Genomic DNA, 72,089 nt, shown 5'->3' with positions numbered 1-72,089 from the left:
CCAAGTGCCACATGCCCAGCACTAGGTTACACATGGACTAGTCCAAAAAGATGGGTCGTTGTCTTATCTTCGAAGGGCCCATAGTTCATAAGAGAGGCAAATGCCAATACGTGCAGCAGGTTCCTAGAACTTTCAGGCCCCTGGGACAATTTGCAGGTGCTCATCCCTCTCTTTCTCCTACCCTGAGTCCAACCGAAGCTACTCCCAGTGCAGGCAGCTTCTCAAGCTCACCCAGGGAGAAGGGCACTATTAACCCTTATGTTATCTCCGTGTAAACTAGCAAAAGGCACCCTTTCTTCTGGATAAACACAGTCCTGTGCTGGGACGCGTGCTTTGTAGAGTTAAGTGAAGGTTGGATCTCAGTTCCTGCTTGCCTTCTTGGCTGGGAGCTGTGCAGTGTACACCTCTCCCAGCAGCTCCCAGCAGCCCTGCCGGGGGTCCGCCCCGGAGCTAGTGAATGGCTCTGCTACTCTGCACTTTCCTGGTCCTTTGGGAAGAACCTGAAGTGTCTTTGCAAGCTGAGCAAGGCTCCTCTGGTCAGATGAAGGACGCTCACATCGTGCTCACCAGGAGCTGCTTGCCACCTTGTCATCCTGGCTGGTCGGGGCACCCTTCTCGCTTCCTTGACCGAACCGCCTCCTCTTCTTCTCCCTCATCCTCCGGGGCTGAGGAAGAGAGGTGCCTCTTCCGTCTTTCAGTTAAGTGGGAATCGGCAGGTCCTTGGGTGGAGAGACCGGCCCCTCCTCTGACAGCAAACTAGCTCTAGATAAATGAGTATTGGTTTTGCTCTGTTTGTTTTTCATTTGTAGCTATCCTTTGATTCTTTTTTCCCCTGTGAAATTGAGTAAGCAATGATAGTATCGGTCTGGTTCTGCAGTTGCATTGACCGAGCAGCTCCCGGAGTCTGGGTCTTTTGCTGTGCTTTCTGCTTTGTTAGGGGTTCCCACCCCACCTCCCACGCAACTGCCTCCTCTATTTTTGGGGGAAGGTAAGGAGGAAGGAAACTAACCCCCATGGAGCATCTATTGTGTCAGATAATTTATGCCAGTTTTCTTAGATTAACCTCAAAAAAAAAAAAGAATAATAAGCTAGTATGGTAGGTATTATCCTTCCTGTTTTGTGGATGAAGAAATTGAGGATCAGAGAGTTTCAGAAACCTGCACAAGGTTGTACAGCCAGATGTTGGCAGAGCTAGTAGAGAACCTGCTGCTTCCCATGACAAACATGGATTTCATTACTGGCCAGCCTCAGTGGTCCTGTCTAGCCCTCCGCCTGCCCTTGTGTGAAATAGACAGAAACCAAAGGGCAGTCAGATACCAGCAATATGGGGTAGGCTATTCCCCAGATGGGAAACTTTTGGATGATTAGAAGAAGGCTACAAGCACAAGAGCAGGGAGACAGGGAGGGAAATGGGGAAGGGGAAGAGGTGGGGGGGTGGAGAGAGACCTGCGGATGGACAGAGGAGGGTGCTCCATGCAGGTGCATTTTCTGGACAACACCAGGGTCCTCGAAGCAGCAAACACGTGGCCTCTCTTGTTCTCTCTCTCCCGTTTCCCGGTGGAGTCATCCAGTTGCTGTGCATTGCAGAAGCCCACCCTAAAGGTGGGCTCACAACTAGAGGGGACCCTGTGGACTGGAGAAGCCCTTTGAGGTTCACGGAGTTGGGACTGCGCTTGCCTGCAGCTCCTTGTGGGGGGCAGGGAGGAGTTCTCTGGGTTGTCATCAGGGCTTGAAACTGACTTAGCCACTCAACTGCTGGCGTGGGCTAAAGAGGGTGGGGAGGTTCTTCTATGGGAAGAAGCCACAAGGTGAAGTAAAGAGATCACTGATGAAGGTAATATTTGAGTGCTTTACCATTTCCCAGGCATTGATCTAAGCAGTTTACATATATTAACTCATTTAATATTCAAGACAGCCTTACGAAGAGTATTGTCCTCATTTTACATCTGTCAAATTTGAGAATACTTTTGATATTCAAATGAGATAAAGATGACAAAGCAATTTGTAAACTATAAATGTGTGCATACATGTATGTGTGCATTGGGGCACAAGTGCACACCTGTGACTGTGTTCATATGTGTATGCATTTGTGTTGCACATGTGTATGCATGTATGAGGTATGTTCAATGTGGTGTGTGTGTGTGTGGCATTGGTACTCTCATGTGTGTGTACACATGCATATATGTGCACATGTGTGTTGCATGCATGTGTAAGGTATATGCAAGTGTGGCCTGTGTGTATATGCATGTGTAAGGGGGAGTGTTATTGTCACAGCAGGGCACTGTCAGAGTCCATCAGGGAAGAACGGCTTCCTGAGCCCTGGCCACACTCAGGAACATTCTGACAACATCAGTGGTTCCCTGGGAGTCCTCCTGCCTGGCCTTGGCCAGACCACCCACCCATCCACCCACCCACCCACCCACCCATCCACCCACCCACCCAACCATCCACCCACCCACCCAACCACCCACCCACCCACCCATCCACCCACCCACCCAACCACCCACCCAACCACCCACCCACCCACCCACCCAACCACCCACCCACCCACCCAACCACCCACCCACCCAACCACCCACCCACCCACCCACCCACCCACCCAACCATCCACCCACCCACCCAACCATCCACCCACCCACCCATCCACCCACCCACCCACCCACCCACCCATCCACCCACCCACCCACCCACTCATCCACCCTACATTTTAGGTGGGAAAAACAGATCATGCTTAACAAAAACCTAATCTGTAATAACATTGCATGTGGAGACAAGTGCTTTGGAGAAGAATGAAGCAGAGTTAGGAGTTGGACATGTTCGGACGGGGTCCTCCCTGGAAAGGCGATACCTGAACGAAGGGAGGCGTGAAGTACAGAAGGTTCTAGAGGAAGCGCATCCGTTTGTCCGAGTCAATGGAGCAGCAAGGGTAAAGACTGTGAGGTGGGAACATGCCCTTCATTCAAGCAGCTGCAGGAAGGATAGCCAGACAGACAGGAGCAGAGAGAAGCGGGAGCCAGAGTCAGAGAGTCCACAGGGCCTATGAACCACGTGAGGATGCAGGGTTTGTTCTAAGCACTGTGGTTGCCTTGCAAGATTTTAATAAGAAGGTAATATGTCCCTGCCAAAGTGCCAGACACTTTGTGGACAGCCCCTGCCCTGCCCTTTTCTAAAGCTCTTCAGAGACCCTCACTGTCTGCAGGACAAAGGCCACCTTCCCTGGTGGGACCATGAGCCCCATGCCCTGCTCCAGCGGCTTCTCCAGCCACCCCTCCAGGCTCGCTGGTGCCCACACTGCTTCCCCACTGCCCCTCTGTCTTTATCCTCCCGGGCTGCTTGCTCTGCCTGGGCGAGCCCCCTCCACATATAAACTGGGCACTGCTGCTCACACCCTGGTCTCTGACTTCAGGACATCTTCCGCAGCCACCTGCCCCAGAGCAGGCGAGGGCCCATCACCCATGCCTACCACGAGGGCCCATCAACCGTGCCTACTGCGAGGACCCATCACCCATGCCTACCCCGAGGGCCCATCACCCATGCCTACCACGAGGGCCCATCACCCATGCCTACCATGAGGGCCCATCACCCATGCCTACCGCGAGGGCCCATCACCCATGCCTACCGCTATCAGGTCACTCAGCACGGAGCAGAGAGAGCATCTACTCTCTCGTGGATCCCTACGAGAGTCCGCAGGCTCCCTACAGGCCAGGCCTGGAAATTATCCATCGACATATCCCCAGTACCTAGCGCTGTGTCCGGCTTGGTGAACACTGGTTGAATGAATAAAAAGGATGCATCCAACCAAGACTGCCCCTTCTCTCACACCCCTTACTCCAAGAGGCTCCCTGGTCCAGAGCAGCCAGGAGGAGGTGGGGTCCTCGGGGGGCGGGGGAGAACCCCTTATTCCTCCTGAGAGAGGCAGAACAGGCAGGGCCAGGCAGGCTTTGGGAGGGCTAGGAGCTCACCACGGGGCTGACACCACGAGGCGGCCTGCCAGCAGAGCTCGTAAACGGCCCAGTTACATTTATAGCCATGTTCTTATTAAGTACCAGGGGAGGAGAGATGAATCATACCCCTCCTCTCGCCCACAGCCTAGGGAGGTGGAGGCCACCAGCAGGCCTGGCCTTAAATCTCAGGAAACTTAAAAGTCACAAGTGCTCAGGCCCAGCCCTGCATCAGCAGGGACTACGGAGAGGAGCGTGGGTTTCCAGGCAGAGCCGGCTTTACACCCTGTGGGAGTTCAAGCAAAGGGCAAGGGAGGCAGGGAGGGAAAGGCGATGGCAGGGAGGGTGGGGCTGAGGACTCCTGGAAACAGGGGTCCTCAATTCAAATTTGCACTGAACACTGTGCGGCCTTCAGAAGGTCAGATGACCTCTCTGGGTCCTTGGGCAGCACTTTCCCTTGGAGAACAGAATCTCAGTGTTTCTGGGAAAGCCCCCAAAAGACATGACTTTTCCCCTCCCCTCCAATCCTCCCACTTTGAAAAAAAGAAAGCAGAACTCCAAGGGGATGGAGTAAAAATTGACCTGAAAAAGCAAGATGCCATGGGTTCCTAGGTGGACTTGACCTTGATGGTGAGGTCAGGGGCTGCATTTGCAACCATGTTCTCATGCCATCCCCACCCCAACCCTAACGCAGGAGCCACGATGCCCGCCATCCTCGCCAGCCGAGCACAGAGCTTGTAGCAAATGTCCTGCCCCACCCTACGCTCAGTTCTGGGTGGAGGTGAAGACAGATGCGCCCCTTTACAGAGGGCATGACTGAGGCAGAGGCCCCCTGACAGGGATGGGGCGCTCTTCACAGCTGAGGCCTCTTTAGCTTTCTTTAAGTGTGTAATTGATTTCAATGAGATTTATTGGGTTTTTAAAACTTTTTTATTGTGAAATATAGTACAAATACCAAGCAGTGAATAACCTATATAAATATAGAGCTTAATGAGTTATGTATAAAAGGAATGCCCAGGAAATACCCCCCTGGTCCCAGGAAACAGGCCATCACCAGCATACCAAAAGCCACAAATATGCCCCTCCTCCCGCCTCGGGAAACCATGAAACCGTGTCTGACTTTTTCAGGAGGACTTTTTTTCTATCCTGTAACTGAGTCAAGACATCTGGGAATTCAAGTGAGTTAGAGAGCACTGCGCTGAAAAGTGAGAGACATGGCCTGGTTCCATCCCTCCTCAGGGACTCAGTTTCTTCCTCTGTAGAGTAGAGGAGTGCACTCATTCAGCTTCAAAATTCTGGAATCTTAAACCCCCAGGAAGAAAATTCTTCTGGCGAAGATGTGCATGCAGGAAGTGATGGGGGGACACAGGGTCCGTTTTCCAAACAAGGACACCGATTGCTCAGAATTTAAGCAACTTGCCCCAAAGTTACACCAGTAGGAAGCGGCAGAGCAGGCTTAGAAACCAGTCTGTCTGCATCCAGGCCTCTTTATTTCCGTCCTGGCATGGAATCAAGAAAGGAAGCCAACCTCTTCCCAGGGTCTCCCTCCCCTGCCTGGCTGGGAGGTAACATGGTGATGAATGAAGAAGGTGGTAAATTATCAAAAGAAGTGAGTGGCAATGAAAGATGAAATTAATTGAAAGGAAGAATGTGTGTTGGGGTAGATGCAAGGGAGTGAGAGGAATCAGAGAACAGGCTGAGTTTTCCAGCTGGGAGGACAAGGTAGATGGTGGAGCTGAACTTCTGATAGGAAGGGGCGGGTTTGATAGGGGAGGAGTTTGATTTTGAAGACTTTGAGCATCTTTATTGTTCACTTTGGAATCCCTTGCACAGAGCCTGCCGAGAATGCGAGCACTATAAAAGATGGATGAGTTGATGGATGGATGGTTGGCTGGAAGGAGGGAGGCAGGTGGTTAAACACTTTTATGGCCATGGTACTCTCTGGGTTCCCCATTGCATTCGGAGCCGAGGTAGGAGCAGGGAGAGAAACCACATTTGGAGAAAATACCCTACAATCAGGTCACATATCTCAGAGATGTTTATCCCAACTACCATGGACAATATTCTTAGATGTCCTCCCCTCCCGTTCCTCCTTCCCCCTTCCTTCTCTCCCACCTTCTAGCCTCATTTCCCTATCTCCCTTCCCCCACAGCCATCCAGACTGCAGGAGGGAATATGCTTCTCCAGCCCAGGATCCAGGATGGCTGCAAGCTCCAAACTACTTTGCTCACATCGGTGACGACAGCCTGGCGGAGCTGGTTCTCACAGAGTCCTGGGGCCCTGGCTGAGGACCCCCAAGCGAGGTGCGGTACTGAGGGGGGACCAGACCACCCGGCCACACAGCTCCTGGAGCTCACTCCTGAGCACCTGCTGGGAGAGAGGCACCCAGCAGGGCCTGTACTCTCTGCCCTGCATTCAGTCTTCGAGACTAAGCCCACCTCCCAGCCCTGCTGAGCATCCTGCTGTCCAACCTAAGTTAAGGCCACAGCGTCTCAGCAGCAAACTGATTTCTCATGTTGCCTTTCCTGTTGAATGATTTTAGTTGAATAATTTTGCATGATCTCAGCACAGCATGAAGAAGAGAGCGCGGAACGAGGATGAGGGGCTTTTACCAAGGTGGGGGTGGGGTGGGACTGGAATCTGAAGAGCTCCTTTCAAACAGTCTCCACCTAGAGCCTGGCATTGCCTACGTCAATAGTTTTTGGTCGCCACTAATTACAGCAGCCCCGCCCAAAGGGAAAGGGGCCCACGTGGTAGTTGCCGGGTTTGGGTGGTCATGGGTGGGTCCCGTGTTGATGGATGCACCAGCCATTGCACCGACATTATCTCATGAAATCTCTACCCCTCAATGTCCTCCCCCATCCCACCCTTACACACCCAAGAACCAGGCATCATGATCCCCAGCGTGCAATGAGGAAAGAGAGGGGCGTGCACCCTTGCTTGACCTCCTCCACCCAGCAAGGGCTGACGGAACCAAGGTCAGGCCCTGCACTAACAGACCTCAGAGAGGGAGTGCTCGTGATTCCAAGCAAAGGTGCTGGAACCGGGGTTGAGACTGAGGATTCCAAACTAGGAGAATGGCCTAGCAGCGAGCAGAGCCCAGTGAAGGAATCCAGGCAGGTTTCCCTGGGGGAAGAGGAGTTGGGAAGGCAAGGCAGTGAGAAGATCTGGAAGAAACTTAGACTTACAAATTAGAGCTGCCATGGCCCTTAGAGGGCTTCAAAACAACCTCTTCATTTTACATATGAATTTTACAATACTCCCAGAGAAATCAAGTGGCTGGCCAAGGTCACACAGCAGCAGAACTGAGATCAGAGCCAAGCGCTCCTGACTTCCATAACCCCCCACTGGGCTGGCTCTTCTTCCCCTAAGGCCAGAGTTGGGGCAAGAGATAGGGAGTAGGGGGAGGGTTTTTCTGGGGGGTGGGGGATCCCAGTCCAGACCCTGCAGCCAGGCAGTCAGGAAAGGAGGGTGGTCTCTCCTGCTGTCCCACCCCCGCTCTTACTATTCCTGGCACCATCCCCCTCACTCCCTGTGGAAACCCAGTGTTGCTGAGAGCTGGAATTTGGATGTTTTCCCAGCATTTGGACTGTTAATTAAAACTAATAAATCTGCCACTTGGAGTTGGGTTGGAGAGGAAGTGGGGAGGAGGAAGAGAGGGAGAGGGGGCCTCAGGCCTAGGACCCCAGCCCCCCTCCACCCTACAACGGTCTTTTCCTTTCAATCTGCCTCCTGAATTATTTTCTCTACTGGCCACTTATTCATTCCACGCTTGATTCTCCTGCCACCCTGCCCCAACCTCTGCCTAAGCAAGCTCTGGTTCATTCTAAAGAGGGATGAAAGACTTGTTTCTAAGGCAAAGATTGGCTGACCATCTCCTGCCACTCAATGGAATTCCACAAAAAGCATCGGATATAGCTGGGTCAGACCTGGATTCAAATCCTGACATCTCCATTTTCTAGCCCTATGACTTCAGGGGAGTCACTTTACCTTTCCAGGCCTCACCTTCCTCACTCTAAAATGTAATTTATAGGGCAGGCCACAGTGGCCCAGCAGGCAGAGTTCTTGCCTGCCATGCTGAAGACCCGGGTTCGATTCCTGATGCCTGCCCATGTTAAAAAAAAAAAAAAAGTAATTTCTAACTTCTACTTTGAAAGGGTATAGTGACAGGAGAAAGTATACGTCAAATAGCCTGTTACAAACTGTTGTGTCCACTCTCTTTACTGGCCTTCATGTCTTCTATTCCAAGCTCCACCTCCTCCTTTCTCATCTCCCTGATTCTGAGGTTCCCATAAGCACAGTGTGTTGTAGTATGACAGTAAGAATAGCAATATTGTGCCTGTATCTGTATAGTAGATTTCAATTTACTGAGCTCCCTTATTAGACCACGGGGTGCCTCTGGGCAACGATAGTACTCTATCTGCCTTTATTTCCTCAGTGGCCACCCTAATGCCTGACATGGTAAGTGCTGAGCTAATGTGTCTTGGATGAATGAATGAAGCGTTTTCATGTCTGGAGTGGACATCTGTTCCACTTGTCTGCCCAATACTCTGTCCTCATCATCTAGTAACAGCTCCCCTGGGTTTAGGAAACACTTCTGCCCACTCCCACCACATGGCTCTGAGGAACACGCTGATCCCAGCCCTTCACCCGCCTGCCTCCCAGGACACAGTCAGAGCCCTTCCTTGGGATTTTTCCCCCTGGGGCTGGAGGAGAGCCTCTTTCTTCCCCAGTCATGAGGCCAGAAGGGCGGAGCAAAGCTGTCTGCAGACACACCTCCAGCCTTGAATGAGATGGGCTTTTCCACTGGTTGAGATGACGTTACATACACAAAGAGACAGATGAGAGCTTAAACGAAGAGGTCTTCTCTATGATCGGATTCTGTGAGCCAATGAAAATCCCTCCTTCTTCATTAAGCCTGGTCAAAACGGGATTCTGATGCCTATAGCTATTGACCCATACATCTATTACTTCGTTTAATCTTCTCAATAACATGCTGAATTAGGCTAGAAGGGATTATAATTCCCATTTCACAAATGAAGAAAGTCAAGTCTTGAGAATGGGAATCTACTGGACAATGTCACCCAGTTGGTAGTAGGGGAAGCTGAACTAACAACAATGGCTAACATATATTGAAAGAACAGGTGCTTTCCTTAGTGGCCAATGGGCATTAACCACTCCATCCTCTCAGGAACCCATTGACGTCACTAGCATCAATATCCCCCACTATATGAATGGGGAAACTAGATTGGAGCAATTAAGTAAATTACCCAAGGTCACCCAGCTAGTTGGTGGAGTAGCCCTTGGGCTCTCTGCCCTGGGCCCATGCCAATAGCCACCCTACCCCACTGATTTTAAGGTCAGGGCCCCTTCCACTCGACCAGGCTGCCTTTCTGAGAGTGCTTCTCTGGGGAGTGGAAGCCTAAGAGCACTGGGAGATAATTATGTGCCTACTGTATGTATGGCTTTGTGAAAAGGTTATAGGGATGCAGAAATGGCCAAGCCATGCTGCATACCTTCAAGAATCTCCCAGTCTAGAAGGGGAAAGAAGACATACCCATAAATAACCATGCTACAAAGTATGAGGGTCCTACCAGAGGCTCGGGTAAAGTGCTTTGGGAGCCCAGATGAGAAAGGAATGACTGCAGCTGGGGGAGAAGTAGGATCCAAGAAAAAGTCATGACCAAGCAAAACTTAATTACAACTTTTACCACAAGTAAGACTTAGACCTGTGAACCTGGCATGGTGGACATTATATGCAGAGGGGAATGCATAAGCAGAGGCCACAAGGTAGGAAATCCAGTTGTATGGTTAAGTAGGAGGAAATGGACCTGTTTTTCTGGAGGGAAGTGTGCATGAATGGGAAAAGATGAAGATAAAACCAGAGAAGTAGGTTAGAGGTACCAACTCAAGGGCTTTGAGTGCCAAGACTGAAAGTTTGGGCTTTATTTGAAAAGCAAAAGAAATAGAAAGTTTTGAGCAAAGTAGCAAAACAGCTGGACTGGAACATTAATCTGATAGCCACCCTTAAGACAGATTAGAGAAGGGAGGAGTCAGTTGGCAGAGGGCTATCAGGAAAGCAGTGAGGCCTGAAGTAGGCCAGGGACAGGGAAAGGGAGATGGCAAAGTGAATCCAGTGACATTATGGAGGCAGAACTGTCAGGAAAAAGTGTACTGTGGTAGAAAGAGCTCAGACTTGGGAATCAGGCTGGCCTGGACTTGGACTGTGCCTCGAGGCGCTGATGTGCAGGTCCCTGGAGACCTGGAATGGGGCAGCACTCTGTGCCCTCCATGAGCACGTGTTGATCCATTGATGCAGTTCCGGGAGCTAGAACACATTCTGACGTCCAGCATGTCCTTGATCAATGTTCAGGGGATGGATGAAAGACAGGTGGACAAGTAAGTGAATGTGTGAATGAATCAGCTGGTGAGTGTCTCCATGAATGAATGAACCGATGAGTGAATGAGTGAAAGAAGCAGGGAGGGAGGCAAAGCACCTTTAGAGTGCTCCCAGAGGAGTACTTGTCTCCCTGAGCTTTTTCCTCACCTCCCCCATGCTCAGTTCTAACCTCAACACAGTCCTGGGTTGAGTCAAGTTCTTCATAGCTGCAGAGCCTTGGATGGAAGAAGAAAGAGGAAGGAAGGAGAAAGGATGGCAGAGAAAGTTTAAATATGATGAACTGTTTGCATTGTACCGGCATCCCTTTTCCTTCTGAGAAACAGAAGTACTTAGAAGCAAATGTTACTTAAAACCCAGCGGGCACTGCTGTGATTTAAGATTCTGCTGAATTTGGTTCCCCACCAGCCCTGCTGGTTTGGGGCAGGAATGGGAGCCACCCCTGGGCTGCAGCCACAGCCTGGCCAGGGACCACTGAGGGCCCAGTACTTTACCAGTGTGGGCACCATCTCGTGGGCCAATGGGGTGTGAGCCTGCATAAGGCCTGGCAGTTCAGGATCTGCTGCCTCCAGAAAGCCTTCCCCAAGGACCCCTCCTTTCCTTTCAGACAAATGGCTCATTTGCCAGACAATAATCATGCCATAAATTCTGCTATTATTGTTATATGACCTAGTATATGCATTCTTATTTGATCTCCACAACTGCACTGTGAGAGCGCTACCCATTTCACAGGTGAAGAAACTGAGATTCAGAGAGTTCTTGTTTAAATTTTTATTAATAAAAACAATCAACATACAATTGAACATTCTTTTTTTTCTTTTTTTCCATCACATGGTTGTAATATTCATCATCATGATAATTTCTTAGAGCATTTGCATCAATTCAGAAAAAGAAAGAAAACAGTAAAAAAAAATTCATGCATACCATACTCCTTACCCCTCCCTTTCATTGATCACTAGTATTTCAATCTACTAAATCTATTTTAGCATTTGTTCCCCCTATTATTTATTTATTTATAATCCATATGTTTTACTCATCTATCCATAAGGTAGAAAAAGAAGCATCAGACACAAGGTTTTCACAATCACATAGTCACATTGCGAAAGCTATATCATTATACAATCATCTTCAAGAAACATAGCTACTGGAACACAGCTGTACATTTCAGGCGCTTCCTTCCAGCATCTCTGTTACACCTTAACTAAAAAGGTGATATCTATGTAATGCATAAGAATAACCTCCAGGATAACCTCTTGACTCTGTTTGGAATCTCTCAGTCATTGACATTTTATTTTGTCTCATTTCTCTCTTCCCCATTTCAGTCGAGAAGGTTTTCTCAATCCCTTGGTGCTGAGTCCCAGTTCATTCTAGGATTTCTGTCCCCCATTGTCAGGAAGGTCCACACCCCTGAGAGTCATGTCCCACATAGAGACGGGGAGGGTAGTGAGTTTTACTTGTCGTGTTGGCTGAGAGAGAAAGGCCACATCTGAGCAACAAAAGAAGTTCTCTTGGGGTGACTCTTAGGCCTAATTTTAAGTAGGCTTAGCCTATCCTTTGCAGGGTTAAGTTTCATATGAACAAACCCTAAGATTGGGGGCTTAGCCTTTTGCTTTGGCTGCCCCCACTGCTTGTGAGAATATGAGGAATTCAGAGAATTATTTTTGCAAGGTTGCACAGATAATGGTAGAACTCGTCCAACCACAAGTATAAGGAGGCACCTGGCTATACGTCTGACATTTGTACAAAGTGGGACTGAGATGGGGAGGTAAGAAATAGAAGAATGATAGATGGCAATAGAAAGTGCCACCCTGGCAGTGGGGCAGGCTGCAGGGTCCTAAAACATACTGATGAGGGCTAATATTTTTGCAGGCTTTCTCTTTGCCAAACCCTCCTGTGCACCTGAAATGAATCATCTCATTTGACCCCAAGACACAATTATCATCTCTGCCGCCTGTAGATAAGGCCCCAGGAAAGTAAGTGACTAGCCCAGGATCACACAGCAGAACCTGGTTGTGCCTGGATGCAAACCAGGCAGCACAGCTCCAGAGCCAACACCCTAACCCTCCTCCAACTCCAAAACTGCTCAAGGGAAAGTCATAACTCTGCACTCTCCGTGCAGCCAAAACACGCAGCCCCTTCATTTTCTGGTTTGTTCGATGGGAACAATGACAGTGCCTGCCGCACAGCATTGTTAGGAGACACTAAGAATATGGCAGCAGGCCACCCCATAAACTGAAAAGTGCTTTGCAGAGTGGAGCTTTACATTGTCCCTAGGCAGCCACCCTGGGAAAGGAAGTTATTTTTTGTTGAAAGACAGGAGAAGAGTTGATGTGGGTGGAAGGCCAAGTCAGGTGGAAGGGACAAAGGAGGCAGAGGCTGGGGAGGCAGTTGGGCAGGGGTGCTGGCAGAACTCATTCCAGACTGCTGAACCCTCTGTAGGAGAAATGTTGGATGGGGACAGACAGAAATTGCACGAGTTCAGACTAGAACTCCATGGCCCTGGGTTCCTCGGCTGTGTGATCTGGTGCAAGTCACTGTCCCTCTCTGGTCCCAGTTTTCTTCTCTGAAATGAAGTGGGGAGCTTCATTTCCCCAGTGAATATGGGGGAGCAGTGTTCATTCTTCCCAGGGTAGCAGAGTGTGGTAGTTAGATTCAGTTGTCAACTTGACCAGGTGAAAGCACCTAGTTCTGTTGCTGTGGACATGAGCCAATGGTAGGTGAATCTCATCTGTTGCTAATTACATCCGCAGTCGGCTAGGAGGCGTGTCTGCTGCAATGAGTGACATTTAACTTAATTGGCTTGTGCTTAAATGAGAGAACGCAATGTAGCACAGGCTAGCAGCTTGGCATTCCTCATCTCAGCACTTGCAGCTCAGCCCAGGCCCTTGGAGATGGAGGAAGAAATCACCCCGGGGAAAGTTGTTGGAACCCAGGGGCCTGGAGAGAAGACCAGCAGAGACCATCCTGTGCCTTCCACGTAAGAAAGAACCTCAGTGGAAAGTTAGCTGCCTTTCCTCTGAAGAACCAACAAAATAAATCCCCTTTTATTAAAAGCCAATCCGTCTCTGGTGTGTTGCATTCTGGCAGCTAGCAAACTAGAACACAGAGCCTCCAGAGGGAGAGAAGGAGGGAGATGGGTGGGCGTGGCTGGAGAAGAGAACAAGGGAGGGGCTAAGGTATTCAGGCGGGATTCTGAATTGACTTTCTCCTAGAAGATCCCAGGGGTTGCTCTGGGTGCTGATGGAATGTCGCAGGCATTCCTCTTTCTCCCCATTTCTAGCTCATTTCTGTCTGGGTCTCACACACACTGGAGCCCCCACCCCCACCCTTGGGCGAGCCCTGTCTTCCACTGACAGACCACCCCACCAGGCTGACCTCTGACCTCTGACCTTGCTCTAGGCCCACAAGAGAAACGTCAGAGTCAGGCTAATGTCTACTTTTCCAATTTCCTTCCACTTTGATTTTACAAGCTCTTTGACAGACTGTGGACTTCCAGGCTCAGGTGAAGGGCAGCTCTTTGCAAGGAAAAGATAATTGAGGCGAACACTGGGAAATAAATACAGACTGCTTCTTTCTCCAGCCCTGCGGTCTGACAGAGCTCCAGGAAAGAATTTGTGATGGTCCCCAGAGGCCACATCCATCGTGGAAGGTTCCCAGTGTTTTAAAACAATGAAGACTTTGCCAAAATTGGTTCAAAAAAACTGTGGTATATATTAAATCTTAACATTTAACAATTTAATGTTTTAACACAAAAATTACAGTGTAATATAATTGCTCTATTAACAGGTTAATTACAGGCTCATTTTTAATTAATTCATATTAGGCTACAGATGGTATGGCCTGCTAATAGGAACAAGTTTAAAGTGAAAGGAAGATCCTATTTTCAAACACACCCCCCTTACTTACTATTCATGTAGCCTCCAAAAAGTCACTTCCCCATCCTGCATCTCAGTTTCCTCATCTGTGAGATGGGCATAGTAAAGGCTGGCTCCCAGAGATACAGACCCTGGGGGCATGATTCCTGCTCAGGCCACATGAGGGTGGCTTCAACAAGCTTGCAGCAGAACTGGTATTAAAACCCAGACCAGAAGTCTTCTAGATGCTTCTCCAGGTCCGACCTCTCCTTTGACCTGCAGTCTCATCCATCCAACATCTGAGGCATCTGAAACTTAACAAGTCCTAAAAGCATCTTTGGCTTCCCCTGCAAATCTACTTCTCCCTCTCCCTCACAAGCCTTCCTTATCTCAGGAAGTGGCACCACCTTCGAAACTTATCCCTAAACTGACCGTTTATCACCATTTCCATTGCTATGGCCCTGAACTAACTTCTCACCTGCTCTATCACAACTGCCTCCTGCTGGTCTTTCCTCTAGCACCACTCCTCGCTGCTCCACACAGCAGCCAATTTGCTGAGTCAGATTACACTGATTACACCGTGTCCCTGCTTATACTCTCCAGTGACTTCCCGCTGCAACCAGAAGAAAATCCAAATACCTTACCTTGGTGTCACAGATCAGGTTCCCCTGACAGAATACCTGACACGCAAGAAGTTTCCTGGGAAGTGTCCTCAGGATCACTGCCTCTGGAAAAAGGGAAGGAAGCAGGACTGGCGCAGTGAAAAGTTGAATCATGTTGGGGTTGCAGCAGAGGCCTCCACCGACCCCATGGGAGCTCTGGAGAGGGGATGGCCCTTCTGAGATGTTCCAGGCAAGGAGGTCAAGACTTTATGCCCCTTCAATGGCCAGGCAGGGTTGTGGACTGCTTTCCCCCAGGCACAGGGTGTGACCTAATTGGATCAGGCAGCTCCCTTCAGCTGATTGCAATTCCTAGAGAGAGACTCGGTGGAGATCTCTCAGCGGTCCACACTCCCAGCTGCTGGGGGGAAAGAGTGCCGTCCACCACACCATCTGCTCTACATAGCCTCAGGAATCTGCACGATCTGGTCCCCTAGTCTCCAACACATCTCCCACTACCCTCTAGCACGCTGAAGATGTCTTAGCCACACTGACCTTCATTTAGCCCCTCAAGCATGCCAAGCTCTGAAATTTTGCTCTTGCTACTCCTTTTGTGTCTATTTCTCCAAATGTATAATAAAGAAAATAGCCAAACCTACTGCATAGGTCTGTTGAGAGGATTAAATGAGTCCATATATGCGCAGAGCAGTGCCTGGCATGTGGACGTGTTATACAAAAAGAATCAAGGACAATGGTGATGGTGCTGGTGGTGGAGGGGGGAACTCTCTTCCCTTGGATCATTACATGCTGTCCCATCTCGGTATCATCTCAAGTGCCACCTCCTCAGAGAGGCCTTCCCAGACTACCCTGGCTGTGGCAGCACACACCCTTGTCACCACCAGCCACACTACACTATTCTATCTTCTTCATAGCACTTATAAGTACCTAATATCATCTTATTTATTTGCTTAAATATTTGTTGACAGGCAGTACCTATAATAAGCTCAGTACATGGTAGATGGTCTAAAAGTGTTTGCTGAGTGAATATATGATAAGCCCTGGGACATAACGCTGAGTATTTTCACGCACCTGAGCTTTAGTTTGCTCATTGGTGAAATAGCACAAATATTCATTCATGCAGCCAACATTTACTGAGAGCCCACTGAATTCCTATCCTATCCACTCTTCAGAACCATTTTGGGGATTACAGGAGCTCTGTGACTTCACCCTCAGACCCACTCATGTCACTTCCCACGAAGGCTTCCTTGATTTTTGTCCTCTACAGCCACCCTTCTACTCCACTAAGGAAGTAAGTAGCACCTCCTCTGGGTCCTAAAGCCCCTTGTTCACACCCAAATGAAGGTGCTTGAAATGCTGGTTCCGTGGTTCTCAGCCCTTTCAGATCCCCCCTTTTATAACAATAGTTTGTAATGGCTCCTTTACAATGTTGAAATGAAATTCATAGGTAGTATAACCTACATCATCTCAAAATAAATCAGCATAATGCCTTGACTGTAATATAAAAGTAAAATAAAAATAATTTATAATAAAAGACATATTCTAATATGTAAATGCTTAAGTTCAAGCACACTAGAAGACATAAGGAAGAAGTTAGAGGCTCATACCCGTCCGTTTTGCGCCCACGAGACCAGAGGGCTGCGGCCACAAATGCAGCCGGACGCTCAGGGGTTGTGCTCGAGACTCTAATACCACAAAGAAAGTTGTCACTGGAAATGTGATTTCCAAAAATAATGAATAACACTCAGTAACATTTCCCATAGAACAAAGTACAATCTTTGAATTTACATGGTTCTTGTATTCCTGGAAAGTTCCGTGTATATTAAATGTGATGCAAACATTTCATGTTTAAAACAGAATTGCGGGGTGGGTCACAGTGGCTCAGCAGGCAGAGTTCTCACCTGCCATGTTGGAGACCCAGGTTCGATTCCCGGTGCCTGTCCGTGCCAAAAAAAATAAGAGTTGGGTTCCAGGCTCACATAATTATAAACAGGTTTTCCACTTACTTAAATGTCAACCTGGATATTTGAAAGTCGTAAGGAACACAAGGTCATTCTTTGTAACCCAGTTCTGTCCATGTTCTTCATTGATGCAGGACTTCGAGCATCTCTGGCTCTTGCACACTGAATACTTTATAGTACTTGTGACCAGAAAAGCCCCCACTTGTTCTCCGAACTCCTCCCTAGGGAGAATTTCTGTTCTAGTTTCCCTCCCTTGGCTGGCGTTGCCACCGGAGGGCAGATGCACTGATTCTGCTCATCTCTGTGTTCCCAGAGGGACACACATCTCGGTGTCCCCACCCCTCCCCTCGGCCCACTCCGGAGGGCACCTGCGGACACTCCCACGGCTTCCTGTGCCTCTGCCTGTGGGTTCTCCGCCCCAGGAGTCTACCAGCCCATGTTCAGGGCAGCTCAGCTGCGCCAGGGAGGCAACCGACCAGAGCAAGCCTTCACTAACGACGGGCGGAGCTGCTGGGAAAACTCCCCAAGTCCTCGCCTTCCGTGAACCTTGGACACAGTCTCTCAGGACGTTCCCCAGGAGATGGATCCCCACCTCCCCCCAGAGATCTCACACTCCCTAACAGACCCTATCTGGCTTTTCCGCTTCCCTGACTCCTTGCCCCCACTCCCTCAGAGAACTTCCAGGGGTCACCTCCCAAATATACTACTTGCACTCTAATTCTCATCTCAGTGTGTTGCAGGGACTAGTGCCACACAGCAAACCACCCCCAAGTGGCTTAAAACAACCATGATTTCTTATTTCTCCCGAGTCTGTGCAAAAATTCCCTTTGTGGGTTCGCTCATGTGGCCACACACGCTGGAGGGTCAGTGAGCTGGAAGGGCTGCGCGGCCGCACCAACTCATCTGCTGGGGGTGCTGGCGGCTGGCTGGGACCACTCAGGTCTCCTCCTTGGGGCCTCTCATCCTGCAGGAGCCAGACTGGCATCCTCCCCTAGCAGCCTGAGGGCAGTGCTCTAAGATAGCAAAAGAGGAAGCTGCACGGGCTTTGAAGCCTTGCCCTCAGAACTCAAAGCGCATCACTTCTTCCACATTCTACAGGCCAAAGCAAGTCACAAGGCCAGCCCAGATTCAAGGGGGCAGAGAAAGAGTCCCCACCTCTGGAAGGAAGTTGCAGTAAGGGGGATTGCCTACGGGGAGGGGAGGAATCTGTGATCGTTAAGCAGTCTTGCACTGGGGGTCTGCTTTGCAGGGAAGAAGAGAGGTGGTAAACCCAAACTAAGACATGAGCCAAATCAAGCAATAAAATGAGCAGATGACTGTTTTACAGAATGGTGGAGTGGAAGGTGTCAGATGTGCCTCTGAAGGTGCCTTTGGAAGCACTGAGGCACTCCCCGAGTGCAGTGTGAGGAGCAGGGGCTCACCCTGCATGTATCAGGTGGAGGCACTAGCTGGGAGGTAGTCAAGACCTTCTTAGCATTTCAGTTCCACTCCCAGACTTGTATTTTTCCACAAGACAGCATAATTCACCAAAGATACAATTACTTAAGGCAGAACATAAACAGTGTGTGCCATAGCCCACGGGGCTCTATAATTCAGACAGGTCTCCAGGGATAATTAAAACCTCCTCCTCAAAACAGGAAGCCTTGAAACAGTGCCACAGCACGTGCTCTTTGCCGGACCAGCAGGGGAGGAGAGCTGGTGGTGGCCAGGGCCTCCCAGAGCAGGAGAAGGAGCCGAGGGTAGGGGGAGAGGAGGCCAACGACCCTCAGAGTACTCTCTCCAGGAGGCCTCTGCAAGAGAAAATTGACACCCTGCTGCAGCAGCTGGAGAGAGTCTGATGTCAGGGAGAACTTCTCCTAACCCAGGGACCATGGCACATGGTTATCTCCTTTGTCCATGGGTGGTGGAGAGATGAAGGGGGGAAGTCCAGTTGAGGCAAAGGAAGGCTATGGGTAAGATGGGCCCTCTGGTTGTGTTCTGTGTCTATGAGACGATGAAGGGTGGGGAGAGGGATACTTTTCGGATGAGGGGGAAGGGACCAATGTATCTTGACAACCTCTTTCTACATCAGGCACTGTCTGAGGTACTTTGTCCCCATCCTTATTCACTTTGGACCCATTTTACAGATCTGAAAGTTGAGCCTCAGAGAGGTGATAGGCTATACCTAAGAGCACAAAACTGCTAGGGACAGAGCAGGGACCTGGGTCTTTTAGCACCAAAGCCCATGGGAGTGTCTAGAGGAGGGCAGGCAGTGAGGTGAAGCATCTGAAAAGCAGAGAGGAGAGGATGGAGGGAGGAAACAGTTCTGCCTCAAAATATTTGAAAGGCAGTGACAGGGAGGAGAGTTTTGCCTTGTTCTGCATATTTCCAAAGGCCAGAACTAGGCCAGGATGTGGATGTTATCAGGAGACAGATTTCAGTTTATTTAAGAAGGAACTTCCTAGTTCACAGAACTGCCCTACTCTGGAATGAATGGACTGCATGGTAAGGAGATAAGCACACTTTCCGTGAGAAAGTTGAACCTGGTACCTGGCAGTCTCTTGGAGTTCTAGATGCCAGGGTTCTCTGGGAATGACTGGGGTGCCCTAGCTGGCATGCCCTTGGTGTGCAAGGGTGAGACTTGGCAGGGGAGACTTGGTGGCCGATGGTGCAGCTGGGGCCCTGCTTTCTCTTCTCCCTGGCCCTTCCAGAGCCTCCAGACAGCTCAACCTTGTTTTCGACTCTGCTATTCTGGAAGAGCCACTGACTGGGGAAGGGGAGAGATCCAGAGGTCCAGGACACTTGGGCTGCTCCTCCCCCATCCTCCACCCACCCCCACCCCCACCCTGCCCCTCCTGCATGCTGAATGGCAGCAAGTTAACCCCGCGGACCCCTCGTCGAAGGCTGTGAGCACAGCGGCTGGATGGGTACAGCCGTTCCTCCACTCCAATCACTCTGCTGGAAATTCATCTGGTGGCAAGAGGCAGAAGGCACAGAGACAAAGACAGTGAAGATGGAATGGTCCTGGGGGAGGGATCCCCCTTCTCCATCCTTGACGGCTGGCTCCTTTCATTCCGTTTGTGACTCACTGCCTGAGAGGAGCCCCAGTGTGGGGTGAGCGAGACCGGGAGGCTGAGGGCCTTGAGAGAACCCAGGCCCGGGTGGCATGGGGTGGCATGGGGAAGTGGGCCACCGAGGCCATAAAGCAAGCTGCCCACGCCGTCCCGCCCTGAGGGCTAGACTATGACTGTGGGGGAGGCTCCTGCGGGCCCCAAAGGTCCCTCCCACCCCCTACCCCCATTCTATCTAGCCCATCACTCTGCGTTCCCTCTGGTACCCGCCAGCAGCAAGGAGTCGGGGAGGGCTGCAGGGAGAGCATGTCCCCCAGCCCAACCCCAAATTCTCCCAGCCTTCAGAATGGAAGTGGGATTGCGCCAAGTGAAGGGACGTCTAGAACAGGGCGGTTTAGGGGAGGCCATGAGAGAGTCCCCGCCAGCCCTCTCTCCCCTGCCCCTGAGACTCCTCCCAGCTGAGAAGAGTGTAGCATCTGGGCTCTAAATACACTTGCTGTTCCCCTATGGAAGGAGCCATAGTCCCAGAGAAGGGCCCGGTGTGATGGGGGAGGCACAGCCCTACCTCAGGGGACCTCCCAGTCTACTGCGGAGACCGAAACCCAGTCTAAGGAAGAAAGACAGAACACACAGAGACACGGGTTGGCTTCCTCCCGACGCTGTCTCAGAAAGTATTTCCCAGAGTACAGGGCTTGGGTCTGTACAGCTGTGAGAGCCAAGGAAGAGCAGCTTATTCATTTAATCCTTAAGCAAATTTACAAAATCATCAGTGGATTTGCAGGGAGTTGATAGAAGTGGTTTCTGGTTGCCTCTCCCTGCTCCCCTCCAGTGGAGATTGGCATCGCTCTGGGGGCAGGGGGCAGGCAGAGAGAGGGCTTCATGGTCCCTCCCTGGTACCTCCCAGCAGGGACCCTACTTCTCACCACCCCTCCTCATTCAGTGTCTTCTCTAGAAGCCCAACCTGAAACTTGGTCAGGGAGGGCTTCATCTACCTCAGTCACTAACAGAAATAATTTAAAAATACTGAGCACTGACAGTGTGCCAGACACTGAACAGATATTAACTCATTTAATCTTCATAAATGAGGCAGGCCCGACAATTATCCCCATTTTACAGATGGGGAAAATGGAACACAGAGGCTAAGGAACTTACTTGCCCAAAGTCACACAGCTTATAATCTGTAGAGGCAGGAACTGAGCCCGAACTTTCTGGCACCCAATGTTGACATTCTTAACCTCTCTGCTATTGTATATTTTTAGTCAACTCCCTTCTTGCCTCTCTTTCTTTCCCTTTTGGCTTCTGCTAAAAGGGAGGGAGGCCAAGGGAACCTAAGTTTCATCATCCCATCCGCACTTGGATTCTGGGCTAACTGCCTCCCCTGCTGTATCCAAGGGCAGCCCCAAGCGTCACTTTGGCCGTTCCCCAGCCCCAAACCTCTGCCGCTCAGGGCCAGGGTAAACGCTGCCTAAGACCTGCACTCTTCCACCCCCCCCACCCTGCACCCCCAACCTTAACCCAAGTGATGGAACAAATGAACACTGGGGCTTCCCTCCAAGCCCGGAGCCCCACAAGGACATGGGCCTGTGGTTTGACCCTTTCCCACAGGCCATCTTGGTCCTGGGTGAGGCACAGCCCCTTGGACGGGGTCTCAGGCCTCGGAGCCTTACAGCCCCTGTTTGCTTAATAAGGCCAGTGCCCAGAAGCCTTCCGGTTTGAAGAGAAGGATGCCCTGAGCCAGAGAGCCCCAGCTCCGGTTGACCGACTCTGCGATCCCCACGGAGGCTGAGACCAGCGAACCTGTTTGGTGAGTTCATCGATCAAGCGCTGATAGAGAACAGAAAATCCCTGACCAGCCAGCAACCCATCCAAGCCAAAGTCCCTGGACTGGCTCCAGCGCCTCATCCAATAGACCCCTCATTAGCATCTTAATGTGAGGAGCATATGCAATGAGGCATCAGAGAAAATCCCCAGCATTTAAATTCATTAACAGTCTTCTTCGGAAGTATTCGGTGTGGAGGTGGAATTACCCCTAAACTGCTTTTAACGTAGCAGCAATGTACTAAATGGCAGAGGACCCTTACTTTAGGGCTTGTGGGGGGACGGAGGGGTACTGCTGTCTGGGGGCCCAAGCTCAGGCCTAGGATGCTGAGGCTCTGGGCTGGAAGGCTGTGTCTTCTAGGTTCTGTTCAACACCCTAATGATGAGTGAAAAATTCAATAACCAGCTGGCCTGTCCACTTAGGAATAAACAGCTGCCTCGACTGATATTGATGTGGCTGAGCATTTCAGGTTAAGTTTTGTGACCCTGCTTCTCTCTGCTCGGCTTCTGATGGATGATGGAGGAAATGTCTCTCTTCTCCCTGGCGCGGCCTCCCTCTGTCTGGTCAGGTCCTACTCATGCAATAGCCACCCCCTCTGGAAAGCATTTCCTGGCACCCTCCTCTGCTCCCGTGCTGAGCTGGGCCCCTCTTCGGTGCTCCCGTCACCTTGCATGTCGCTACCCCACCCCACACATGCAGCCCACAGCACGTGCCTTGCTACGGTCTGTCTCCTCCATGCTCCTGAGGTCCCCAGGCCTGACTGTCTCTCAGAGCCTAGCCAGGACCTGGCATGAAAGATACCTTCAGCAAAGATTCATTGAAGTAATTAATTGATTGATTAAATGTTCCTCGTTGCCTGCAGTGTCACTCACAGTGCTTGGCGCATTGTAGATTCTCAACAAATATTTGCAGACTAAATGCCAAAAGGCAGATAAGTCGTGGTTGCAGGGATAGGGTAGGGGTAAGGCGGTTAAAATTCAGGAGTTCAATGCTTTATTCAACAAATATTAATTGACTAATCAAAGTGAGGGTTCATATTTATATTTGGCTTACTGTCTGCAAAGCATATGTTAACTCATTTAATATTTATAACAACACATTTAATATTCATAACAACCCCGTAAGGAGGATTCTAATGCTTTCCTCATTTTACAGAAATGAAAACTGAGGCACAGGGCACCTAAGCAATTTGCCAGAGGCCAGAGAGCTAATGAGTCATGGCCACAGTGGCAAGTAGCTACCACTTTGGACAGCACTGGGTTAAAGCCCAGATTCTTAACCACTGTTCTCTGCGGTCTCCCAGAGACCTTGTGTCAGGTGCAGGGTTACACATGGAGGACACAAAAATGAAGGAAGCACAATCCTGCCAAGCACCTGCAGATTGTTAGCGGAGACACATGGATATGACAATATCTTGTGATAAGGGCTAAGGTCAAGATATGTCCGTGGTGGTGCTGAGGCACACAGAAAAGGCACCTGGTCAGGCTTCCAGGATGGGGGACTTCAGGCATCAAGGAAGACCTCCTGAAACCAGAGACCTGAAGTGTGCATAGCAGTCAGCCAGGTGATGAGGAGGGAACAGCATTTGCAAAGTGGACACTGCGGGGCAGTCCACCCATACCTGGGTAGGGTGCTGAAACCCAAGGAAGGAAGGAGGTCAGGGGCCAGAACACACCGGGTGACACATAAGACAGGCTGAAGGGAGCACAGGGAGACAGGGAAGGACTGTAAAATGAGGACGTGATAGATCAGATGTGCCCTTGGACGAGAGAATAAAGAGGTTAATGCTGGGGACGGGAGGCTGTTGCCAGGATTTGGGTGATGGATTGGCAGCCTGAACAGAGGCCAAGGCAGGGGGACAGAGAGAAACTAAGGGAGCAAAGCTGACAGGACTTAGTGGTGGAGAATGAGCAGAAGATTTGACCTCTGGGTTTCTGACCAGGCAATGGGACGGATGATGGAATCATTCCTTAAGGACAAGGAACACAGGGGGATGGAGATCAGGTTTAGGAAGAACACTCCAAGTTTAGATTCCAATGTGTTGAATTTGGGGTATGCAGGGAGATGAGCTGCATGGGTTGGAGGTACAGGTCAGGGACTTCAATAGACAAATGACCATTGTGGACGGGACCCCAATCTTTTTGGAAGACAAGGTATGCACAGGATGCAGCCACAACTTCTCCTACAGTTATATACATGCAATTAAGTGAAAGGAAGAAAATGTCCTGAGGACTTGGGGCTAAGGAAAACACATTATAAGGGAATAACAAGTCAGTCTGTGTTGTCTCATTTAATCTGTGTTAACAGCTTCAGGGAATAATAGACAGTTAAGGTCCAAAGAGGTTAGATGATTGTCCCAAAGCACACACAGCTAGGTCAACCAGAAGAAGAGACTAGTCTCCCAACTTTGCCTCCAGTGCCTTTTCATGCAGCCGTCCATCCATTCAGCACCTACTATGTGCAAGGGACTCATGGTCAAGTTCTCATACGCTCTATCACACTGCTACTTCCGGGATTTAAAGAAGAGGAATGGCCTGGCAGAATAGAGGATGGTAATGGTGCGAACAAGGTCCTGGAGGTGGGCACAAGGCATGCAAGGTAGAGAGGAGGGGGCGCACAGAAGCAGCAAATCCAGGCTAGGGAGAGGTGGGGCTGTGGCGAGGCGAAGGATTGGAACGTTTTGCACAGTTCTGGCCTCACAGCCCAGACACCTCAGCTCTCCATGCCATGTTGATGCCATCTGGCTGCAATACCCACAGAAGAGCCCAGAAGTCCTGAGGAAGAACGTGTCCTGGGGATTTGGGGCCAAGGAGACCATATTGATAAGAGCATAGCAAGTTACAAGCTCCTATAACTACAGCTTCGAAGTGAGAAAGCTGAGCATACAGCCAGCCCCGCTGTGGTTCGCAATGTGAACTTGCCTCCGTTCTTCCCCTGTGCAGTTGGAAGATCGAATGGGATCTGCCCTTCCCTTTCCCAGCTGAGCTAGGAGTCACCTCGTAGCATTTCAACCACACAGATGCCTGAGCCCTGGGCTTGGGGAGTCATTCCTTCCAGGAGTGACGACCAGTCAGGCTCAGGAACCAGAGGACTATGTGAGCTCTGAGGTCCCCTTCAGCTCTCACCTTCTCAGAGCTTATGAAATACAGCAGGAGGAGAAAAGGAGGAAAGAGGAGGGATGGGGGAGAGAGCAAGAAAAAGAAGGGTAGGAGGCTGTCCGTCCCAAGTCTTAGATCCGTGGTCTGCCCCACCCTCTCGCCTTGTTGGCATTGTGCCCATTTTACACGTGAGGAAGCTCAGGACAAAGCATGTCACTCTAGCAAGTCTGCTTTCAACGGACGAGTCTGCCTTCCATGTAGGTTTGCCAGATTAAGGAAATCAAAACCTAGAATGCCCTGCATGCCAGTGTTCATAACAGCATTATTCACAATAGCCAAAAGATGGAAACACCCCCAGTGTCCATCAACAGAGGAGTGGATAAGCAAAATGTGATCTGTACATAGCTGATGAACTGTGATTCATCTGTAAGCAGGAATGAAGTCCGGAAGCTTGCAACAACATGGATGAGCCTCGAGGACGTAATATCAAGCGAAATAAGCCAGACAAAAAGGACAAACGCTGTATGATCTCACTGATATGGACTAATTATAATATGTAAACTCATGAGCGTAAAATATAGAATATAGATTACCAGGATATAGTATGGGACTAAGAATGAGGAGCAGTTGCTTAATATATGTAGAACATTTAATGAGATTGAACTTAAAAGTTTGGAAATGGCAGCGGTGACAGTAGCACGTTACTGTGAGAATAATTATCAGTGCTGACTGTGTGAGAATGTGCTGGAGAGGGAGGCTTAGAGTCATGTGTGTCACCAGAAGGAAAGCTGGAGGTTAAGACATGGGCATGTAGAACACAGTGAGTCTCGTGGTGGACAATGCCCATGATAAACTGTACACATATTAAAAAGTTTTTTTGTGAACTAGAGCAAATGTACAGCACTATTACAAGAAATTAATAAGAGAGGAATTTATGGGGAAAAAATGCACCTATTGCAAACTATGGACTATAGTTAACAGTAATATTTTAATACTTTTTCATCAACAGTAACAAATGCACTATCCCAAAACTATGGGTCAATAATGGGGGTGGGGGTATAAAAGAAATGGGAGGATTTGAAGTTTCCTCTTTATTTTTCTTTCTTTTTTGGAGGAATGAAAATATTCTAAAATTAATCACGGGGCTGTATGCACAAATATGTCATAATATTATAAATCAGTGATAGCACACTTTTTTATTAATTAAAAAAAATTAACAAAACATTTAGAAATCATTCCATTCTATGTATATAATCAATAATTCTTAATATCATCACATAGTTGCATATTCATCATTTCTTAGAACATTTGCATCGATTTAGAAAAAGAAATAAAAAGACAACAGAAAAAGAAATAAAATGATAATAGAGAAAAATAAATTATACGTACCATACCCTTTACCCCTCGCTTTCATTTACCACTATTTCAAACTGAATTTATTTTAACATTTGTTCCCCCTATTATTTATTTTTATTCCATATGTTCTACTCTTCCGTTGATATAGTAGCTAAAAGGAGCATCAGACGTAAGGTTTTCACATTCACAGAGTCTCATTGTGAAAGCTATATCATTGTTCAATCATCATCAAGAAACATGGCTACTGGAACACAGCACTACATTTTCAGGCAATTCCCTCCAGCCTCTCCACTACATCTTGAACAACAAGGTGATATCTACTTAATGGGTAAGAATAACCTCCAGGATAACCTCTCGACTCTGTTTGGAATCTCTCAGCCATTGACACTTTGCCTCATTTTACTCTTCCCCCTTTTGGTCGAGAAGGTTCTCTCAGTCTCTTGATGTTAATTCTCAGCTCATTCTAGGGTTTTTCTCAGTCCTTTGATGCTGAGTCTCACCTCATTCCAGGATCTTTGTTCCACGTTGCTAGGAAGGTCCACACCCCAGGGAGTCATGTCTCACGCAGAGAGGGGGAGGGTGGTGAGACTGCTCGTCATGTTGGCTGGAGAGAGAGGCCACATCTGAGCAACAAAAGAGGTTCTCTTGGGGGTGACTCTTAGGCCTAAATTTTAAGTAGACTTGACCTATCTTGTGGGGTTAAGTTTCATGTGAACAAACCCCAAGACTGGGGGCTCAGCCTATAGCTTTGGTTGTCCACACTGCTTGTGAGAATATCAAGAATTCAACTTGGGGAAGTTGAATTTCTCCCCACTCTCACCATTCCCCGAAGCGGGCTTGCAAATACTTTTCCAGTCACTGATCAAATCACTCTGGGATTCATCGGGGCATCACTCTGGACAAACCAACAAATCTCATGTGCTACCTGAGATTCCAAATACTTATGACATTCAATCAAACTATCTACATGAGTTATATTAGGAAACGCTCTAGTCAAAATCTAAATTTTGTAACAAATAAATATTTTTTGCTTTAGTCTCACACACAATGTGACATTTTAAAGTATTAGTTATCATCTATTTTCAGCACCCTGCAATAATGACAACCCTTTGTTCTTCCCCATGCAAAAACATTTTTAAAATTTGTACATTGTACATTTCACTATTATCATACACTCTAGGCATTCCTAGATTATACCATCTCGATCTTTAACATCTATCTTTCTTTCTGATTTCATTTATGTCCCCAGTCCTCCTCCCTCTATCATTCTCACATGCAGCTTCATTCAGTATTTTAACATGATTACATTACAGTTAGGTAGTATTGTGCTGTCCATTTCTGAGTTTTTGTATCCAATCCTGTTGCACAGTCCATATCCCTTCAGCTCCAATTACCCACTATCTTACCCTATTTCTATCTCCTGATGGTCTCTGTTACCAATGACATATAGTGATAGCACACTTTGGATGGTTTCTATGGTGTGTGCATCTATCTCAATAAAACTGAATTTAAAAAAGAAAAAAACGAAGATTCCCAGTTAAATCTGAATGTCAGATAAATAATGAATAACTTTTTTTAAGTAGAATTATGTCTTGTTCAATACATTGGGCCCAAAAATTGGATAAAAAGCTCTCCCAACCTCTGGATTTCAGAAAGCAGAAGGGGCCTTAGCGCTGGAACTCCATTGTCTCCCAGAATTCAGCAGGGAGAGGCTGTTTCAGGTTGAAGACCATGGAGAGGTCTCCAAAGGAGGACGAGCTGAGCTCACCCAGCCTCTAGCCCCAGCTTCCAGTCACCAGTCTCTGACCCAACCATCACTCTGCTTCACCTCCAGGCCACTAGCCCCAGTCCCCACCGCCTGCAGGCAGCCAGGCAGCCCTCTCTGCCCTTCAGAGAGGAAGGGGAAGGTGGAAAGAGCAGGTGGCAGGACGTGGCTGCCCTGTCAGAGACTGAGAGAGCCTCCCCAGCTAGCAAACCCAGGCCTGAAGCCCTGCGCCCCGAAGGCAGAACCAAAGGGTCCCCACCCAGTTGATCAATGGACCAGAGGGCAGGACCCTGACCCAGCCCAAGCCCAAGAAGGGACCCAGAAGCCATATAAACCTCAGTGATTGGGTAAACCCCTCTCATCCTATCCCTAAATACACACACACACACACTAATAACCCCAGCACGGCCCCAGCTTCTGCTCTCCTTACGGACACCTCACTGAAGACTGATAATCAACGAGGCTGCCAGCCCCTCCCGTGTCCCCCAAAACCATCACCCCAGAGCCACGCTGCCGCTGCTATAGCCACCAGCTAATCAGCCATGGGGTAACGAGGACCCAGCACTCCCAAAGGCAGGCACTGCCGTGCTGGTGCATTAGCTTCCCATTAGGAGCTACTTTCCACTTTCCACCGCCACCACAAACACAGCCTGGGAGGACTGACGGGGCTGGCCTGGGGTGGGGGAAGAAACAATATGCTCTTTACTAACTCTCGAATTAATTCACTCCAGACACTGCAGGAGAGATTTGGCATTCAAAGAGAATATTATAGAACAGAGAAATGTAGGGGCAGAATATCTAAGTTTATCCAGATGGGGAAACTGAGGCCCATAGAGGAGAAAGGAGCTGCCAAAAGCAGAGATGTGGTGAAGGCAGGGGCAGCATCTCCTGACTTGAGTGGGGAGCACTCATGATCCAGCCTACGGCTAAAGGGCTTACCCAGGAGGAGGGTGGGGCATGGAGGGAGTGACCAGACCAGGGAGGGACCTGGGCCTGGTGGTTTAGGGAAGGGTGGGGCTGGGCAGAGCAGAAGCCTCCCCTTAGTTGGGTAGTATGTCACCTCTCAGGCCAAGGGACCAGGTAGGCTGGGAAGCAGGCTCTCCTTGAAGATGAACAAAAATATTAAGGCTACAGGCAGAGGCAGCTGACAGCTGCTGACAGCCCAGCTCCCACAGCATCTTCAGGCTGTGTGCTACGGGGACAGCGGGCAGGCATATGCCTTCCCAGGCACTCATGCCATGCAGAGACATGCTCCTACCACTAAGGAGCACAAGCAGCCTGGCTCCCCTCCAGGCACATACTCGGGAATATCCACACACAGACAAGCAGCAGTGCAGGCCCCGGGATGGGGTGGGGGGTCCCAGCAGTTCCAGAGCTGCCACCTGGTCCCTGACACCAACAAGCCTAATAGGGCCCAGCCAGGAGTTTTTCCAGGCTGGGTTAGTCTTGGGTTTAATACCTTCCCTCTTCATAACAATTATTTTCTACTACTCCTTGAAATGAAATCCATAGAGAATATAGCCTACTGCCATAGTAGTTTTTAAATGCCTTAATTTTAATATAAAGGACAAATAAAAGGGAGCAAAAGTTACTGGAAGTTCATATGCATTTCAATATGTGAAGATGCAAGAAGACACAAGGAGTCAGACGCTGGCACCTGGATGTCAACCACACTCCCTGCAAAGGAGCTCTTGGAGGCAGTTCTTTGAAGGCCTACAGCACCACCAGCTGTGTTGCCATCCACGATGTGGTTTTCCAGAATGGTAAATAATTCTTAGAAAAACGCTCCTTGAAAATAAGTCCAATCTCCCTTCAATTTTCTTGGTAGCTATATTCCTGGAAAATGTAGGTATATTAAATCAAGTCCAAAAATAACAGAAGCATAAGTAAGTTGGAGTTGGGTTCTAGCCTCAGATACTATGCACAAGTTTTCCAGCCATGTGAGGTTCTGACAGGACGGCCCTTGTTTACGGCTGTCTCAGGCAGGACATGTAGCGTCTTTGCTCCTGCACCCTAAATGCCCATAAATATGGTGATGGCCCAGAATGTCACCTAGGGGACGGTACTGCCTTCACTGAGAACTATTGCCTCTGTCTCTCTCAGGCTCAGGCTTCGGAGTTCTGAACGGCAGAGAAAGGACAGAAACAGCAGAGAAAGGACAGTTTGCAAACAGGAGAGTCCAGTACCCAAGTCAGATGCAGTAATCACCACTTGGACGAACACTGGTGTCAATGGCTTGAGCGTTGAGTTGGGTGCCCAGGAGACTCATCCAAGCTGAGCATTTGACAAACATCACCTGTGAGTCAGACACAGAGGAGGAAACTGAGGCTCTGAGAGGTTGAATAACTTGACTCCAAGTTTATCTGAGTCTAAAGCCCTTACTCTTTCTAAGACCATCATTTACAACGATGATTGTGATCAAGCTGAAAAACAGAAAGCTTTCCAGCAGGCAGAGAATGAACAGAGAATGCATTCCAGGTTTGGGAAACAGTGAGAAAAAAACATGGAAAGTGTCTTCAAATAGCATGAGTCCTGGGTTTCACAGGAACATGGATTATGCATGTATCTATGATGGGAGATCTTTGGAAAAATGGATTTATGCTAGATAATAGACGTACTTGAATGCTCAAGTAAGACTTGACTTGATAAGAACTAGGGAGCCAATGAATGTTCTTGAGTAGGGGAGTGAGGTGCCCACATCTGACTTTCTGCAGTCCCCTGAACTGGGCTCCACATCCTTTTCTCCAGTCCCCCGAACTACCCTCAACTCCACACCTACTTTGAAGCCAATTCTCTTCCTTGAGCTGGTGCTGTCGAGGAATCTTGGAGCTGTTTCAAGCCATAATTAATTGCACAGTAAAGAGGATCTAATTGCCTTCCCCCTGCCAGCACCCCAGAGATGACAGGCTGTACCTGAAAGAAGGTGTACTCAAGAAAAACAAGTTAATTAACACCCTGAACAAAGAGGCTGCTAATTGCATCGTTTCCACAACCCCTGAAGACACTTTGCAAGAATGGGAGTCTTCTGCCTCAGACTCATTGTAGAAAAGACCATGGGTCTAGAGGTGAAGAGACCCTGTTATCTCTCTCCCCTCAAAAAAGAATTACAATAACAGCCATTCTGACTGCAGAATGAAGGTCTTGACTTTTCTCTGGGAGAGCCAAAGACCCAGGAATCTTCCTGTTCCCATATTACAGTTGGACAAACTGGAACCTAAAAGGACACAATGATTTAGTGGCTTGGAAGCTTGGGCCCCCTTCCACAGTGTTCACATCTGCCACAAATTCTGCAAGGAAAGTAGAGAGGACAGATTCTCCTGCCAAAATTCAGACCACTTAGAAAGAAGGAAGTGTGAGAAGAGATGGAGGAGGCACTTGGGGACCAGGCTCCAATGGGGAACCAATGGAGAACTGCCCTTGCCTAGCTGGGCCTACCGCCAAATACCCTGGAGCTTGCCCATCTCACTAGAGAGACCTTGGAAAATGTGGGACTTGGGGGTCTTCATTGGGGAGCTAGTCCCAGTCCTGGTCCTCCTGGGACCATGGCCATCAAATAATGATGAGTGAAATGGAATCGCTAAGCAGCTGGACTGGGGAGAGCCTGGCTACAGACCCACGGCCAAGGTAGGAGGGAGGGCAAGTCATAAGTGGCAGGACCTTGGCTCTGAGGATGGTTCAGGGGTCTCCAGACAGGTTGGAGAAAGTTCCAAGGAATTCCAATTCTGAAATCCTTGGGGTTGTGAAGAAGGCTCCGGTCATGGTTAGGGACAGGTGTCAACTTGGCCAAGTTGTCGTACCTGTTTATCTGATTGGGCAAGCACTGGCCTATCTGTTGCAATGAGGACATTTCATAGGATTAGGTCATGATCACATCAGCTACATCCACAGCTGATTCCATTTGTAATCAGCCAAGGGGGAGTGTCTTCTGCAATTAGTGATGCTAAATGCAATCATGGGAAGCCTTTTAAGGAGGACTCAGAGGAGACAGGATTCATTCCTGCTTTGGCTGGTGAGCCTCTCCTGTGGAGTTCATCCAGGCCATCCATCGGAGTCATCGGCTTCGCAGCCTGCCCTGTGGATTTTGGACTCTGCGTTCCTACGGTCACATGAGACACTTTCATAAATTTTATATTTGCAAGTGTTCCCTGTTGATTCTGTTTCTCTAGAGAACCCTAACTAATACAGCTCCAGAAAAGGCAGAAGTATGGATGGAACACAGATCAAAGGCTGGAGCATGTACAGGGGTCCAGGTATCTGAGTTAGAGATAGGAGAAGATCCAGTAGAAGCTGCCTGCAAGCTTCAGAGGGGTTATTATTACTTCCCAAGAGTTTATTCCCAAAAGAAGACTGATGGGATCATAACGGGTTGGGGAGGTAGGGACAGGACTACCTGCTTCTTGGGATGAGGACCTGCCACCAATTTGTGGTGTGACCTTGGGCAAGTCAGTTTCCCTCTCTGGACCTCGGTTTTCTTGTCTTGGGTGAGATGACCTTTAACAACCTCTCCAGCCCTGCTCTGTGATGTGGACATATTGGCTTGTCCTTGGCCCCTTGACGGGGGCTAGTTTGATTGGTGGACTTGGGGTCTCAGACTCTTTGGAACTTGAGCTCCTTTCCTCATCAGCAAATGATGAGCCTCTGCTAGCCTCTGACCCTTCTGATTTCTCCCGTGCTAAGAGGTTCTGCCGAGGGGCTGGCAAGCACAGAAGGAAAGGAGATCAGCAGGAGGGTGAGCGGGGTCTGCACCCTGCTCAGGGACCCACAGCAGACAGAATTCAGGAAAGGCCAAGGTCGGGCTACCCCTGAAGAAGATGAAGCCCTTCCCAGGCACCTTGGAGGATCCTGCCCAATTATCCTCAGAGAATAAAAACAACAGAAACCCTAGTTCTGAACACTGCCCAAGAGAAAAGCATCACACCAGACCAGGGGGAGGCTACTGGATCCTTGGGAAATATCATGAACGTGGAGCGCTACACTGTACCATGCACTGTGATAAGTATTTTGCAAATATAATTTTTTTAAAATTTTTTTATTAAATAAAAAAAGAAAAGAAATTAACACAACATTTAGAAATCATTCCATTCTACATATGCACTCAGTAATTCTTAGTATCATCACATAGATGTATGATCATCATTTCTTAGTACATTTGCATCGATTTAGGAAAAGAACTAGCAAAACAGCAGAAAAAGATATAGAATGTTAATATAGAGAAGAAAATTAAAATAATAATAATAATAATAAATATATATATATAAAAGGAAAAAGAAAAAACAAAAACAAAAGATACAAACAAACAAACAAAAAAACTATAGTTCAGGTGCAGCATCATTCAGTGTTTTAACATAGTTACATTACAATTAGGTATTATTGTGCTGTCCATTTTTGAGTTTTTGTATCTAGTCCTGTTGCACAGTCTGTATCCCTTCAGTTCCAATTACCCATTATCTTACCCTGTTTCTAACTCCTGCTGGTCTCTGTTACCAATGATATATTCCAAGTTGATTCTCGAATGTTGGTTCACATCAGTGGGACCATACAGTATTTGTCCTTTAGTTTTTGGCTAGAATCTCTCAGCATAATGTTCTCTAGGTCCATCCATGTTATTACATGCTTCATAAGTTTAGTCTGTCTTAAAGCTGCATAATATTCCATTGTAGGTATACACCACAGTTTGTTTAGCCACTCGTCTGTTGATGGACATTTTGGCTGTTTCCATCTCTTTGCAATTGTAAATAACGCTGCTATAAACATTGGTGTGCAAATGTCCGTTTGTATCTTTGCCCTTAAGTCCTTTGAGTAGATACCTAGCAGTGGTATTGCTGGGTCGTAATCCATTCTGCCAGTCTATGTCTTTTGATTGGGGAATTCAGTCCATTAACTTTTAGTGTTATTACTGTTTGGATAATATTTTCCTCTACCATTTTGCCTTTTGTACTGTATATATCATATCTGGTTTTCCTTCTTTCTACACTTTACTCCATACCTCTCTCTTCTGTCTTTTCGTATCTGACTCTAGTGCTCTCTTTAGTATTTCTTGCAGAGCTGGTCTCTTGGTCACAAATTCTCTCAGTGACTTTTTGTCTATAAATGTTTTAATTTCTCCTTCATTTTTGAAGGACAATTTTGCTGGATATAGAAGTCTTGGTTGGCAGTTTTTCTCTTTTAGTAATTTAAATATATCATCCCACTGTCTTCTAGCTTCCATGGTTTCTGCTGAGAAATCTACACATAGTCTTATTGGGTTTCCCTTGTATGTGACAGATTGTTTTTCTCTTGCTGCTTTCAAGATCCTCTCTTTCTCTTTGACCTCTGACATTCTAACTAGTAAGTGTCTTGGAGAACGCCTATTTGGGTCTATTCTCTTTGGGGTGCGCTGCACTTCTTGGATCTGTAAATTTAGGTCTTTCATAAGAGTTGGGAAATTTTCAGTGATAATTTCTTCCATTAGTTTTTCTCCTCCTTTTCCCTTCTCTTCTCCTTCTGGGACACCCACAACACGTATATTTGTGCGCTTCATATTGTCATTCAGTTCCCTGATCCCCTGCTCAAGTTTTTCCATTCCTTTCCCTATAGTTTCTGTTTCTTTTTGGAATTCAGACGTTCCATCCTCCAGTTCACTAATTGTAGCTTCTGTCTCTTTAGATCTACCATTGTAGGTATCCATTGTTTTTTCCATCTTTTCTACTTTGTCCTTCACTCCCATAAGTTCTGTGATTTGTTTTTTCAGATTTTCTATTTCTTCTTTTTGTTCAGCCCATGTCTTCTTCATGTCCTCCCTCAATTTATTGATTTGGTTTTTGAAGAGTTTTTCCATTTCTGTTCGTATATTCAGCATTAGTTGTCTCAGCTCCTGTATCTCATTTGAACTATTGGTTTGTTCCTTTGACTGGGCCATATCTTCAATTTTCCGAGCGTGATCCGTTATTTTCTGCTGGTGTCTGGGCATTTGATCAGATTTCCCTGGGTGTGGGACCCGACTGGTTGAAAGGTTTTTCTGTGAAATCTCTGGGCTCTGTTTTTCTTTTCCTGCCCAGTAGGTGGCGCTCGTGGTGCTCGTCTGTCTGCGGGTCCCACCAGTAAAAGATTCTGTGGCTCCTTTAACTTGCCAATCTGAATCTCGCAGTCGGCCCGGAAAACCGCGCGTGGAGAGGGGGTCGCCGGCCACCGCGGCTTGGGGGAGTGCCGGTCCAAATTGCCCAGCTGGCCCGAGACGCCAAGCGTGGCGGGAAGGCCCCGCTATCCAATGTTCCCAGTCGGACCGGGAAGCCACGTGTGTGGAAGGGACCCCGGTCGCCAGCCGCCCCGGCCTGGGAAAGCGTGCGCCCCTCGGGTATCTCACCGCAGCGGATTCTCCCTGCCCGTTCAGCTGTTCCAGAATGGGGTACGCTGTCTTTTTGGTCTCTGTCGTGGCTCCAGGAGCTGTTTCGTATTGTTTCTGTTTCTTTAGTTGCTGTTCTGGAGGAGGAACTAAGACCCGCGCGTCTTACTAAGCCGCCATCTTCTCCCTGTTTCAGACTCTTTGCAAATATAATTTCATGTAACTCTCTGGAATAGCCCTGAGGTGGGTATTTTTATTCCCATTTTACAGGTAGAGGTTCTAAGACATTAAGTCATCTGCTAAAATTCCACAGTGCAGACAGGTGGCAAGGTTGGGCTCTAATCCAGTTCTGTCTGACAACCAAACTTTGCCCAGAGATGAAATTCAAAATACTTAATGAACAGCACAACATGGGCACAAATCAAGCAGAAAGATGCCGAGTGTCAACAGCTAGTACAACTGAGGCAATGGGCACCTGGAAACTACAGCCCTGGGATTGTCACTCTGCACTTCCCTAGCCCCAAACCCACTACACAAACATTCACAACAGAGTACATCCAAAATACAAAACAGCAAATCGTCCTAGCGTTGGCTTTGCTGATGAGGAAAGGAGCTCAAGTTCCAAAGAGTCTGAGACCCCAAGTCCACCAATCAAACTAGCCTCCAGTCAAGGGGCCAAGGAAAAGCCAATATGTCCACATCACAGAGCAGGGATGGAGAGGCTGTTAAAGGTCATCTCACCCAAGACAAGAAAACCGAGGTCCAAAGAGGGAAACTGACTTGCCCAAGGTCATACCACAAATTGGTGGCAGGTCCTCGTCCCAAGAAGCAGGCAGTCCTGTCCCCACCTCCCCTACCCCTTCCTGTGCACGCTTCCTGGTAATGCTGCACGTTGACTCTGCCAGGGTGAAAAGCAAACCTGGCAATGTGGAGTATGAGCTACAAAGCTGTTCATACCCTTTGGTCCCATAATTCTTCTTTTGGGAATAAACCCTTGGGAAATAATCCAAAGGGAAAGAAAAAAATAATTTGACAAAGATGTTCGAGGCAGTGCTGTTTGCAAGATTGAAAATCTGGCCACCACCCAAATGCCAACAATAGCAGTAAGCAAATGGTGGTCATATTAATGTGCTGTGGTTATTAAAATGACAGTTCTCTAGACTAAGCGGATACAATAGAAATATTCATGTAAAATACTGTTAAGTACAAAAAGCAGAAAACGTCTTTGTGCACTGGTTAGGATTTAGCAAAAACAAAGGCTGGCGGAAATGAGGAGAGATGAAAATGGCTTATTGAGTTTTCTTCCCCTGAAAGTTGTTTGGTGTCAAAAGTGTTCCAGATTTTTGAGGTACCCAGCAGTAATGGTGAAGAATTAACAATCGGAGAACAATATTGCATTCAGCTCCACCAAGCAGAGCCCTAGATGTCACTAGGCCCAATTCCGAGCCCCACAAGCTTCCCTGAGACATGTAGGACAGACTCTGTCTCCCTCCAATGATCTTTTCGGAGAGATGACCAACAAACTGCTTTTTTAACATGTGATGTTGAGAAGTTCTTCCAGTTGTCTGCCCCATCTCCTTGAGACTTTAGTGAAAGTGAAAATAGGCTCGGTGGGGAACTTTTGGTCATGAATCCTAACAGAAATGGAATCAAAGTTACAAGAGAAGTGGAGAAACACATGAACAGAAATGAAAAGAAAGTAAAACACAGAAAGTGGAAGGAGATGGTGAATATTAAATTTCATTTGAGTGAATTTAAGGAAAACTAGGAGTGTGGTTGGTTCCAGGTCCCAGAGGAATTATGAAGAGCTTCCCTTGCAGAAGGAGCCCGTAAAAGCGGAGATGTGCAACCTTGCAGAGCTGAGCAGAGGCAACAAGTTTGCAGGGGAATTGGGGAGAACTGGTGACAAGCACTTGGTTGACCTGAGTGAGAAACACAAAAGAACAGGAGGAAAGAATGGGAGGGAATTCTGAGGGAGAGAAAAGCTCATCCTCTTCTAGCCCCCTTGACCCCTTATTCCAAAATTAATCACACCAAAAGTCATGGCTGTGAGCCTGCTGGGACCCCATCATCCAAGGTTCTCAGCACCTTGGATAATCACCACCCCACCTACCACCTCCTCCATGTCAAACTGATGAGAATCGACATCCCTAAAGCACAGGAGGGAAAACCATTTATTGAACAATACTATATGCGAGGCACTCAGTAGAAACCTACAATTTCAGTACCGTTATCCCCATTTTATGATGGAAAAGCAGACAAAAGAAGGTGACTTGACTTGTCAAGGTCACACTGGTAAATGATGGAGCCAGGATTAAAACTCACTGCTACTTGAGCCCAGAGGCTGTATTTTCTGCCATATCACATTCTATGAAAGGTGATAGCCCCAAATAGGGTCCGTCCCTGGAAATTCAGGATGTGTCCACTTCTTCAGGCCTTTGCACCCATTTAATCAAAGCCAAATATGGCCAGAATAACAACCAAGATTCTCACCCTCATAAACAGAAGGAATTAGACAAGTGGTAGGAAAAAAGAAGCTTTTGTGAGGATGGAGAGCTTTAAAGTAACTGTATGAGCTCACTTCTTGTTACAGTGTTAATTTGCATTATTATCATTCTTGGAAAGAGAAGAACTCACCATTGTGCTTGTTGTCAGATCCTGTTAAGTGGGGACAGCTTTGGGACTAATCTATGATCTGGAACACAAGGCCAAAGATCTTGGGCAGGCTGGCGAAGGGATTACAAAGCTCTGTGACCAGGTCACAGCTGATTGGACCAGGTGTGGGCACCTCTGAGGTGTATGCACTGGGAAAAGACTGGACTTGGCAAGTCAAGCCCTCCTGTTGAAGAATTTGAGCTGGAAAATAAGCAGGGGAGGTTATAAAGCCTAAACTGAGGCCATGAGGTTACCAGAAATCACAATGAACAAAGAAATTATGAGGCATCAAGGTGCTAAGAAAGGAGAGAGAAAGATGGCGAATAGTAGGAGAAGCTGGTCTCAGGTGGACCCAAAGAAAAGCCACCATAGGGGGCACAGCTGAGTCATGTCCATGATGTCTCAGCAAAGGGACTCTCCAGCAATGCTCGCTGCTGCAGAGGGGACAAAAAACCAGATCCATAGCTACCGTGACCTTCAAATTCATTTTCCAGATCCAACGACTGTGATACTTGAATCCAGTATTTCCCGTGAGATTCCTGCCTACACTGCTGTTATAGCCTTACAGTAAGTTCCATTTGTTGAGGAAATCTGAGTGTCTCTGTTCCTTAGAGTCCAAAGGTCTTAATACAGAGCCCAGGACTGGATTAGATGCCCCTCTAAACTTTCCCACAGTACCCTGTACTTCCCCCATCCCAGCCTTGTGTTATAATGCCTGTGCATTTGTTTGTCTCTCCCTCTAAGTAGTGTGGGATGCTGACCCATTTACCATTTTATCCCCAGCAGTTGACCGTATCTGGCACAAATTGAATGAATGAATGAAGAAGACACAGACAGGATTGTGTTGCAAGATCGCCAATCCAGCAGCCCTTCCTTCAACACCTTAATCACACAGACTAAGGGTTAAAGTTGACCTCCATCCTTGCCAATATAGCCAGCTGCACCCAAAGCCAGACCTAGTCATCCAAGCAGAGTTTCCCACTGGGGACACCATTGGCAAAATGGGGGAAATTGTCCTTCATTGCTTGGGCAGGTCCACATAGTGCATGCTATTTAGCATCCCTGGCCCCCACCTACTAAATGCCAACAGTAGCCTCCAGTCATTGTGAAATCCCAAACAGCCCACATCACATCTCCATTTATGGATGTCCCTCTGGGTACTCTGTTCCTAGTTCCTCTGGCTTTCTGTTCCACAAAACCTTTCAATGGTGCTCCATTTCCTACAGAATACTTATCCTAATAATGGTTAACATCAGTGGAGCACCTATGTCAGGTATTATCCTAAGTATTTTATATGTGTTAATTCATTTGGTCCTCACAACAGCCTTTATTATAAGGTGGATACTACTGTTGACCTCATATATAGATAAGAAAAATGGCACTCAAAGTAGTTAAGGAACATGCCCAAAAACATGGTTTGTAAATGGCAAAACTGGACTCAAATCTGTATAGGTCTGACTCCAGCGCCTACACTCTTAACCACCACCCCAGACTGCACCTCCAATTTGTCAAGGCTTTTCTCCCAGACTAGCTGCTGTCCACTTTTCTAAACTTACCTTCTCACACCTCACTCCTTCTCAGTTATCCCATGTATGCATGCATGCGTGTGTACACACACACACACCAGCCGCATTGAGCTTCTCCCAGAACATACTTCATAGACTCCCACCTCTTAGAATTTGCTCATGCTGTCTTCTCCTCCTGAAATGTCCTTCCCTCACTTACCATCAATTAAGTCTTTCTCATCCTCAGAAGTTCCTACTCAAATAGTGCTTTATCCATGAGACTTGCCAGCTTCCCCCAGGCAGAATAAGCATCTCCATTCTCCCAATGTGCCCTGGCCCTGTAGTCATGTCCCCAGTTTAAGCATTTAATGCAGTCTGCCTTGGAGCCCAGAAACTTTGTTCATGGGTCATGAAATGACTGGGTCAACTCTGGGGTTTGTTCTTAGCATCTGCTGGTGGTCCAGCCTTCTTTCCCATACTTCACTCCTCACCAGCTTTCTTCCTGGATAACTGCAGTGTTCCAGCTGTCCAGGCCCTCTGCAGTCTCTCAGTTTGCCATCTCTATGAGTAGCGTTGACTACCACCTATTTCAGTCCCCAACTCTGGCATCCAGAGTGCTGAGGCCATTGTAAGTGTTCATTTAGCCTCAAGCCATCCTACTGCCCAAGTTGGTGAGGGGCAGATAGGATCTGGGGTTTCCCATGCCATCTCTCTGTCCTCCCCATGGGCTGCTGGCCCTGTCCCCAGCACAAACTCCCTTAGCGTCAGGCTAATGACCCTTCTCCCCCACACTCCAATGTAGGTCCACTCCCAGCGATTAATAATAGCAACACCATCAAGTGGTTCGTTACTTAGCAATTTGCAATCATTAATTAGTGGAAATTGCATACTGGGGCCATGAAGGAGGATGGCATGATTAAGTTCATTTGAAAATCAAGTTAATCGAATGATGGAGAGGGATGGCTGCATGGCCCAGAGGGAGAGCCCCTCCTCTACCTACCAAGCCAACCTCTGGCCTTAGATCGGGGCTCACATCTTTCAACAGAGAAATTGGAAGAAGATGCCTGGAGACACCCAAGCCTGGGTAAAACAGGAGAATCTAGAAAGACAGATATTGGGATAGACATTGAAGACTAAAGTAGGTACCATGGCCACTCTCTAAATTGATACTTCCTCTCCTGGGCTTACTGCCCCCTTGAACTCCCATGATTCTCCCACCTCCTCTCTGCGTCCCATCCCCAAGAAGCCTCCCCCAGCCAATCTCTTTGAATTATTCAAAATTCCTTGGGCATTATTAACCTTTGGGAGTTTCTTTCACAGAAGATATTTAAGGGGAAAGAGTTAAACACTCTCCTTATTCCATCCCACTCTGGGGGAGGATGCTGAGTAGACATTTCTTCTCCCAAAGCTGAAAGATGCTACTGCTTGTGTCCATATTTCTTCCTGAGGAGACACAATTATATCCCTTACTTCCCTTTCAGGCGAACAACAAGATGATGCAGCTCCTGATATACGGGCGGCAGGCAGTCGCCCAGTGCTGGATAAGGATGCATCTGAGAGTTGCTGCCCCTAAGTCATCTCCCCTCCCCCTTGCCTCTGGGGAGGAACCCCAATGAGTTAGGCAAATGCCCAAGGAGGCTGGAAATGCTGGGCAGGCCCAAGCTCCTAGTCATTTCTACCCACCCCAACCTAGGGCCTAGGGCTTGAAGGTCCTTGCCCAGAGGGTCAGATCGAGGTCCAGAATGCTACAGCCTGCACCCAACCCTGTTCCCACTTTCCATTCCAGCCATGGTGAGCAGCTCACCATGATGATTAATAAGCCCCTGTCTCATATAACAAGAGAAGATGGTCTCACCAAAAAGTAACTAAAATGTGTTGTGATGGATATTATGGTAATGAGAGAGTTACAAAGGGCTCCTGCAGCTTTGTAGCTGGGTCCTGAAGGATAAATAGAAGTCTAGCAGGCAGAAAAGAAGATTGAGGGAAGGGTGTTTCAAGCAAACAGAATGGCATGTGCAATTGCTCAGAGTGAAAAAAAAGGATGGGAGTTTGGGGAGCAATGACCAGTTTGTGATTGCTGGTTTGTGAAAGGTAGGGGAGTGTAGTGGTGAGACATGAAGCCTCAGTAGTCTTGTAGGCTGTGCCAAGGTGGTTGCAGGGGGACCAATGACAGCTTAGAGCAAGCACTCACACCTTCAGCTGAGCAGGGGATGTCCTGAGGGGTCCAGAAGGGGTGAGACAAAAGCCAGGGTGGTGAGTAGATGTTAGGAGGCCAATGGACTAGTCCAGGTTAGAGGAGATAAAAACAGAATCATGGCAGGGACAGAGAGCATGACAAGGAGGAGTGGATTTGAGAAACAGCCAAGAAGGACAGTCAACACACCTACTAAAATCCTATCCAGTCTTCAAAGCCCAATTTGAATACCCCCTCCTCCAGGAAGCTTCCCTGACTTCCTTCACCACTGCAAGAATAAATGTCTCCTTCCTTTATATTCAAAACCCATTGACTCCTCTATCAAGCTCATGATCACATTCTGCCCTAAATTTGAGGGCTCTGAAAATATCTCTATCTCACCACAAAAAGTCCCTGAAAGCAGGGGTAATGCCTTACCTTCCCAGAGTCTGGTCCAGTGCCTTGCATACAGTAAGGCCTTGATAAATCAAATCAAATTGAAGTCCAGGGAGAGTGATGTGTTCCACACAGAGGACAGCACTTGCTAACCTCAAGAGCTGTATATAAAAGGAGAGGCTGCCTGTGGGTGGTGAATTCCTCAGCATTAGGGAGCACTGGAGCAGAGGTTGGGGTTCCCACTGTCAGGGCTCTGCAGAGAGGGCCTTGAATCGAGTGTGTGGTTAAGAGGCACCTCATCTTCTCCAACTCCCAGAGCTTCTGAGCCCACCTATCTTATAGGGGGCTGGCCTCCCTTTCTTCAGAGAAGGGAAATCACTTAACCTGAGCTGCATAGCAAGTCTACACAGGAAGATTCTCCCCAGGGTAGATAGAGACTTGTGCCCAGGAGCTTAAAGACACTTTTATGGGAGCAACACAGACCTTATCCAGTATCTTTTCCTGGCCAGATCCCCAGGTGACACGGCCTCAGCAGACATCCTCCTATGTGACATAGGAAGTTTTGCTGAAGCTTGGATCTTAACTTGTTCCTCTCTTCACCTGGCATCCCTGGAAGAAGAGAAGGAAAAACATCTGGAGAGAAACAGAGACAGGCAGAGGCTGAAGGCCAGTGAACTGGGTAGATGATTTGGAGAGCTCAGCTGTAAGGATCCCTTCATATATTCAACAAATTTATTGAGCACTTACTCTGTACCAGCCTCTGGAATTGGTACCCCATGTCCACCCACTCATGGCAGCTAAAATGCCTCTGCAGTGATGCTGGAAACCAAAAATGAGAGCGAAGAAAAAGCAAAATGTATTGATGCCTATTGTGCATCAGGCACCATCTTAGGTGCTATATAGAGCAGCTCCTATCGAATGTAATCGTGTATAAGAGTCACTGGAATTTTGCTAAAATTGGATATTGATTCAGTAGATCTGAAATGGGCCTGAGTGCCTGCATTTCTAACAAACTCTCAAGGGATGCTGCTACTGCTGGTCTGCAGACCATGATTTGAGGGACAAGTTTGAATCCTTACAAAAAAAAAATCCTGCAGAAGCATGTTGAGAGTCCATTTTATAGATGTGGAAGCTGAGGCTTAAAGAGGTAACGAACCAAAGAATAAAGTCCTCACTCTCTGGTGGGGAGATAGAACATTTACTCTTAGACAAATTAGTCTGAGGGAAGAGGGGTATGCCCAGTCTTCGGGGAGCCCAGAGTCCAATGGAAGGAGTTGTAGTCTTATCCTGGGTGTGCCTACAACCAGATGTTGGGTTAAATCCCTGCCCACTGGGAATCTCTCAGTCTTGCCAGATCTGTTAGCAAAGGCACAGTTCCTGCCCTGTAAAAGCTACCAGTTAGCTCAGGAAGACATGGAAAGGAGGGAAGGACAGGCGCCAGGCCCATATTTCCAACACAGGCCTCCGCTGCCTGGACTAGGGAGGAGATGCAGGGACAGAGTGGGCAAGCCACCCATGAAACGCAGCCCAACTGTGGCAGAGCTCCTGGCCCAGGCACGGAGCGGCAGGGTGGTCCTGTAGTGTGGGTGGGCTAGGCTATTTAACACTGTAAGCACCATACTTTATTGCAGCCATTAGGCCCACAACAGTGGCTCATCCATCCTCACCCCGGCCCAGTGACACCAAGTGCTGATGGTGCAATTAGGAGGCAGAGAGCTGGCTGTAAATTGCCAGTGCAGCCACCTTCTGCCTGTGCCTACTACATTCCAGGCTCCAGCATCTAGTGGGTCACCTCTAGTCCCCAGACCCACTTGTCCACACAGATTCTACCCCAAGAGGCTGTGCCATTGAGCACCAGACAGCTTCTTGCTTGTTAGGGCCCCAAGAAATTGTAAGGTTGTTTGGGCAGCTCCACCCCATTAGTATTTTTGCGCCAAAAAATTTTGGGGTCCCTCTTCCATACTTCCTTAGTGCTAACCTCTAAGAACTACCATGCCGCGTCCTAGAGGGAATGGGCCTGCTTCCCCTCTAGACTGTGAGCCCCCCAGGGCTGGGACCATGTTCTTTGGAACACATCTTTGTGCCCACTGGACCTAGAACCCAATAGATACTCCAAGTGGGAGAACGTGCACTAGAATCTGTGATAACGTCTATTTCCTGAGACCTTGGGCAGGTTTCATCCTTGTTCAGTTACCCACCTATCAAACGAAGGTCATGGTCCATGACTGGAGGCTCATGGGCCCTATAGATGCATTTTGTATGCTCACACAAGTAGGGGTTTTTCTCTTTTTTATTCAGTTATTTGGTGATATTTTTGCACCAGGAGATTTCACCTAAAAATACAAATTTCCAGTGCTTTTTCAAATCTTATAAGACATGACAACATTGGAGCCGTGTCTCTCCATGGCAGCAGTCATATGGTGTTGCATAGCCACCGCCCCTTGAAACAGGGTATGTGCTTTCCACTTTACCCCAGGCTTCACCTCTTCCTATCGTATCCCTGAGTTTTCCTTCACCATACCCACTTCCCTCATTTCTATTACTTTCCTTTGGGCCTTTAGGTTTGTGCATCACACTCTGGCCAGGTGTTCCCTATGTCCTGTGATTCTGGATTCTGCAAATGAATGAAGACAGAGATGGAGAAGTATATTGGTTAATGGGTTCCAAACCCCTCACTTCCTTAATAAAAAATCTCACTAAGGTCTTCATTTGTCTGCCCCGCTAGAAGGGGGAATTTCTTTTCTGCCCCCTGCCCATAGTTCCCTCAAGATGACGGTGAAGGGAGGTTAGTCTACGGAATATTCAGAACACATGACAAGTATCAGGAAGACTGAGCTGTCATGTTCTACAAGGCTCAGGGGAAGAGGGCTTTGAGGTTTGTAGAGAGGACAGGAAATCATGTTACCCTTCTACTCTGAAATTACATCCATCCAAAGCTTTCCTCTTTCCATACCCAAAGTCTTTCTTGTGGCTTAGAGCAATTTCCTGGTTAGGTACCTAGGACAGCTCCATTCCCCGGAATCCTTACTGCCGCCAACCAGGCCCACTCATTCCCTGTGTTCCAGCCACGTGGGGCCTTCCATCCATTTCTTAAACTTGCCAAGTGCTTCCCCATCTCAGGGCATTTCTGACTCCATCTCCTGGAATTGTTATCCTCCTACTTTTTGGAGTTGACTCTCCTTTTTCATTCTTCAGACCTCAACTTCAACATCACTTCCTCAGGGAATTCAGATCCATTTTGTTCACCACTGCATTTCCAGAACTTAAAACCAGGCCCAGTTACACAGTAGATGTTCAAAGAACAGCTGTTAAGTGGACAAATCACTGCTCCCCTTCTGTATGTAGGAACTGTGCTGCAGTGTAGTCCCATGGCTTAGCTGGCTAGTTCAACCTCAGTTTAGTTGGAGTTAAAAATAATTCAATCCCCTGCCCCTAATAAAAAAATTGAATGATGATTCTGAGGTACAGAATCATTCCATTGTTGAGGGTTAAGCCAGAGCTGGAATTCAGCTCCCATGCTTCCTAGTCTAAGCCCCTCACTACAGCCTCTTCTCCTTGTGGTTCTGTTATTTCATCACTTGTTAATGGTCATGCTCATATCCCCTTCCATTATCCCATCAGCCCTATGTGGGCATCGTCATTGCTAGTTTTTAACCCCCCAGGGTTTCTGTTTGCTCTGGCTGTACCAAATTGCTACTTTCTCAGAGACATCTGTCTGGGCTTCATTGTAGCTCTGAATGTGGACTCACAGGAAGATTTAATGTTGCTGCTTTGGTCTTTGTCTCTGGAAAGCAAACCCTTCCCCTGCTGAGAAACTCATCATTACCAGCCATCAAGCTCAAGCTGAGCTCTACTTAGCTGTTTGCAAATGGTGGGGGCGGGGGGCACGTGGGTGTTTGTGAAGAGAGGTTTGAAGCCCAGGGAGGGGGAATAAGAGGCTTGTGAGAAGATACAAAGATAAAGGGAACCATTGGGAAGGTTGGTGAGATATAGGTAGGCATGTGAAGAAGGCTGACTGAATGTAAGAAATGCACCAAAGGCACAGGTCTGCCCTGCCCACAGTCACATCCTTAAATTAACCATCTTCTATGCACAAGCATGGGCATTGGTCAGCATAGGCTCTGGTACAATTCTCTTGGCTTTTCCAGGCAGCAATCTGTTTTCCATGATCTGATAATATCACCAGCCTTGAGTTTCCAGAAATTTATCTAACCTTTATGGGCCTCACTTTACTCACCTTGAAAACGGGAATACTTGCAAAGTTGTTGTCAGGATGTAATGTGCTCGTGACCAGTGAAGATTTGCGCATCATAGGATGCATAAGTAACTAGTTTGGCTTATGTTTTTTGACGACCACTTGCCCAACTGTGTGACTCACCTATCATGGTTGGTCCATGACTACCAGAGAGACCATCTGGGAGGCCAAAATGTAATGAGGTGGTCATGGCCATGCTAGGAACCCACGTCCTCATCCATTCCTTCACCTCCTTCAGGCCCACGTCTCCCCTCCCTGTTCATTCCAGACACTAGTATACTCTGAATTGCAAGCAGAGTAATTTATTCTATGGTCTGAGCATCTACTGCTCCCCCTTGCTGCCGTCTCTGTCTTAGTCACCCTTCCCTCCACCCGGTGAACATGAAGACAAAACACCAACAGATGAGACCAAAAGGATGGAGAAAAAAAGAAAATAACAGAAGGGAGACAAAAATCCTGCCATTTGTCTCAGCCTCCCTAATTGAACGACTCTCCTACCTGACTCTCCTTGTTGGCTCCTATGTTCCTTCATTCCCTCTGACAGCCCTTGAAATCATCTCCCCATCTCATCAAATCCCCCCACCCCCTCTCCCCACTTGTTCTCTAAGCTGCAGATTACTTTTTCATAAAATTCAATTTCTAGTCATTCTCATTACTTCCTCACTTAATGTGGCTGGTTGGGGTGGGTGAGAAGGGGATGAGGAGGGAGAGACAGTATTCTCGGAAGCACTTATCCAGCCTAGTTACCAAGACCCCTCGCTGAGGTGTATTAGAGTCTGATACGACCAGATAATGGAGTCCGTCACCACACAGAGAGCTGGCGCTGATGTATTTGGGTATTGCAGCTTCATGCCGGAGGGTGGTAAGACTCACAATCATCCTCAGTGGCTCCTCTCTTGCTGGGAGGTTTCCACTGGGGGAGCCATTTTTTCAACAAATATTTACTGAGAGTTTTTTTACAGACCAGGCACTCTACCAGGTTCTGGGAACCCGAATGGTCAGGTAAGACTTTGGCGGAAGTAGCATCTCAGATGAAAGTCTGTATAGGAATTTCACAAGTTCCAATGAGAAAGCAAGTATCTTAATTTGGGTTCTCCTAAAAACAGAGCCTGAAACAAGGTCTTGGGTGCAGATAATTTACTTGGGAAATGATCCTGAGAAATCAAAGAAAGGGAAATGGGAGGAGTGAAAGAGTGAAGGAGAGAAAGCCAATAAAGGTAGATTTTTGAGTGAGTTACTGCTACAGAAAATTCAGAACCCTCTGAAGAATTATCTCTCTGAAGGAAGGAGCCTGGTGCATTAGCCTCTGACACTTGTTCCCATTATTTGAAGGTTGCCCCAGAGGCACTAATGTCCCTGCACTTCCATTCTACACTTGTGCAATGAGCAGCCTCCTCTGACTTCCGAAAAAGCCCTGAGTCAGAAACACAGAGAGACACCACTGTACATGTGTGAGATTAGATGCTGGCAGCATGCCTAGAACTGTCCACCACAGTTGTAGTGAAATCAGGTAAACTGAGGGTATGTGGCAAGCAGCACAGAAAGTGACTGGTACAGTCCACTCCTTGTAGTGCTCAATTCTATTTGTGACCCACATTGAGTTCACTTTGTCACTGACTTTCCAAGGAGTAGCTGGCCTTGGTCTCTAAAAAATTCTTCATATGAGATTAGTGGGTGAAGATACAGTACTCTCTGCTGCTGCAGGTTCCAAAGCTATAATTAATATTCATACCTATATCCTTTACCACTTACTCTAGATTTCCTTCACCTTCTTCCAGCAGTTCAGGCAGTTTTGAGTTGCTTTCTTGGTGAGACCCAGACCTTTGTCCCTGACAGGCATAAGCCCTTGATTGCCTTGCCTTTATTAGATTGTGATTGCTGCAGTTGTTCACCATTATTGTAAGCATAGAAACATCAAGAGATGTTCCAGTGAGCCCCCTGATTTCTGAGACAGGGTCCTCCCTGCACCCATTAGGAAGTGGTGAACCCTTGGTCACATGGCCATTGTTGACCTCCTTTGTCATGAAATGAGTCTCTTCATCCAAGAGATGATGTTACACGGTATCCATTGCCAGCAAATCAGGTACACTGTAACCTTCAGATGGTAATCCTAGTAGGTGTGCTACAATCAGGAAAGGCAAATAAAACCCAATGAAGATAAAAAGCAAAGAGGTAAATTGAATAGGAATGATAGAGACCAACACCCTGCATCTTTCAGATCTCTGAAGATGGCACTAATTTCTGCAATTACATCTGGCTAGATTTTGACTTTTTGTCTTTGCTGGAGAAGAGGCATTTTCAAGAGATTCAGTTTGGATCCTCCTGCTATAAAAGCTCTTACTCTACAGATGAGAGCACCAATGTAAGGGTTCTGCCAGCTTCTTAGTATATCTGACCCAGTAATGAACACAAGGACCAAAGAAACAGTGGCAGGAAGAACCCATAGACCTATTAGATATACTGTAAAGTAGATGTAGTCAGGACTCTATTTATCACCCGTTCACATACCCCAGTCTAGCTGGAAGCCATGGTGACATTACAGTCCTCTGGCATCAGTGACAGTTCAGACTTTATACCCAATAGCCCTCCAGATGTCTTGGTATTTCCCTTTCTTTGGTGAATGGCCATGGGTCCCTTGGTGAAGGATTCAGGGACTATTTATTGAGCATGCCTGTGGTCACATTGCAGGTTCTTCCTCAGGTGGACTTGGTCTTTCCTTGAGTCAATAGGCTCTGGAGTGAGAACGTGCTCATATCTGCAGTGACTGAACTTAGCCACTAGATAATCAGTTCTTGGTTGTTTCTGGTCATACACTACCCTAGCTGGCTGCCCATCTAGCCCCTACAAACTTTGGTGTGTTACCAACCACAACTCCCTATGAGTCAAGGCACCCAGGTTGCCACTCTGTCCTGATTTCCCATTACACTAATTATGCCCACCTTGTCTGTGATGGCTAAATGCCCCTGTCCCAGACCTCTGCTATTCTAGTATCTTATCAACCCCATTGACACAACAAACTCAGTTTCATGGTTGCTTCTCCTACGTCCTGGTTTTATGTACTAAATACATTCTAATGTATCCACTTTTCTGAGCTTTCTGACCCTTTCTTCACTGTTCTGCCAAGCCAGTCCTAACATCTTCAAGAAGCCATCCCTGCAGTGCATTAGGATGGTTCCAGGAGTCCTTGCCAGAACATTAAATCCTAAATCATGGGAGAGTGTTCCCATGTTAATAAATCTCTTGTTTCCAGCCTTATATTTCACCCCACCACCAGTCTAATATCCTTAAATTCCACTTCCAAACGTATCTCCCAGGCCCTACTGCTATACATTATCCTGATCCTCCTACAACTCTTTCAGGGAATAAGGTATTTCTTCCCATAGCAGGGACTATTCTCCCTCACTTGAGCTATGATAAGACCTGACTCTAGTTTTAGTTTTATGGTTTTTGGGGGTGCATGGGCCAAGAATCCAACCCAGGTCTCCTGCATGACAGGCAAGCATTCTACCACTGAACCACCCATGCACGCTTGACTCTATTTTTTTATTTGAAGGAGAGGTAGCAGCAAATCTTGAGGAACCTAAATGGGGTATGGAGATTATTCTAAGTAGGGATTGAAGTTCCTGGTACCAAGCCCCCAAGAGTATCAGCCTCCATGAAGAAGACCTTGAACCAGCTTCCAAAACCAGTTCAAGACTCATCTTTTCAGGAAACCTTCCTAAGATAGTCCTGCAAACCCTACCACTACTGTCAACACCATCGACCTTGTTCCATGCCCTTAATATGGCCAACATCCATTTTCAGCGTTTACTGTGAAATTTAGCAGATTTTATTCAACATCTGAGGGGACAACTGGACAAGGTTTGGAAAGCAAGATGACAACAGACATTCCTGGCAAAGTTATACATGTTTACAAATATTTGAAGGTAAGTCAGCATCATAAGTTCAGAGAATTGTTGGCAGTTGGGTACTTTTGAAGTGTAAAGTTTTCCTTTTTTTGTTGTGGAAACACAGGGTGCAGGCAGGGATCATGTCAGGGAGAACATCCTGTGCCATAGTAAGTGGTCTGGACTAGAGATGTGGGCAATGGAGGGGGTGAGATGAAGAATTTTAGGCAGGAGAGCGATGGGATATATCACAAAGCAGTAACAGTATTGAGGATAATTGTTAGTCTGCATTGAGTACTTCTTATATGCCAAGAATGATGCTAAGCACTTCACCTAGATAATCTCATTTACTCTCCACCCAGTAAAAGGAGTGTTATTAGTAACCCCATTTTTACAGACAAGGAAACTGACATCCAAGGAGATCATGGAATTAGCCCAAGGTCACACAACTAGCAAGTAGTGTGCTAGGATTCTCAGCCAGAAGTTCTGCTCTTAACCAAGATGGGGAAATTCTTTCATTGCCTATGGAACGAGATATGTTATGAGAGGCATTACTTCACAAATAAACTTTAAGTCATTCTATCTCTGGTGAAGGGAGAGACAGGCTGCTCTGTACAAAAGGAGTTTTCAATAAATATGGCTGACCAAGGGAGAAACTGAGGTACAGAGAAGCATGGAATTATAGCTGGCTAAAACTAAAGTGGACTTTAGAGATATCCCAGCCCAACTCTGCCATATTCCCAGGGTGGGGAGGGGGCGGGGCACTGAGGTTGGGAGAAGAGGCCATACAGACAGCTGGCTGCAGGGTCTGACTCCAGGGTCTGACTGATATTTTCTTATCAGAAATTTTCTTATCAGAAACTATCAGGGGAAATTAGCAGAGCCCTTACGGTCTATTCCTCACCACTCTGTATCAGACTATCTTTTTGGAGATACTGGCAACTTGTAGTTACTCTCTGTAAGTAAAAGAACTGCTTTGTTCTTTTTCTTTTTAAACAGCAGAGGTCCCAGAAACAAAGTCAGAGTTGGCCCCGAGAAACTCGATGTGCACACTGCAAAGTCTGAGCCAGCAGGGAGCCAGCTGAAGGAAAAGCAAAACTTTCCCCAAAGCCATCATTATAGGGAGAACTTTGACTGCAAAAGAAAAAAAAAAAAAAAGATTAATGGGTCAAATAAAGAACTCCAGCCCAAGTCCCCAAATCTCACGGTGGGATTCAGTCAGCCTGCTTGGGGAGAAATGGCCTACCTCTGTGGACAGGGTCAAAGCCAAGCAGACAGGGGCCCAGGGTTCCATAAAGCAAACTGAATGGGAACTCTGCCCCTCAACCCCAATATCTATCCACTGATCTCTCTCTCTCTCTCCATCTCTCTCTCTTTCCCTCTCTTTCTCTCTCTCTCTCTCCCTCCCTCGCTCACACACACATATACACACACACCATCCTCCCCATCACACCCTCTCCTCCAGGGTACTAAGGATCCCTCTAGTATCTCCAAAGGAACATGTTTCTAACATAAAAGACATTTAGAATGATGTAAATGCCCAGAAAGAGCTTCAAATTTGGCGGAGTCTTTTTACTTCACCTTGACATACCACAACAAATGTTGTTAGATGTCTACCCTGTGATCTGCCTGAAAGGGCAGCTGGTGGTATGGTAAGGGAAAGATCCCAACACCAGAAGCTAGAAGGTTCTGGTCATCTTAGCATTTGCATCAATTAGTCATCTGACCTTTGGCTACTTATTTACTCTTTCTGAACCTCAGTTTGCTTATCTGAAAAAAAAGGAAGGGTCTATCTAGTACTAGGATGTTATTAATTATGATGGGCCAGTTTCCTCACTTTCACTTCCCTAGAAACATCTATTGCTCCTTGCTTTTTCACTTGCCATTCCTCTTCCCGGGAATGACCTCCCCCCTCCTCCAATCCAAATCAAAGTCTGACTTTCTCCAAGAATCTTCCTCTAATTAATCCCACAACTACCTGCACCTTCCTTTAGCAAGTCTGTGCTGGGCTATTTCTCTCATAAGCTGCCTTAGAATCCTTCTTTAGATATTTCACGCATGGGTGGATTATCTTCCAATTAGACAGCAAGTTCCTCAAGGGCAATGCCCATAATCCAGGCCCTTTTCCCTGTAGAGCCTGTGCTCTCAGGGGTACTTAATAAATACCTGGATCACACCCTCTACCATCTTCAGTGATTCTGCATTGTCGTTGGGATGATGTCATTCTTCAGCACAGCAAATATTTATTGAATACCTACCATGTACTAGATATTGATGGTGCAATAAGGAACCAGACATGGGCTCTGATTGCAAAGACCTTTCAGTCTGACATTTAAGGTCCTTCACAATTGGTCCAGTCTTACCCCCTCAGGATTCCTCCAACCGAACCTTCCTCTAATTAAGATAGTCCTTTCCCTTCTCCCTCTCCATGTTTTATTTATGCTGAATCCCTTGCTGGGAACTCTTCTCTACTCTTCACGATCCTTATAAGTCCTAGAGAATGAAGGTGAGAAGGAAAAGAAGGAAGAGAAATAGTCCAAAGAGGAGAAAGGATTACCAGAATATATAAATTCAGCCTAACCTTCAAGGGCATAGGAAAACCACCTAATTATATCTCCTTGGTTGAGATCTAGAAATCTATTGTCCAGTGAGCAAAACAGTGTTGGGGTCATCTAATGAACGGTGAAATTCAAGACATCTTTTGTTCATCCCAAAGATGCCCCTTGCCATGTGCCACTCACTCAACTTCCTGATTCATCTATCAGCTTCATAGGCCACTAACTCACTCCTTGTGCCTTACTGCTTCCCCTGAGTGCTGCGGCTGAACAAGAATGCCTAGATGAATGGATGGGTGAGCTGATGAGCAACAGACAGACAAACATGCCATCCCTGGTATTTTCCCTATATTGAATTAAGAATGAAACTCAATTTCCCTTATTTTCCTCTTAATGCTTGCTACGGATGTGCTCCTAATAAGAGGACCCCCAGTGCCTCCAATATGGGGAGCATGGGGATACCAGCCGACAGCATCTGGAGACACAAACCCCTCTTTGGCCAGGGATCCATGGCCCCTGCTTCCCACCCCCTCCCCACTCTGCATTTAGGGCATGCTCTCATGAGCCGAGAAGAATGAAGGCTCAACCTCTGGGAGGGGGGAGGGGGGAGTAGAAGAAAGGCATTAGGCTTCTCTTCTGTGGATCGGTTACTTTCCCTGAACTGCCTCCATATTGCTAGGCTCTTGGAAGGGAAAATGTTGTGCTGGAATGGGACGTACAGACTCAGCTAGCTCTGGCTATTGGAGTGGAAGATATTACCAAAATGCCCTACATATTAATAACTTTCTGCTCCCCAATTCCCAGTCACACTTCACCATTAGCCACCAAAATACAGTGGGGTGTATCTAAAGTCTTCCTCATCCGATTAGGAGCTCTTTACCGGGAAGAACTGGGACTTTGCTAGTCCAGTTCTAGCAAAGAACTAGACACGAGAGGCCAAGACGCCTCTTGCATTCATGTTGGGCTTCTGTGAGGTGGAGGCCGTTTATCCCTTTTCAAACTAGGGTTCCCCAATAGCAGGGCTGTACCTCCCACATCAGATTGGGGGCTCTATTGGGAAAGGCGTATTCTCCTTTATAGACCGGAGGCTCCTCCAGGACAAGACCTACTAGTTTCTGTTAAACAGATATTTACTATAGCCCTACTGTATGCCAGATACTTTCCTGAGCACTGGGAACCCTGGAAGACTGAGACCTGGTCCAGACGAAGAGATGCAGCATCTCACCCACATGACCAGCAGCAGAGATCATGGCTCATCTCTTCTGATCTGAAAGCCATCTGAATAATTAAGAAACAGATGTGTCCAAAGCAGGGCAATTAACATCCTGGTCCCTCTCTGCACTGGCTCAGCTACAGGCTTTGGAGAAGACAGAGCTGAATTTGAACCCCAGCTCCATCGTTTATGGTTTACGATCTGTGGAGTTCAGGCAAGCCCCGTGACTTCACAAACTATAAAATGGAAGCAACAAAGCCTACCTCCTAGGGTTTTTGTTAGGATCATGCATAATGACAGGTAAAGCCAGTGTGTTGTGTGCTGGCCAGCCAGCTTGTGCGGAAGAGGGAGCCTTGGCTTGTAGCATTTGCCAATTTCCTTGTTTTAAATACTCCCATCATGGGCAATTTCAAGCAGCCAATGTGATATCACTGAACATGGAGCTGAAAAGAGATGTGCAGAGTTGACTTTTGCAATCTGGTATGAGCCAGCTCAAGCACATCATTACTTGGAACAAACTAGATGTTTGGGAAATTGTGAGTTCCCATAACTGACTGGTCAGGCCACACATCACCCATTTTTCTTGTCTGAGCATCACTCTTAAGAGGGATATGGACAAGCTGAAGTATGTTTGAAGAAGGGTTACTTGAAGGATGGTATGGCAGAGACTGTTTAGTTCGCCAAACCATCTCCCACCTCTCATTTCCTCCTGGGTACTCTATATTTCCCAGCCTTTCTTGCAGGTAGCACCAGCCATGTGACTGATCTCTGGCCAGTGGAATATGGGAAAGAGTGAAGAACATCACTTCCAGATATGTCCCATAAAAACCTCCCAGGAAACATCTGCACTGTCTCTTTCCCACCCATTGGCTATATGGAGAGAATTACAAGGTCCAACAGGAGGGCAGAGCCCCAAGATGAATGTGGAATCACTACATGGAAACTGAATATGTGTACTGGACAATTATGAGTGAGAAGTAAACTCCTCATATGTTAAGCCACTGAGCTTGGGGGTTGGTGTATTATACATCATGTGAGAACAAAGGAAGAAATTGTTGCCCTGGAAAAGAAGAGATTCAGGGAGAACATTATACATTATTGTGCTGGTTTGAAATGATGTGTGGACCCTAGAAAAGCCATGTTTTAATCCTAGTCCCATTTTGTAAAGGCAGCCATTTCTTCTAATCCCTATTCAGCACTATATGCTTGAAACTGTAATTAGATCATCCCCCTGGAGATATGACTCAATCAAGAGTGGTTGTTAAACTGGATTAGGTGGAGATGTGTCTCCACCCATTTGGGTGGATCTTGATTAGTTTACTGGAATCCTATAAAAGAGGAAACATTTTGGAGAACGCGGGAGATTCTGAGAAAGCAGAATGGCACAGCCATGAGAAGCAGAGCCCACCAGTCAGCGAACTTCGGAGATGAAGAAAGAAAATGCCTCCCGGGGAGTTTCATGAAACAGGAAGCCAGGAGAGAAAGCTAGCAGATGACGCCGTGTTCACCAAGTGCCTTTCCAGATGAGAGGGAAACCCTGACTGTGTTTGCCATGTGCCTTCTCACTTGAGAGAGAAACCCTGAACTCTACTGGCCTTCTTGAACCAAGGTATCTCTCCCTGGATGCCTGTGATTGGACATTTATATAGACATGTTTTAATTGAGAAATTTTCTCACCTTAGGACTGTAACCTAGCAACTTATTAAATTCCCCTTTTAAAAAAGTCATTCTGTTTCTGGTATATTGCATCAGGGCACCTAGCAAACAAGAACAATTATCCTTAATAATAATGTAACTTTATGAACTGTCATGAGGTAGAGCTGTCTTGTGTGACTCCAGAGTGCATTTCTAGGACCAAGGGGAGAGAAATTATAGGGATGCAGATTACAGCTCAGCACACAGAAAGAAAGATGTTAATAGAGCTGGCAAGAGGTAGAACGGGTGACCATGGAAGCTAGAGAGCTCCCATCACAGGGTTGGAAGGGGAGGCACTGAAAACAGAGGTGAAAGTGCAGAAGCTACTCATGTATCAACTAGCCCTTTGAAGATCAGCTGTGTATTTTGAGGAGATCTTCAAAACCTTTAGATTCTTTAATTTTATGATCTGTCATTCCCAACTAGAATGCTCCCTCCTGCATCAGTTCAGGACCTCCCAGTCACCTGGGACCTTGACTCTCCCATGAGACTAAAAGGCCTAAGGATGAGAATCCAAATTCTCCGTCAGAATCATACCGAGGCCCCTCCTGGTCCCAGAACCCATCAAGGAACCCATGCTCAAATATGGAGACCAGACTCAGTCGATTTGGGGGGAAGACTTGGAGCTACCCTCCTAGGGAAAACTGGATTTGAGTCCCCAAGATCTACATTCATGAACAGGAAAGAATAGGCAATGAAGACAGAAATCTGAGTGGGATGGAGGGTGGGGGCGGAAAACTGACCTGAAAAGCAATTTGAGATGCATCCAGCAAAGGAAATAATCATTTCTCTCAGCTTTATCCAAGTCTGAAGGCTCAGCAGGGATTTCACAGCATATTCTCATGAGTGAGGCTCTGGTTTGTCTCTCCAGAGGCTTCCTGACATTAAAGTCAGTCCTGTGTTCTCCATCAGCATACACGTGTGTGTGGGTACTATCAACACTCACACACACACACATATACACACAGGCCTCTCCATCTCTGCTTTGGTCTTTTGCTGCCTCTCGTTATCAACTTGAATATTTCCCAAAGCCCAGCTCCCAAATGAACCCTGACGTTTCCAAGTAATGTGGGGGACTAGGACTGGACAAGGGGGGATGGCAAGGGAAGCCACAGAGAAAATAGGCTTCGGGGCATTTTCCCCTAAGAGTCATTAAGATGTATTAAATCTGCCAGGCTCCTCCCCCTACCCAACCCCCACCTAACCTCCGCTCGAGCCTCCCCACACCACGTGCACTGCATTAAGGCCAAATTGAATTAGAGTAATTAACTTTTGGTCACACTTTTAATTTGGAGCCGGAAAAAAGAGAGCTAATGGAGATTAAACAAGGCTGCAGCTCCAGGGACCAGTGTAAAGGCTGCTCAGGGAGCCTGGGATCTGGTGGGGAGGAGAATGAACAGAGGAAAGAGCAGGAGGCAGATGTGTGCAGTGTGTGAACCGGCACGTGTGTTCATGCATGTACTCCTGCTTGTGTGTCTGTGTGCACTCACATATGGGAACATGCTCATATGTTCACACAGACCAGCCTCCTCATGTGTGCATGTCCTGACGTGCCTGGCAGTTTGCACATGTGTGTGAGCACACGTGTACATGGGTGTGCGCATGCTTTAAATCTTAGGCAGGCGAGCTACCCGATTTCCATGGGATCCCAGCAACCCTGACTTGAAAGGAAACTTCAGAAATATCAAGTCCATTTCCTTCCCCACTGCTTCCAGAACATTTTCCCCAAGAGCATAAAAAACATCAGCTGTATTCCCCTACTGATGGGACACTCACCGCCTCGGAAAGGAGCCTATAGAGTTCTAACAGAAAGAATCTCCTTCATGATGCAAATGTCCTAAAAAATGATCTAAAAATGTTCTTAAAAATGATCATGGTGGTGAAATACACAACTATGTGATGATGTTGTGAGCCATTGATTGTACACCATGTATAGAATGGGTGTGTATGAGGATTTGTCAATAAAAATATTTTAAAAAAAATGAAAGTATCTCCTTCCTTTCATTCACCCATAGGCCTAGATCTGCCTCCAAATTCATAAAGAATATGCCCAGTCCTTCTCCCGTGACGTCCCCTGAAGATGGCAATGGTTCCTGTGGAATAGTTTCTTCTTGGTTGAGACCTCCCTAGATCCTCTTACGGGGCATGACATGACATAGGACACTTGCATGTGGCACCCAACACTTCCCTGCACACCAGAGCACAAGGATTGGCTCCCAGGAGATGGGTGGGGAGAGCACTAACGTCGGAGGCCTGTGGCAGTCTTCTGCTCCGGCCGTGGCCAAACTTCACATGCATCAGAAGCATCGGATGGTATTTCTTAACGTACAGATCCCCAGGCCCTTATCCAGGAGCTCCTGGTTCTGAGGGTTTGCGGAAGACACATGGTCCTCTGGACTCTTGACAAGCAGTTATGGGGCTCTGATGTAGGGCTCAGGGGTAATAATTTGAGAAAAATTACATAGCCCAAACCCTCATTCTACTGACAGGGAGACTAAGGCCCAGAAAGCAGGTTCAGAGTGAAATAGAACCTAAGCCAGAGTGGGCAGCCTGTCTTCTCTCCCCTGGTGCTTGTACACCCCCAGCACAGAGAGCAGAGAAGCTTCCCTCCAAGCACATTCCCCACCCCACCCCACAAGTAGGTACATCCAGGTCCAGGAGAGGAGACCAAGCAGCATGCTTCCTCAAATCTGACATGTCTGTCTAGTCCTACACTTATCTTTGGCCTGGGGGTCAGTAAGAAAGAGGCAAGGATTAGCACCACCATGTCTGCTAAATTAAGTGTCCTCAGCCCAGGAGGAGTTGAGACTCCTTGAGGCCACTGCTGCACTGCAGTGGTGGGGATGGGGGCAGGTGATTCCCCCCAGGGAGTGAAAACAGGATTGGGGTCAAGGCCCCACTGAGGGTACCCAGGTGAAGGAAATGTGGCAGCTGAGGGGAGGCTAGACTAGAGTTCCCAGGGTGAGAAGACAGCAGGCGTGCCAGGCCTGGTGGCAGCCAGGAGCCTTACCATCCACCAAACCCTGAATCAGCTCCCAAAGGGTCTGGCCTGCATCCACCTGCCATGAGCTACCACAGTCCACCTGGGGACCTCAGGTTCTCTAGAGTTCAAGCCCAGCCCCACATACATGAAGACCAGAGAGATGAGAGACTGAGGTCACATAGCCTTTCAGGGTAAAGAGCAAGTTCTTTGCCCCCAGGCCTGTGCCCTGTTCAGTGAGCCACCCTCAGGTCTTGCTACCAAAACCCAGCACTAGCTGGAACTATCTCACGTGGATTGGCAATGAAACAGCCAAAGAACAAGCATAAGGTTAGACTAGATCTTCTCCCAACAAAGTCAGGGTAAAATCGAAGTCCCAACATGAGGCCAGGAAAAGCTGTTTTTGTTCAACATTGACTTTCCTCATTACCTACAACATTGTCACCCTACCCTGGTCCTTGAGACCCACTCAGTCTCTAGGATTAAGTGAGAGCAGGCAGGGCCTTCAAAACTCAGAGCCCTATGGGCACTGAGCACAGACGAGTCAAAGAGAAGCAAAGGGGGTTCCGTTTCTTTTGAACTTGTACCCTGATTTCATCTGGCCTGGGGTCTCTTTTCTTTTCAGCCATAGTACAGGGTCAGATTCCACATCCAAGGCTGTTTTGAAGGGGAGATTCCCCAGCGTAGAGGTGGGACATTCCTGACTGCCTCTCTGAGTCACTCACTGTCACCACCGCCCACCACCTCCACCGTTGCCTCCCAGCCCTGCCAGACCTTAGAACCTCAGCCCTGGCCCCTGTCCTCTGCCCATTATTTCCCAGCCCCACAGGAGAGCAGGAGCCATGGGCCTGGATGGAACTATGAATAAAGAGTGAAATTAGGGGAGGGAAAAGCCCTGTCCTTCAGTCACTGCAAAGAAGGCAGACCCCAGGCCAGGTGAGGCTTTCTCCTCTCTGCAGCTGCTGGGAGGGGTGTAAGTAATGAGGGCACAGAGTGTTCCCTGGTGCTGAGCTCCATGCAAGGGAAAGGGCTAGGGGTTCATGGGGGTGGGGATGGGGGAGCAATAGGAGCTGAGAGCTGGCGTTTCTGCCCAAGCTTAGCCCCCATTGTGTGCTCAGGAGCAAACATCTCTCCTTCTTCGGGCCCACTTTCCTAACTTTCTCTCCAGATCCTCTGGTGAATGCAGGGAAGGAAGGGAAGAAGATAAGCAGTGGCAGGGAAAAAATAACTGTCCTGAAAGTCAGGGGGATGGAATCCAGTCACTGCCATGGCGTACTATGCACGTGGCTTGTACAGGCTCACTTCTCCTTGGATCGGTCTTCTTTGTAATCTGGCAGCACCCGTTCCTGACCCTTCCTGCCACTGATACATCACATCCTGCTTCTCCTAATGTGCCTGTCCACACACACACCTCTAACATCTTTGCCCCAGCCTGAGCATTGAAGGAAAAGTACTGAGTGCTGTATAAGACATGTGGTCAGGAATGCTGACCTTACCGAGGAATCAAGGGAGGCCTCCCTGACAAAGTAACTTGGTATCTGAAACCTGAAAGATGAGTAGGGTTTGTACAGTGGAAAGGGCTGGAGAGGAGTGTTCTAGAGGAAACAGCTTGCATAAGGTTCCAAGGTAGGAAAGCTTGACCAGCTCACTCCAGGACTAAAGAGAGCCCCCAGGGGGAACTCTGCTCCCGGGTCCAGAGGGCTGAGCAGGACCTGACCATGCAGGGCCTTGAATGCCTTGGTGAGCGTTTTGAACTTTATCCTGGAAGCTACTGAAGGGTTTTAAGCAAGCAAGGGACAGAAACAGATCTGCATCTTTCATAGTCCACTCAGCTGCAGCCCAGAGAGTGGCTTGCAGGGAGCAAGTGTAGGTGACCTGTTAGGAGATGAGGACACCAATCCTGGAGAGACACAAACTCTGACTCAGACCACAGTGGTGGCACAAGACAAAGAGGGATGGACGAAACCAAGATGCTGTGTGCTTCGGAGGAACCAATGGAACCCGGGGCTTCTTAGATGGAAGGACCAAGGACAGGGTGTACGGCTGAGGCACTGGGCCTAGGGGTGCCAGCAGGGGCTTTCCAGGCAGATTCCATTTGGATATCAAACCTCCCACTTTCTGCATAAACTCAGTCAAGCTCCTTAACCACTGTGAGCCTCAGGGGCCTTGTCTATAAAAAGGGAAAAATACCTCATAAGCTGGTGTGATGATTTAAATTAAATTGTATTGGTATGAACAGTTCTCAGCACCTAATACGTACTTAACAAAATTGCTTTTCTCGCCCTCCCTCCTATGCCTAACACAGACGACTGCGTTGCAAGTTTAGCCTTTATTTCCTCTGGGGTGCAGCGTGAGGGGAAGGTCACCTGTCTCCACGATCCCTACATCTTCTACTAAACACAACTCTCTCTGAGAGCAGAAACTGTGCTTTTCCATCTTGTGCCCTCACAGAACCTTGCCAGTGTTGAAGAAATTGTCTCCCTGCTTCAGCCCTTGCCCCCATCACAATAGGCTCAACCCAGCCATCAGAGTGAGCTTGTCAAGTCAAGTCATGTCACTGCTCTGCCCAAAACCCCACAATGGCTGCATCTTTCTCACAGTAAAAGCCAGAGCCAATACAGTGGCACCCAAGTCCCTGCCTGCTCCACTCCACATTGTCTCTCTGCTCTCATCACCTACAAACCTCCCCCTGGTGTTCTTTCTGCTCCAGCCAAACCAGCCTCCTGGCTATTCCTTGAGACTGCCCATCTGCTCCTGCCTCAGGACCTTTGCACACAAACAGATAGTCACATACTCCACCATTCAGATCTTTATTCAGATGGCATCAGCTCGGTAAGGCCTTCTCTAGTTATCAAATTGCACCACCAGCATCTTCATCTTCCTTCCCATCTTCATCTGTTTTCCATAGCTCTTATCATCATTAGTAATACATACTACGTTATTTATTTTGTTTATTTTTTGTATCTCTTAAAATGTAAACCTCTTGAGAGCAGGGATTGTTATCGGTACCTAGAACAATTGCCTAGCCTTATTGGACAGCTGAAAAATGAATGAATGGAAGGGAGAGAGGGAGGAAGGAAAGAAAGGGGAAAGAAGGAATGCCTTCCTTCTTCTCAAAGTCCCTGGTTGCCATCTGAGGCTCTGGATATCTCATCTCAGACCCAGGTGGGTGCTGAGTCGTGACAAGGATTTTGGATGGACAAGAAGCATGTAGTTAACCCTGGGCACTCGATGCTCAGAACCAGCCGCAGTGAGAGATGCGAGTCCCAGAAGAAAAGAGCTATGTTTCCAACCTCAACCAGTGCCCATGTGAAAGGCCCGTATGAATTATGGATTCACCATCACACCCCAGAACCCTGCATCCCCACCCCAGAGCGAGGAGATGCACCAGGCGTAGAGCCCAGAGCACCACCCTAATCCACTCCAGGATCCTAGAGCAGGTTTCCTCTGGGCGCTCGAACAACGCCGCACAGCAGATGAGCCAGCTTAGCGCAGAGCCCAGGCCTCCCCGCACGCACTCGCCCCACCCGTCCTGGGTGTGTGGCCTCGGCAGCTTCCCTTTCCTCGCTGGCACTCCACTTCCTGCTTCTAACACGTGAGGGATCATTGCCACGGCCCATTCGCACGGCGCTTCTGCAAAGCTCACCTGTGTGTGGAAATATACACTTCTACGCACTTAGTTTCCTAGTCCCTGAAGTCTCCCCCACCCAAATCAATTTGATTCTGAAAACAAAACATCTGTCTTCCCCTCGCTCACAACCCAGTTAAAACTCCAGATTTTGCAGTAAGAAAACTCATCTCTCTGGAACTCCTCATTGTACATCTGTCTTTGTGTCCCTCCTTATCAGTTCATTTTCTATTCCTCTCTGTCTTGGCCTCTCTTTGAGTTTCTCTCTGGTGTGTATGTGTGTGTGAGAGAGAGAGAGAAAGAGAATATGTGAGGGCATGTAAGTGTGAGTGTGTGTGATTGTGAATGTGAGTGAGCATGTGTCTGAGAGAGTATTTGAGTGGGTATGAAAGAGTGTATCTGAGTGTTTCTGAGAGTGAATGTATGTGAGAGTATGTGTGAGTGTGTGCATGAGGGTGTTTGCATGTGCCCGCTCTCACCCACTCTCCCCTCTTCTGTCTCTCTGCCCTTCTCTTTCAGTAGCTCTCCATCCCCATTTCCCTCCTTCTCTGTCTCAGTCGATCTCTTCCTGTGTCCCTCTCTTTGTCTGACTTGCTTTTGTCTTTCTGTTTTGCTCTCTGTCTTCTCGCTCTCTCTCTAGATATATATGTCTTGCTGTCTGTCTGTGCCTGCCTTCCTCTTACCTGAATGTGTCTCTCTGTCTTACCATCTCTCTCCCTCTCTTTCTCCCTCTCACTCTCTCTTACAGTCTCTGTCTAAATCGATGTCTACACCTCTGCACTGGCTCTTGCTCCCCCTGCCCTAATTGCATCTTGTCTCTGCAGATCGGTGTGAGGATTTATGTAAGACACTGACAGCAGTGGCAGCAGCCAATTTGCAAGGCTGCTTGCAGTTATAAGAACTTAATGCTACACCAGCCTCCAGGAAAATGAGCTGCGATCAGAGGGCTCCTTCAGCCACCAGAAGGGGAAGCGCTCAGGGCAGACTGAGCCTTCTCCCACTTTGCCCTTCTTTTCCTGAAAAGGAGAGAAGCAACCCTTTAGCCCCCTCTCCTGTGTCCCCACTGTGCTCAGAGCCCTTCTCCTCTCATCTTAAGGGGAGAATAAAAAACCAGAAGTCCCCATGGAGCAAGATTCACAGTGGGGCTCCAGTTCTAACTCACACAATGGAGGCCGCACTGGACTCCAGATGCCTGAATTCTCACTCCCACTTTCATGGGGGCCTGAGGCTCTATTCTTCTATCTGGAAAATGAGGAAGTCCTAACTGGTTCCAGTCCCCTAGGGTTCTAAGAAACCTAGGACATCTTGTAGAACAGTCACACACCCTGAAGACAAAGAGTTCTATGGTTAGAGCTCCAGCAGAGGAGTGTTCAGGGTTGACGGAAACTCATAGAGAAGGTACCAAGACATGACAAGTGGGGCCCATGAGCAGAGGCAGCAGAACAGGCTTCTCTGTCTCCCATTGCAGATGCCAGAGATCCCACCATCACTACTCCATGCCCTATGCCAAACCTGTGTAGTTCTGTGTGAGCTTGGCATGGATATCAGTGAAGCTGATCCCTTTTCAGGCAGCAGCAGAGAGTAGGAGAGAGAGGGGATAGAGAATAAAGGTATATGATTCTCCAGAATTGGTAGGGAGGGAAGGAAAGAAGGAAGGCAGAGAGAAGAAGCAAAATTTACTGAACTCTGCGGATTTCTTGATGCCAAGTGCCAGAGCCAAGCCTCAGGGAGGCTCAGAGGGGTGAAATAATCTGGCTGATGCTTCCCGGCCTGCAGATGACCACGCAGGAGCTGCAGCCCGCATCCACCAGGGCCCCAAAGCCAGTGTTCTTTCTGCAGCCCAGGGAACTCTAAAAGGGAAGACGGCCTCAAAAACAGCAGAGGTGAGGGACCACCAGACAGTTTTCCTGCTGTACATTTTCCCAGCAATCATCCTGGTCTGTGATGAGAGGTTAGGGGAAGGACGTTTGCTTGGTTTGTAAAAGTGAGAGCTAGGAATATTTTGAGGGAGAAACTCAATGTCTGTTTTCGGATATTTGAGGGTTTATATCAGGGAGGCAAAGGGATTTCATCTATCCCCACAAAACAGAAACAATGGATCTAGATGCAACAGGAAGGACTTCTACCCATCAGAGAATTCGTACAGGCTTGAGTTCATCCCTGTAAGCTACGTGAGTTAAGGAGGGGCTCTCTGCCTGAAATGCTTTGTAAGGGACACAGAGGATTGGGCTAAATGACCCATTGGAGGCCTCCCACCACTCTTGAGGTCAGTGGTTTAGGTAAGCACACATACACTCACACAAACACACACTGCTTCTAGAGACTCTGCAGCCTTCCTGCAGCTAAGCTCGCCAGCTCCCACCCTCAACTCCCTTTGCATGGTGGGAATTACCAGGGGAGAGGTCCTGGGGTGGATTTATCAGCACTGGTGCGCCCACAGACAGTCTAGGAAGCCAGTGCAGACAATACTATCTCCTCATCACTCCAGGCGGCCACCTCCGAGGCTTCTGCCTTGCAGGAAGCCAAGTCAGGAAATTAAGCAGAACCCAGATGCCTCAGCAGACACCTGTCCGGAAATTCAAACCTGGAGCGGGTGGGGGCCGGCTCAGAAGGAGCAGAGAGGATGATGGGAGGTGGCTCCCTCCAGAGAGCAGTGAGGGCGTGTAGGATGGGATGGAGGTGGGGTCACCACAACCAGCCTGGGCTGCCTGGGACCAGAAGGGACACAACTGGCTTGTCCTGAGGAGTGTGTCCACCCAACGGCGGGAGGCCCCACAGCAGGACAGTCTTGGTGTCTCTGCACCTAAATGACCCTAAAAGCTGCAGAAAAAGGGACAGAAATGATAACAAATCTTCTCCTTAGAATGAGGAGCTGAAATGAGGCAGCACTGTACTGAAGCAAGCCCACGTTTTAGAGCCAGACAAACCTGGGTTCAGACTCGCACTTTGCCACTTACAAGTTCTGTGATCTTGTGCCTAATTACCTCATCAACGAAATGGACACTAAAAATAACAATCTCCATTATTAGTCAAGGTAGGTCAACTATTCTAACAAATAATCCCCCAAATCTTAGTGGCTTAACATTATACAGGCATATTTATTGCTTACAGGCGAATGCAAGGGGCTGGGGGCTGGCCCACACAGGCATTCGAGGACCCAGGGTCTTCTTCTAATGGCCAAACCAGCCAGAGCCTTGGCTTCTCTTCTAGGCCGAGATTCTCAATCTCAGTACTACTGACATTTTGGGCTGGATAATGTTGTTGTGGGGTGGGCGTGGGGGGCTGTTCTATGAATGGTAGGCTATTTAGTGGCATCCTTAGCTTCTACCCACCAGATGCCAGTGGCACTCCCCCAAGTTACGACAACAGAAAGTATCTCTAGACGTTGCCAAATATTCCCTGGGAGGCAAAAACACCCCCGGTTGACAGCCGCTGCAGCTAGTCAGCAGAGGAGGAAAGAAAAGGCCAGTGGAGCCTGACACAGAAAGTTCGCAGGTTCTGCCCACATTCCATTGGCTAGGTCAGGCACACCAGCTGCAGGGGAGGTTGGGAAGTATAGTTCACTGTCTGGCCAGGAAGAAAAGAAAACAGAGTCTGAGCTGCCACATAGCCTTGCCTCTGCCACCTCTCAGGGTCATTGAGAGGATGTGATGACCGCAGCTTGGATATAAATCAAACACACAGCTCATGGTGGGCTCTCAACAGATACTAATGACTAATATCCATGGGGGATTTGTCATGGCCTCTGCACCACACTCTACACTTCATACGCAGTATCTCGTTGGATCCCCACTCACTGATGAGGACACAAGGGTTCAAGGAGGCTAAGTGACTTGTACAAGGTTACAGAGCTGGTGGCTAGGATGCCAGCTCTAGCACCCACATCTTCACCCGATGTTGTACCATCTGCTAAGTGTTGCTTTCTTGCCCCAAATACCCTCATTCAGGCTGTCCCATGAACATGGTCACTTAGAAAGTCAACAAACTCACAAAACATCTTTGCCCAGAAGATGACACCAGATCCCAAGGAGAAGTGATTGCCCAGGGTCACTTAACTAGAAAGAGGCCAAACCAGAAACAGAAATTTGCTTGGCTGGCGGAAGATGCACAATCTCTCTGGGGGCGAGGGGCTGAGGGGAGGCTACTTCTGTGCTCCTGCCACAGCTTAGAGATACTGGCAGAAATCTCTGTTCTCATCTGGGGTCCCATTTAATCCCTGCAGCAATCCCATGGGGAAGGTGGGAGTATGGCCTCCATGCTGCATCAGACCCTGTCCACACAGCTGTGAAGAGGCAGAGTAAAGGCTCACACCCAGTCCTGACTAGGGACAGACAGGCTCACCCATTCGAGAACCTTCCAGAATTCTGACATTCTGTAGCACCTGGCCAGCCCCAGCCAAGATCACCGACATTAGTTTTTTGTTCAGGGAAAGGCTTGGAGAGAGGTCCCCTCTGATCTCAGGAAGGTCTCCACAGACTTCAAGCACATGTAGGGAAAAGATATTGACCTTGATTTCAAATGAGACTCTCCTGGATTTCTTTCTTCTTCATGGCCAATTGGACCCCAAATAATGTGGCCCAAACTGATGTGGAAGGACAGAAAGGTATAATTAAAGGTGTCCTTTAACTAGACAGCATGTCACAGGCCTGGTCCTGAGGGAGTGAGTACGGGCCAGATCCCTCCATCCCTGCTCAAGGGCTCTTGTTTATAACTAACCCCAATGCCCCTGCCCCAGACCAGCGCCTCCCCTGGACACTCTCTCTCCCTCTCCTCCCACCTCCAGTAATGACAAAATCTGGTTAATTTTATGGTTTAGATGGTTCTGAGCCTTCCCTTCATCTCTGTTGCTATCCCTTAGATTAGACCCTCTCAACTCTTTCTGTAGTGGCCTCCCAACCAGTTTCTAGACTGTACTTTTGCCTCCACACAGCTTCCAGAGTAGTTTTTCCAACAAGCCTGGCCAGGTCATTCCCTTCCTGAAAACCCTCCATGGGTCCCCAACACTCTAGGGGCAGATTCCAGACTTCTTGGTCGGGCCCATCAGACACTGTCCTGGCTCCGTTGCCCTGCCGCCCCTCCGACTTCACCTGAGTCATGTTCTTCCTTGAACTCAGTGCCGCAACAACACCGAAGTTCGTTCATAGGCTCACAGTTCAGAGGTGAACTGTGAAGTCCAAAATCAAAGTACCAGTCGGACATCTCTCTCCGAAAACTGTAGTGTTTTCAATCTCCATCTCTGTCACATAGCCATCTATTTCTGTCTTCTGTGGATTGTACTTCTGTGTCCAAATGTCCTTTGTTTACAAGGACTTCAGTCATCCTGGATTAACACCCACTCTGACTCCATGTGACCTAATCTTAATAGGATCTCGGAAGATCCAATTGGCAAATGAATTCACACCCCCAGGACCAGGGGGTTAGGACTTGAACATGTCTTTGAGGGGACGTGGTCCAGTCTAACATATGGGATACTTATACACACCAGGCATTGTCCTAGCATTTAATGCATATAGACTTGTATAATGCATTTAATTATCCAAACCTGTGAGAAAGAGTGACCACTTTAAAACAAATCCTTTGACACTCTTCCTATCAGAAGGTAGATCTCTGGTCCCTCATTTTAAACCTGGACAGTTTTGTGATGGCTCCAATTCATAGATGTTATGTATATGATTCCCATAAAAGGCCATGCACTTGCACCTCAGTCTCTTGGACAGCCCACTCCAGGGACAGTTCCTCCTGTGACGTCCCATGCAGGACCCACGTGTCCTGCTGAGAGAGGCCCAGCTGTGCAGTGAGGCCATATGTGGGTACTCTGGTTGACTGTTTCAGGGTCTTGGAGTCACTCATGAGAGTGAGAAGCCTCCATATGCTTCCCGCCCCCCTGCCATTCAAGTCACCCCTAGACATTTGAGTCTTCCCAGTTGAGATGCCACATCATGGAGCAGAGACAAGCCATCCTCATTGTGCCTTGTCCAAATTACTAACTCACAGTGTCCATCAGCAGAGCAAAGTGGTGGCTGTTTAATGCCACAAAGTTTGAGGTATTTGTTACATCACAGTAATAGGACAGGAATAGCTACATTATAGTCCACTCCACTGTACAGATATGAAAACTGAAGCAGTGAGAGGTGAAGTAACTTGTACAAGGTCACACAGCTAGGAAGGAGCTGAGCCAAGATTCAAACCCAAGCTATCAAGTTCAGGGTCTGCCCTCTTATCTACTTTTCTTATAGGACAATCACTACTCCGGGTCCGTCTTGACCATCAGACTGAGCTCGTCATGGGCAGGGGCTGCGTCTCACACAGCTCTGTTTCCTAGCACTAGCTCAGCTCCTGGTATGGAGCAGATGCCAAAGACAAGTGTGCTGAGTTGACCTAAATGCCAGGGGGAGACCTGCAACGGATGGGTGTGGAGGCAGGGCCACCGGAGCTGCTGTCAGCTTGTCTCTCCTCCTCTGAGCTCTCTCCAGCCTGCCCTGCTGACCCTCAAGCCCTCCCCTCCACCCCCCCACCCCCCCCCCGCACCCAGCCCAAGTTGCTGACTCATTATCTGCTTAAATTGATGATTTTCTGCCCAATCAGCTTCCTCTGCCTGGTGGCCCAGTTGTCAGCTTCATTAAAAACGAGTTGCAGTCAGTGCGTCTCCATCCAGCAAAGCCCACAGTCCTGTGTCGTCACTAACCTTGTACCAGGACACCTCCCCACCCCAAATAACACTTTCCCACAGGATATCCCAGCATGAGCCAAGAATTGAGATCTCCACCAGTTATGACCATGGGCCCTTCCCCTCTTGGGTCTGGGGCAAAGGGTTACGGGATGGGGAGGAGCTGGGGCAACGTCTTAAGTCTGTACTCTCCAAATGATTCAACCTGAGTTCACTGCAGGGAAGGGGAGACTGGGACCAGGGGTCAGAGAGAGAGCCAAAGGCTGACCCTGCCCTTGCACTGGGGAAGCTCTGAGGGAGCCATCCCACCTCTCTGGACGAGCTCTGCCTTCCAAATAGAAGAGGAAAATCTCAGGAGGAGACTGCGCACATGTCCAGGACTCTCCCTCAACCCTATTCTCCCTTGAGCCCCTGTTCTCCCACTGGGTGGCCTCAGACAGGTCACTCAACCTTATGGATCGTCACCTTCCCCAGAGGCTGGGAATGCCTCAGACAAGAAACTGGGCCTGCCAGACCTTTGCGACAAGCACATGGCCTGGGCCAGCTCAGATGATGCAAAAATGAAATAATAATATTAATAAATAGCTAACATGTGTTGACATTTTTCTGTATCTCAGACACTTTCCTACATGCTTTACCGACATGAATTTATTTATTCATCCCAACAACCTTACTAAGCTATTATTCCCATTTTACAGATGAAGAAACTGAGGCACAGAGGGGTCTAAGCACTTGGCCAAGGTCTCACAGCTAGCAAGTGGAGGGAGCAGGAGCCAAATTCAGGTGGGCCAGAGAGTCCTGACCACTTAGCACTCTCACATTGAAATGTCTGGCACACACAAAGGACCCACATAGTAGATGGCCAAGGATCTTTAGTGTCTTTCCTGGGAAGGAAGAAAAGGAACTAGGACACACTGACCTCAGAGGCTACAGAGAGGGGCCTCGCCCCCTCCTCAGGAGCTGTGGTGGGTGGACTCTCCGCACATGGTGGTGGTCTGAGCTAAGTCTTCACCCCCAGCCCTGGCACCATGAGGGTGATGAAAGCAAGGAGGCCATCTCCAGCTTTGCCTGTCCTTTTGCCCTTCTCCTTGCATGAGAAAGGAATCCAGGAGTTATTTACTGCAGAGATTTCATCGAGATGTTCTCACCCTTACTGTACATCCTTTAAAGGTGAAATAAAAATATCTAAAGGGGAAAAAAGGCTTTTTATTCAGCGTCGTAAAAATCTTTGGCAGAGGTTCCCCAGGAAGGGGAGAAAACAGCAGAAAGTTCCGCAGTGACATTGTCCTGTGAGTCTGTACACCTGGGGGGTCTCACTTTGAGGTGGGGCTGCTAAAAGGAGCCGTGCATGCAGCTCTGGGCTGTACCAGGAGGGCCCACTGCTGCATCCCTGAGGCTGCAACAGGATTAGCACAGAAGGGAAGCTGAATAAATACATGTCAATTGCAAGAGTGAATAAAAGAATGAGCACAGGAGTGGACGCCTTTCCCAGATCTTGCCCCAATGTCGCTAGCAGGACGTATCCCAACAGATCACCCGCAGGTCACTCTCTCTCATGTCCACGCCTTCACACTCTGCTGGAAGTGGTTTAACCCCGGCCACCTGCCTCCATTTACCTGTCCATCATCAACTCCTCATGTCCCACATTTCCAGGTTTGACCCCTCAAGGAAGCCTCCGTCAGTTCTCACCGGGGTCCCTGCTCCTCCAGACTTTCGGCACAACTTGTTGCATGGGCTGTGTCTTTGTCGCCCGACTAAAAAGTATATTCGGCAAGGCAGAGATCATGTCAGGAAATGCTTACGTATTTCTCAAATGAATGAATGAACTAATAAATGATATTTGCATAACCCTTGACACGTTACAAAGCATTTGCACTTATATCACTCCAAGAACTCTCGAAGCCCTCCAGCTGGTAGCTGGCTTTGACATCATAAGCCTTGCTTTACAAATAAGAGAACAGAGACAGAGAAGGCAAGAGAGTGGCTATGGATGTCCTTGAATTCAGGTCTAAATACTTTGTCCTTTCCACCGAATCAAACTGAAATGAACAAATTGTCACTCTTGCCCAATACACACCCACACCCAGAGATGCATGCACACACGCATACCGATGTATATGTGAACATGTATGCTCACATGTAGACGCTGTGCACACTTGGGTATGTGCACATACACACACACGTGTGTGCATATACACATATGTGCATGTGTGCGTACATATATACATATGCACGTGTGTGCACTCACACACAAAGATGCATGTGCATGAGCAGAAATGATGAACCAGAAGAGAAAAATGGAGTTGAGAAAGACAAAGTAGAAATCCCAAAGACCCCCTTCCATGCCTTCCATCCACCATCAGGCTTTGCCTTTGATTTTCAACTTTTAATTTTCACATCATCAGTTACTACATCAAAGCAATTTTACTGCAGGTGCCCTGGACCCGGGCTGTTTTCAGCAGCCTTGATTCCAAATTCCCCTTCCCCACTGGGCCCGTGTTGCCAGCAGCATTTCACTTCTCATTAAATTCCTCATGGGGAGTATGGAGAAGCAGGGGAGAGGGGAGTGAAACCACCTCTCACCTCTGTTTCCAACTTGTTCATTTCTGTTTAAATGCTGCTTAAGGAGTTATGTTGAGATACCCAGTTAAAATGGCGGATAAAACCTCCTTCCCTGCCTAGTCCACTGTGCTTCTGTGGAGATATAACAAGTCATATCTTGTTATATGGATGGATGTGGAGGGGCTGTGTAAACACTAAAGCACTGTTTACACATGAGGAAGTCACTCATTACCTCGGCTTTCTACCAATACGTCATTAAAATGACCATAAAGGATTTGTTAAGACATAAACCTACAAGACAGGGAGAACAGGAGAGGACATAGCAATAAAACTTTTGATGCTAAGAAGCAGATGGATGAGTAATAACTGACTTAAGATGCCAGAGAAGGTTGAATCCTAAGTTGGTAGTGGGGGAAGCCCAAGAACAGACCGGTTCCTAGTGCAGTAGCCCAGAAAGCCTCACGATCTGGTGATGCCAGTTGCTTCTGAAAATGGGGCTTCAAGTGGGACTGAAAATAGGATTGGTTGAAAGCCTACATATGAAGCACTTAGACCCCCAGATTTCCTCACCCTCCCTGGCACAAGAGGCAAGAGAAATGGATCCAGATGACTTTAAACTCCAGAGCACAAGGTGTGTCTGAAAGCAGGATGCTAAATGGAAAGCAGAGGTAGTAAGCAAACGTCTACTACATATCCCCAACCCAAGTCAATTTCCTGAGCACTGGCAGCCCTACTTCCA

The 72,089-nt window shown here is 48.0% G+C and overlaps 1 long non-coding RNA gene and 1 other non-coding gene across 3 annotated transcripts; both read right to left on the bottom strand.

Annotated features, from left to right (window-relative positions):
• Nucleotides 1–29,962: 29,962 nt before the first annotated feature.
• Nucleotides 29,963–45,561, bottom strand: LOC143685999 (uncharacterized). 2 transcript variants are annotated; one of them, XR_013176839.1, is made up of 5 exons: nt 45,009–45,561; nt 42,392–42,517; nt 41,951–42,069; nt 40,340–40,438; nt 29,963–30,154 (listed from the first exon to the last, which is right to left on the bottom strand). It is a non-coding gene; the product is annotated as an uncharacterized LOC143685999 (long non-coding RNA). The 2 variants fall into 2 exon arrangements; XR_013176838.1 differs by lacking the exon at nt 29,963–30,154 and adding an exon at nt 36,820–37,101.
• Nucleotides 45,562–49,617: 4,056 nt separating this feature from the next.
• TRNAD-GUC (transfer RNA aspartic acid (anticodon GUC)) lies at nt 49,618–49,688 on the bottom strand. The gene has a single exon. It is a non-coding gene; the product is annotated as a tRNA-Asp (tRNA).
• Between the last annotated feature and the right edge of the window lie 22,401 nt (nt 49,689–72,089).

The sequence above is a fragment of the Tamandua tetradactyla genome, chromosome 6 (genome assembly GCF_023851605.1).
Source record: "Tamandua tetradactyla isolate mTamTet1 chromosome 6, mTamTet1.pri, whole genome shotgun sequence".
In the NCBI taxonomy this organism is placed as follows: Eukaryota; Metazoa; Chordata; class Mammalia; order Pilosa; family Myrmecophagidae; genus Tamandua; species Tamandua tetradactyla.
Note: the sequence above shows the minus strand (reverse complement) of the source record. Positions and strands in the feature narration are given on the sequence as shown.